The sequence below is a fragment of the Plutella xylostella genome, chromosome 14, assembly GCF_932276165.1.
Source record: "Plutella xylostella chromosome 14, ilPluXylo3.1, whole genome shotgun sequence".
Lineage (NCBI taxonomy): Eukaryota > Metazoa > Arthropoda > Insecta > Lepidoptera > Plutellidae > Plutella > Plutella xylostella.
Window position 1 is genome coordinate 5,770,050 of NC_063994.1, and position 72,089 is coordinate 5,842,138.

The following is a 72,089-nucleotide window of genomic DNA, read 5'->3' on the forward strand; positions in this document are numbered from 1 at the left end:
TTGCAAGTTTATTTCTAAACGTTCTAAAATGTACTCGTCTATCCAGGAAAATCTTTTTTTTTGTTCGGAAGATATTGATGTCGATTCTGAAGGCAGAAATTCTAATTTTAACGCTGTCAAACAAAAAAAAATCCTAGCATAAAACGACATTTACGGAAACAATCATAGAGTCGAATATTAAACAAAGAAATTAAGGTTTTGACAGCACTAAATTTAGAATTTCTGCCTTCAGAATCGACATCATTGTCTATGCAAATCTATCACCACAATGTTCTTATACATATTATTATGTAATAGGTCGGTATGTACTCTACACTACACTACACTTCTTCTTTCGTGTCAGTGAACATGCGAATTTTTAAATTTGTCCAGACCAAAAAGAAGCAACTTTGATAGCATTCTGGTTGGCCTGGAGTAAGTCTTCCCGAGTGCAGGTGGTAGGGCACATGGGACAGGAAATGAAATGCTCCATAGTCAAGGGGGCGGTACCACAGTCGCATAGGTAAAACAATATAAGGCAAACTTTGCAAGTGGGGCTATACCGTTGGTATAGCCCCACTTGCAAAGTTTGCCTTGACAAGTTGACAAGTTTGTCCTTGCAGCAGCCTACCTCTGCTCGCAACCGATTTAGAGTCTTCCAAATGTACCAGGGAAGACTGTTGCCGGGAGCAAGTTTTTTCTCAAGAGGTAGGAAAGGATCCTGGGGCTACTTTTCCTCGCAGCCTTGCGTTTTGTAGGTTTTCATCCGTTAAGGACACCTCACTATTTAGAAACGCTTTGCGGCTCTTAAGGCGGGAAGGTGCGGCAGTATGTGAGTAAAGTGGATGTCTGGAGTCGCATTCTTGTTTGGCTTTCTCAACAGAACATGACACTTTTCGCCGTATGCTAGGGGGTGCTATCCCAGCCAGAGAGTAGACTTTGTAGAGCGGTGTCGGTTTAACGCATCCCGTTACTATACGAACTTTATCGTTCAGCATAATCTACTTCTCTAGCATGCGCGGACCTTGCCCATATCATCATCATCATCATCATCATCAGCCAATAATCATCCACTGCTGGACATAGGCCTCTCCCAAGGAGCGCCACAACACTCGGTCCTCGGCCTTCCTCATTCAACCACTACCGGCTCTACCCGCCTAAGGTCGTCAGTCCAGCGGGCAGGAGGGCGTCCTACGCTGCGTTTGCCTGTTCACCTATAAGGGTTGTATGGTTAATATATAAACTTTATTAAAATAATCCTTAACTAGGGGCCCAACTATATCTAAATATATTTTATCAAAAGCCGATGTTGCCGTAGTTGTAACGACCATTGGCTCTTTAACCGGTATCGAGTGTTTTTGTGTTTGACACTTACTACACTTGGAAACATATTCCTTGACGTCTTGTTCCATTTTTGGCCATGTGTAATACTTCTTTATATTATTAATCATTCTGCGTATACCTGCATGACCTGCTGTAGGTAATATATGAAAATCATTCATTACTACTAATTTATCATCATTTGAATTGATTCTTTGCTTCTCTTTTATTATATAAATTCGCGGTCCGGACCGTTTATATTTATTACTTTTATTACAATCGTTGGCTAGCCATTGTATATATTTATCATTACTATCATTTTTCATTATATAAATTTCTTTTATATTTGTCTTCTCACAGAACTGCTCAAATTCTCTCACGTATACGTCTCGCGTAATACATGATCGGGATTGTGGGCAAGTATAAATCGTAAACCTTTGTCGATCATAAACAAACAATTCATTTCTTTCATTATCTATCATTCTTTCTAACTTTTCCCTTGATGTAAACACTAATTCTACAGAATTTTTCGGCTTACTAACCATTTCGACTGTGTCCGGCTGCGCACACCGTTTACCCTCGGAAATGTTATCATCCGTAATATTCTGTTTAACCTCTTTTTCCTGTTGTTCACTCCTCTGTCGTCTTGTCATAACACTCACAACATGCTCACTCATTCCTTTCAGTTCATCCGATGTTAACAACACTCGTGATAATGCGTCTGCAGCTGCATTATCCTTTCCTTTTACATACTCTATTTCAAAATCGTACTCTTCTAATTTTAACCTGAACTTAGTTAGTCTGCTGCTTGGGTTGTTCATATTGAATAAATATACCAGAGGTCGATGATCTGTAAATATTCTAAACTTTTTCCCTAATAAATAATGCCTGAAGTAATTTACTGACCAAACTATAGCCAAAAGTTCTTTTTCTATGGTCGGGTAATTTAATTCTGCCTTATTGAGTCCACGACTGGCGTAAGCAATTGGTAAATTGTTTTTGTTGCTTAACACCGAGCCTATAGCCCTTCCTGAAGCGTCTGTTTGTAAACGGAATTCGTTTTCTGGTGAGAAATCTGGAAACTGTAAAACTGGGGGTGTTGAAAGTGACTGTCTCAATGTTTCAAATGACTCTTGGCAACTGCTGTCCCAAACAAACGTTGCATATTTTTTACATCATTTATTTAGAGGTATTACAATTTCACTGAAATTTGGAATAAAACGCCGATAATAGTTACTAAAGGCCACAAATCTTTTTACCTCATCTACTGTTTTCGGTACCGGGTAGTCAGTTAGTGCCTGAATTTTACCGGGATCTGGTTTAACTCCGTCTGGCGTAACTACATGACCTAAATAAACGATCTCCTTTTTTAGAAACTCACACTTTTTCGGATTTAACCTCAAGTTTACTTCTCTTAGTCTGTAAAAAACATCTATTAAATTTTTATTATGTGTTGATAAATTTCTCCCAAAAACAATCAAATCATCAAGATATACTAGGCATTTCTCGTAATTTAAACCGGATAAGGCAACTGTCATTACTCGTGAAAAGGCACTGGGGTTTATTTTTAATCCCATTGGCATTCGTTTCATTTGGTATTGTTTATCAAATGTGAATGCAGTGCACTTTCTACTTTCTTCATCTAATTTCACCTGATAATAACCAGAAAATAAATCTAAATGGGTAAAGTAAACAGAGCCTGTTAGGGCGTCGAGAATGTCAAGAATGTTAGGTAAAGGGAAACGGTCATCAACATTTTTTTCATTCAATTTTCGGTAATCTATTACAAGCCTAAATTTTTTTTTCTTCTGAAACTGATTTTTTAGGTACGAGTAAAATAGGGCTGGACCACGGGCTCTTGGTTTCTTCTATGACGTCATCGTCCAACATTTTTCTTAATTGTTTTTTAATTTCACTCGCCTGAAATTTAGGTAGCCGATATTGTTTTGTGTAAACTGGATCCGTGTCTGGTTTTAACTGTATTTTTTGTTCAAAAATGTTGGTGGTTGTTAACTTATCTCCATCTAAATGAAAAATATCCGAAAATTTGGCACATATTTTTTCTATTTCCATCTGTTCTTCCCCATTCAATCCTTTCAAATTTAATTCCTTAAACATTCTCTTTACACGTTCAGCATTATTTACGGGTTTTTCATAGCTTAATAAATCATACTCCGCTAGTGAACCTACTTGTGGTTTGAAAAAACTCAATTTAATTTCGCTGTTCCTTGTATTTAAAATTTTTATAGGTATTTTTCCATCTACCGGACTCACTACTAAACCGGCCATAAAAACACCTTCACTCAGTTGACTTGGATAAACCACACAATCTTCATTCATTGAAGTTGACACGAAATGTATTGACTCTGATCGCGGCGGTACTGTTAAGTAGTTATTTAACCCAATATTACCCATTTGCAACGGTATATAAGTTCGTTCATTATTATTCTTTAGTGAAAATATATTTAACTCATAGTCTAAAATTCCATTGTACTTGCTTATAAAATCAAGTCCTAAAATTCCATCACATTTACAGCACAAGTTCTTAAACACGTGAAACTTGTGTACGAATTCCTTTCCTTCAAAGGCAAGTGTTAGATAAACAAAACCTTCAGAATAAAGTTCACCACACACTCCGTTTATTCTTACCTTTCCATTATGGATTGGAATGTTATGATGTCTCAATTTCTCGTACTTTATGGCGCTAAGCGACGCGCCAGTGTCTATAAGCCAATTATGACTCTGTCGATTGGTGTCTAATATTACATTGTTATAATTATTATATGCACAAATATTAGCATGACCGACGAAAAAACATGCTGTTTTCGCCTGATTGTTCTGGAAAATTTTCTTCTGGCGGCGTAACTGCGTCATCAGCATAATGTACATGATGGTCTCGTCTCAGGTTGCTAGGGAATGACTTACCCCTTGCGCCTCTGCCCTGGTGCCTAGGGAAATATCCCCGGCTTCGGCCCCGATTGGTAGAGTATCCACGCCATTGCTGACTCGGTGGATCCCCGCGATTGCTGTTTCCGCCTCGTCCGTGGGAATACCCTCTCTGCTGTCCGCGCTGAAACTGTAAGCCACGCTGAAAACGTTGGTAATTTGGCCTGTAACCCTGGTCATATCGCATTATCGCGCCGTCTGGTGGTCCCGACGATATCTCCTCGTCTTTGGCGCCACGAATTGCGTCCTTTAATGACGTATAATTTCGTGCTGAAATAATTATGCTTAGGTGACCATTTCGCAATCCGTCTGAGAACCGCTTGATAGCCTGTTTTTCATTAATTGGCTTTAGAATTTCAAACTTAGTTGGGTCTCCTTCGGCTTGCGAAATAGTTAGGTCAACAAAAAGTTTTTCTATTTCTTTTCCATAGTCTTCTATAGTCTTTTGATTTTGTGACGCACGAAGTAACCTCGCCTGAAGAGCGGTGAAAGATTTTTGGACCAATAAATGTTTTTTCATGTCTTCTACTAGATTAGAAACTGATGTATAACTAGATGCTAGCCTAAGTTTTGCGCTTTCTGAAAGACGCGTTTTGAGGACGAAATCAATCAACGTCAGCTTACCATCATTTTGTAATAATGACGCATACATTTCAATAGCCGATATTAACTGCATTACAGATTTTTCACTACTGTCAATGATCGGCAGCAAGGCCACAGCCGTTTTTAAATCAAATTTTTCCATTTCTTGACTTTCTTTCGTACTACTTACTGAACAAAATTCCTGAATTTGTGTATATATTGTATTTATCCTAACACAAATTTCTTTTATCTCTATATTATTTATTATTTATTTATTTATTTATTTATTAAGCTTACATATTAGTTGTAGTTTAACAATGAGTCCCACAAAACTGTTTGTATACAATTTGCCTGTGGGATCGGAGTCTCTTATACTAAACAAAATACTTTTTAATGTTTTAGGTATTGTTATACATAATTGGTAATATCACAACAAATAATAAAATTATAATCTGAGGTGAACTTGTATCAAGGCAAGTTAAGCAAAAAATATTTTTTCAATTTAGTTTTAAATTTAGATAACATAGGCTCTTGTCGTATATCCTGAGGTAAACTATTAAGTAGGTACGGTATTCTTTTTTTTAGAGTTCTATCACCATAATAATTATTAACTTTAGGTACCTCAAATTTACCCTCAGATATAGACCTTGTGCCGTGTTTATGGGTAATGGGATGAAGGTAATTATTACAGGTTTTATAATTGTGAATGGCTAATAGATATTTAAATTTAACAGTGACTGGCAGAATTTTACATATTTTATACAGTTTTTTATAATTATCTCTACATTCTAATTTGGTTTTTGTATTAACTAGTAGCTTTAAAAATCGAGTCTGCAATGTTTCTAGTTTATCTAAGTAGGTTTTAAACGTTAGCCCATAACAATCAAGAGCATAATCTAAGATTGAATCGACTAAAGCAAAGTATAAACATTTTAACGTGCTAATAGGAACTTTATAACTTAAATGATAAAATTTACCTAATAATATCCTTAATTTATCGCTAATATATTCTATATGTTGAGACCATGAGAAATTATTATCAATCTTTACACCAAGGTAGGTTACACAATCTACTCTTTCTATTGGTTTACATTGACAATTAACCAAATTATTGTGGAGGCAGGAATAACTATGTGTTACTAAAGGTGGAGGTGATTCATTCAGATTTAAGTGAGGCGAGTGTAATATTAAAAGTTTAGTTTTGTCAGCGTTCAAGACGATGCCATTATCATGGGACCATCTTACGACAGCATCGATATCGTTTTGGATAGAGTAACAAGTGTCTGTGAGATTAAAGCCAGCACGTAATGTGCACAAGTCATCAGCAAACATATAAGCTGAACTATAATTTAGGGCCCCGCATAAGCTATTGACGTGCATGAGATAGCAGAGTGGGCCGCACCCGGAGCCCTGCGGCACTCCGCTGCGCACGCGCTGCTCGGCGCTCAGCGTGTCGGCCACCTTCACGCGGTACGAGCGCGCCGTCAGGTACTCGCGGAACCACTGGTTCAGGGGGCGCCCCACTCCACACTCCTCCATTGCATTTAATAGAGTGTCGGTATCGAGGGTATCAAAGGCCTTTTTGAAATCATAAAATATTGCAACAATGTGTTTTTTATTTTCTAAGTGCGTGTTTATTTCGTCTGTAAATTTGGATAATAATGTGTTAGTACTCTTACCTTGCTGAAATCCGTGTTGGTTATCAATTATAATACTATTTTTACTAAGAAATGCTGATATTTGTTTGACAATACACTTTTCTATAATTTTATCGATGCTTGAAAGTATTGCTATTGGCCTATAGTTGGAAGTATTTTTACGATCTCCTTTTTTATGGATTGGACGGACAATTGTTTCTTTAAGCTTATTTGGAAATTTATGGCAAGTGACAGATAAGTTAATTAATATCTATATAATAGTTAATTATATAATATCGGAACCTTTTATCTCGCTATTACATATTTGCTCATCTATTAATTCCGAGCACTTGACATATTCAGCATATACTCTAGAAGCTTCATCATATTTATTTTTTAAAGTTTCTGGCGTTCTTCTAGCCTGACTTAATTTTACAAGATTATCTTTTATTAACTTTAACTTACATATAATATTTTTAAGCTTATCTGCCATGGCAAATTACAGTTGACCATTTTTATACCTATACTTTAGTCTACTTTAAAATAACAATAGCTTAGAGTTTAATTATTAATTAAAATCGGTACCTTATAGTCCATGTTTACCACTTAATCTCCATATGGGCATCGGAATGTCGCAGCCGCCCATATACATCAACCGACGGTCGCGTCGTCATGCACTAATTTACGAATTTTACGAATTTACGAATTTTACGCGATCACTTTAACTGGCAATTTTTAATGTATCTGTTCACACTTGCTCCAAACCATCTTCCTTGTGGTCCGGATTGCCACGACGACGGTACACCGAACGCCGCAAATGCCCGCTGTTCAGTTCACGCCGAATCCACTTTGTATGGCAGCTCTTGTATAATTTCGCCATGAAGAGACACCCAGCAAACAGGAACATGATAATCATTGCAGTCAGGATTACATTGGTCGTACTAAGATGGGTTTTAATTTCCTCTAATGAAGAAGCATTCGAACCCGCTGCGTTCTGCGCTATTATTATTTCTTCCTTAGACTGAGGCTTCCCCATGATTTTATTTCTTCTTTATGTCTCGTTCATTGAAAAAAATAATATAGTATTATGCGAACATTACGATCACGATTATTTTCACGGATAGTCCCAAAATATCTAGGTACACGCCACCATTTAATTAATTAATTCTTTCACTTTAATGTTCCGACATTAATTATTATTTAATTATTTTTATCTCCGCACTAAATACAGGACAGGACGCGACGCGAGTCGCGCCGACTGGCAAGGTCGCCATATAAGGGTTGTCGCTACGGGGACATCTGAGTGAAACGCCGGTTGCTTTAAGACTGAGTATATTGGATAATTCAAGAGTATAGACGGATACAAATAAGGGCAGCTCCACAACACACCTGAGAACTCGTCTACCCCAACGGTCATCGGTTCTTCGGCAGATATGACCAGCCCACTGCCCCTTTCAGCTTGCATATTTTGACAGCTATGTCGGTAACCTTAGTCCTCTGACAGATAACCTCATTTCTGATTTGATCCATCAGAGAAACTTCAAGCATAGCTCTCTTTATAGGATGCTGAGTGACTTTAAATCGGTGGACCAGTCCTACCGTCAGTATCCACGTCTCTGCATTATACGTCATTACTGGCAGGACGCACTGGTTGAAGACATTTGTCTTCAGGCTTTGAGGAATGGGAATCTTGCCCATATGGGGCAGGCAAATTCGGCTGAGAATTCGTAGAACTTGTGGAGAGGCGCCCCAGCTGGTAGACGTAAGCCGTCGCAGAAGGTTGTTTCGGGAGCTGACTTTCTTCTTGGTGTTTTGGCAGTGGGTTTTGTACGTGAGGGTCACTCTGAGGTATTTTTGTGACGAGCAGTGCTGGATTTTTTTAAGTATGAAAGCCGGTATTTATTCTTTTCTGAACTGGTGGAATAGTCTATTTTTTCCCGCCTCTGTATTTTTTTAAGAAAAAAAAATTGCCTCCCTCAATCGCTCTGCACAAATTTATTTCTAAACGTTCTAAAATGTACTCGTCTATCCAGAAATTTTTTTTTTTGTTCGGAAGATATCATATCATTATCTATGCAAATCTATGACCACAATGTTCTTATACATTTATGTAGGTCGGTAGGTACTCTACACTGACTACTCTTTTTGTTTTCTTTCATTCCTTGATGGGGCGGAAAACTACAGGAGCCCAGGGCGCGCAATCTTTAAATACGCCCCTGGATACATGGTGGCTGCAGTCTAAAGGGACTAAAGATCACTGCATAGAAGAATTCCACAAGAAAGACTGCAGCTATCTGGGCAACAGAGTATTAACATCCGAGATCGAATTTCTAGAGATCAAGACCGTAGAGGATTGCATCGGCATTAAGGGATCCAGGCAAGAAAAGCGACAGGGACAACCTGGGTGGTACCGAGTCTTAAGATCAGACCCCCCCGTAGTCACACCACATGGTATTCTCCATGTTGTGGCTAAGGAGGACGGTTACTACCAGCTACACGAGATGTACAAATGGTACAGTCTCTACCTGGACGGAAAAACCTATAAAAATGCTGCATTGGAAAACGGTTTAAGGAGATGGATCAATCCACATTGGTTACTCGTTACGAAAGAGAAAAGTCTCAGTACTCTAATAAACTCTCTGGTTAAATGCAATTTGGGATGGAGATACCCATTAAACCTAGAACAACACACTGGAAATGGCCTTTGTAGCACTGTGCTCAATATAAGGGGTGAAAACTTCACGTATTGGCCAGTTGCTGCAACATCGGCTGTTGATTGGAGCGATAGGGTTACCTTATCATGTGGGAAGGACATTTGTGAATGCCCAACAGTCACGTTAGAACATCCAACCACCATGCAACCGGAACATCTGACATCTATCAACAGAGAATTAATATGGTATGAAAAGGTTATTGATTTGCTCATCGATATGGTTTGGAAGGTAGTTGGAGAAACCTTTTACCTGGTCATGGGTCAGAACTGGCAGGGCACTCTCTTGTTGGCTGGAATATGTTACTACATAGCATCTATGGTAACTGGTAGCATGCCTGTGGGGATTGTTCTGACGGCACTGATCGTTTGGAATTTGGTAAAAGGTTAAGAGTGTATACCTGGCCTTTAGGTTATGCACTAAGCAGGGCACTCTAGACCTCGGGCCATTACTGGCCTTAATGGCTCTGAACTAAGCAGGGACCCGTGGTTAAAACTAGTAGGGGTAACAAATCCCGCCAGAACGGCTACAAGGCTAAGCTGGCAACCACAATAGGGAAGGGATGATGACCTTGGTAACCCAGGGCGAAGCCCCCACGGCGGGTGTATTAGGAGCGCAATTACCCAGTGTCATCGCTTAGGCTTGACGCTGAAGGCAATCTGGCGTTAGGATTCAAAGCTTCGAAAGATCGCTATTGGATTATTCTAACCGAAGTCATCGCTTGGGACCTCTGGTCGGCGTGTTTACCAGTAGCTTGCTTTCGCATCGCTAACTGGCACGACCCTCCATGTTACCAGCTTGACAGGATAATCAGACCCTGAAGCTAACTGGGGAAAGGCTTTATGCACTTAGGCGTGGTACTTAACAGCGATATTCTTGGTGGTCTCATCAACCATTATGACTCAAGGTCGCAGGATATACTTGGACAATTAGTCTATGACTCAAGGCCCATTTACCTCCTGAATAGGACGATGTTTAGAGATCTAGCTTGAGATTGTGAACGCGGTCAGGGTTTTGGCACGTACTGCCCAGCATACTGGCATATACATGGTTGAATAATGTAAGAAGTATTTGTAAGACATAATTATCTTTGTTTAGAGTATAGTATAGATGTAAGTACCTACGAAGATTATAAATAAGAACTTGTTTTTTTTACGGGGAAGATGTCATGATCGAATATTGTGTATGTGTGGGTAAGCATAAATAAATCAGTCACTATCCAACCATCGTGTATTATTCACAACATGGTGGCAGCGGTGTTGTTAAATTAATTAATTGCTATAATTCCGGGGCTACGAGTGAATATTTAGTGTAAATAAGTGTTGTTCAGTGCAGTACTCCTATATTATAAACAATATGGAACACGCGCGACCGCCGGCAGGACTTGTTCTAGAAGGCGGGCCGGCGAGCCGCGCGGACGCGTGGCGCAAGTGGCAACAACAGTTTAAGATATTCTTAAAAGCCTCGGGTGTACACAAGGAACCTGCAGATGTCCAGGCGAGCTTGCTTGTCAACTTGATCGGACCCGAAGGTTATGATATCTACTCGACGTTCAAATTTAAAAAGGAAGCTGATCGGGATGACGTCAGCATAATTTACTCCATGTTCGACGAACATTTCAACACTAAACCGAATACAACAATGATAAGGTTTAAGTTCTTTACCAGAAACCAGGAGAAAGGTGAAAGCATTGACGATTACGTAACTGCCCTAAAATTACTAAGTCAACATTGCGAGTTTGAAACTCTTGAGGACGGTTTAGTCAAAGATCGCATTGTATGTGGGGTCCAGGATTATGCTGTGCGCGACCGACTGCTCAGGACAGATGACCTGACGTTAGAAAAAGCCGTCAGAATATGTCAAGCGAGTGAGATGTCATCGGAGGAGAATCAGCAGATTGAAGGTGTGAAGGCAGGTGCTGCAGCAGGAGCCGTGGACGCGATATACGGCGGAGGGTCGAGGTTCGGCGGCGGCGGCGGCGGCGGCGGCGGCGGCGGCGGCTGGGCGCGGCGAGGGCGCGGCGCGGGTGGCCACGGCGGCCAGGGCGCGCCCGCCCGCCCGCGGGACGAGCCTGCCGCGCGGTGCTGTATGGATTGCGGTGCGGATCGTTGTGATAGTGGCTCAAGGTGTCCAGCAAAAAGAGTCAGGTGTTATGTGTGCAATAAGCGAGGTCATTACAAAAAGGTATATGAGTTGTGCGAGGATGACCAAGGTGATGAGAACGGTTTGTTTTATGTATCAACTATAGATGAACAAGTATGTAACGCTAATAGTAGCAATAAATGGTATCAATGTTTAAATTTAGCCTCTAATGGTATGGAAATAAGGTTCAAATTAGATACAGGTTCCGACCTTAATGTTTTATCATTGTTTACATTTGAAAAATTAGGATTTAATTCAGCCGATATAAAACCAAAAGTAATTAAAGCACAGTCGTTTTGTGGGAATTACATACCTATACTTGGAACGTATAAAATATCATGGTTATATAAAAACAAAGTTTTCAATCTTGTGTTTGTTATTTCCTCGCACGAATGTCAAAGTGTTTTAGGTAAGAATGCGTGTGATGAGTTAGGATTGATAAAACGAATCTTATCTATCAATATGGACCAGTATAATGAATTGTTTAGCGGGTTAGGGAAGTTGCCTGGGACTTATAAAATTCAACTAGAAAAGAATGCGAGTCCGACGGTGTGCCCTGTCAGGAAAATACCTATCGGTGTTAGGGACAAGTTATTAGATGCCTTAAATAACATGGTAAAGTTGGGAGTAATTCGGAAGGTGAGTCACCCGACCGCGTGGGTCAACGGCATCGTGCTGGCGCCCAAGAAGAGCGGCGAGCTGCGGGTGTGCCTCGACCCGCGCCCGCTCAACCGCGTCATCCGGCGCGCGCACTACCCGCTGCCCACGCTCACGGACATCGCCACCAAGCTGCAGGGGGCCAGGTACTTCAGTAAGCTAGATGCCCGGTCGGGGTTCTGGATGGTCCAGATAGATGACGAAAGCGCCGACTTGTGTACATTCGGTACTCCTTTCGGTAGGTATCAATTTTTAAGGTTACCGTACGGAATAAATTCAGCTTCAGAAGTATTTCATGCGAAGGTGAGACAACTGTTGGAGGACCTGTAGGCCTAGACAAAAGCCATACGCTCCGGAGCGAATCTATTTCTACAGTCGTTGACGCTTAGGCGTTTACGCTTATAATTTGCTAGCCAAACGCCAATGCGCTTAGCGAACGTTGTTTCTACAGCGTCGTACGATAAAAGTTTAAATTGTCTATGGTTTTCGTCTTTCGAACTGTCAAACAAATTGTCATTAAATGTCATTCTCAGTTTGAGCATTCAAAACTCATCAAAACAAAAACTTTGGCTTTTAACTGAAAGTGATTTAAAATTATCATTGATACGTATCAGTAAGTACTTACCTACTATTTTTTTATAAATAATCGCCGACTTTACATACTAATGTTACTAAGGCAAAATATACGTCAATGTACTAAGGGCAAATGAAGCAGATTTTCGAAGTAAAATTTAATCATACGGCATTGTTTAAGACCATAATAATACTGTCTCAAATTCATACATTTATAAAGAAAATACAGGGGGATAACCATTAGCAATGAGATCATTTCTAATACCCATACATTTGAACATCCATATTTGTGTGTTATGTTTTCATATGTACCTACAAATGCAAATAAATGGTTTTATATCCATATTTTCAGAAATGGAGCCAAGGCAAGGGAGAGCGAGCCAGGAACAACAAATGGCGCTGTTAGAATTTATGGAAAAGTATGTATTACCTTTACAAGGATATAAATTTATACTATTATTGGTTTTTCTTTAAGACTACATACTTTGTATCATTCTTAGATGTAAATTGTAATTTAAATTTGATTGCAAGTGTCACATGGGTGGTGGTTATAACTTTAATTGTTTTTTCTTTGTTTTAGCCATGGTGACTTGGCAAAACCGCAGCCTGGTCCACAAGGGCGGTTGTTGTCAAACCAATTATGGACCGACTTAACGGAACTTCTGAACTCCATGGGTGGGGGGGTACTAAAATCCACCGAAAAATGGAAAAAAGTATGTCTAGATTACTGTCTTAGAATACTGGCTCTATATATTATAATATTAATTCTTATCATCTTACAAGTTATTTATTAAATTACTAATTCTTTTAAGGTATGGGCGGACTGGAAAACTAAAACTAAAAAAAAAGCCATCTTGATTAAGCGGCACACGTCTGGAACGGGGGGAGGCCCAAGTAATGGGCTGACCCTCACAGCGCCGGAAGAAAGGCTGATTGCCATAATGGGAGTTAATGCTGTGGAGGGTCAGCCTAACATCTCAGAGTTGGGATTCAATGTATGTTATTTCTCATACTTAGAATAAATATTTGATTTATATTATTATACATATTACCTACAATATGATAGCACCTAATAACTAAAATTAATTTTTAGAGACGTCCAGTGAATCCAAGTCATGCAAATCTAGTGCATAGAGAAGATGCTTCGTCTATCATCATTCAAGCTGGTAAGCTTTGCCTTATATGTATATTTTAACAATTTTTTGAGTATATTCTATGTATAGGTATATAATTATATCAAGACTAATCTTGTATAATATATATTGATTGATTTACACCTGTACGCGGGAAGAGCTCATGACCGCTACCAGCGGTGCAGTATCAGTGGCCCAGTTCTGGGCATGTATTATTTAGCGACTTTGTTGGTTTGTCGTCGACACGATAAGAAGAAGAAGATTGATTTATTACAGAAGTCAATGACCCACAACAGCCTGAGCTCCCCGAACAGTCTGCTGAGCTCCCCCAACATCCTGCTGAGCTCCCCGAACAGCCTGCTGAGCTCCCCCAACAGCCTGCTGAGCTCCCCCAACAGCCTCGAGAACGCCATGCTGCGCCTCGGCGACAGCGACACAGGGAGCTGGAGTCGCCCCATTCGTCCTCACCCACTACTCCGCAACGAAGAACACGCAGGAGAAGAGAAACGCCGTTTGAAAGGGCGTGTATGGAGTTCACCAAGATAGAACGAAGGCGTCTGCAGATGGAACAAGAAAGGGAGAAAATGCACCACGAAAGGGAAATGCTGCGGCTGCATTTAGAGTCGGAAAGAATTCAAGTGGCAGTAAGAACAAATGAACTTCTAAACAGTTTGCTACAAGTCAATCAAAATATTTTAAACGTTTTAGGCGTATAATATTATGGTGCATTTTCTCCCTTTCTTTCTCCATCTGCAGCTACAGACGCCTTCGTTCTATCTTAGAGAATCTTATATTATAAGTTGGTTGATTATTTGTTAAGATTTTAATTCAAATATACTATAGTAGTTAGAAGCATGTTACTAGTAAGTATGTCTTTTAGAAGTTTTGATAAAACTAAAGACTGATTTTTTTGTTTAATGTTTTGTTTGATTCATTTTATGTTTTAATTAATATGTGTGATAGAAGTTTTAAACGATAAGAATTCCGGCTTTTGGCTATCATTCTTTTTTCGTTTTCGCTAGCTGTCGTAACCAAATGTCAAATCCAAACAAATTTTTTTTAGCGATAGTCGTTAACGTTTGTAGAATGGCTTTTGTCTAGGCCTACTGGAGGGCGTCGACGATATTATAGTCTGGGCTTCGAGCAAGGAGGAACATGACTTGCGACTACATCGTCTACTCGAGCGGGCTCGAGAGGTTGGTATCCGCTTTAACAAGGATAAGTGTGTGTTTTGCGTAGAGAAAGTTACGTATTTAGGCCACACGTTCAGTGCGAAAGGTATGAATATCGACAAAAACAAATTAAAAGCTATGCAGGAAATGCCGACGCCGTCAGACAGAGCAGGCCTTGAACGTTTTATCGGTATGGTCAATTATTTGTCGAAATTTATACCTCGCTATTCTGAGACGGTGGAGCCACTACGAAGTCTATTAAAAAAGAATGTGGCGTGGTGCTGGGACGAGGTGCACTCGGGCGCGGTGGCGGCGCTGAAGGCGGCGCTGTGCGCGGCGCCGGTGCTGGCGCTGTACGACGTGGCGGCGCCCGTGCTGCTGACGGTGGACGCGAGCGCGGGCGCGCTGGGCGCCGCGCTGCTGCAGGCCGACCGGCCCGTCGAGTTCACCTCCACCACGCTCACCGATACCCAACGCAGGTACGCACAAATCGAAAAAGAGTTACTCGCCATTGTGTTTGCTCTGGAGCGTTTCCACCAATATGTCTTTGGGAGGACTGACGTCATCATTGAATCGGATCATAAGCCGCTAGAGGCGCTGTTTCTCAAGTCTCTCGACTCTGTGCCGGCGCGTCTGCAGAGAATGATGCTCCGAATTCAAGGTTATAGCTTCAAGGTCGTATATAAACCCGGAAAGTATATGTATTTAGCAGACGCATTGTCGCGGGCAGCGTTACCGGATGTAATGCTGGATAATAAACTTTCTGATGAGATTGAAGAGCAGTCTTGTTTTTTGCTTGAAAATGTTAGGTTCAGCAAGGAGAGATTACAGGACTTAAGGCAGGCTACACTCGAAGATGACGAATGTAAAATATTAATAAACTATATATTGTCAGGCTGGCCTATTAATAAATGTGATAGTGACGTGAGGGTACGGCAACACTGGGCGCACAGAGAGACACTCGAGTACGTGGAGGGCGTGCTGTTCAAGGACAAGCTGGTGCTGGTGCCGGCGCGGCTGCGCAGCGAGATGCTGGCGCGCGTGCACGAGGGGCACCTGGGCATCGACCGCTGCAAGCGGCGCGCGCGGGACGTCATGTGGTGGCCGGGCATGGCGCGCGACGTGGAGGCGGCCGTGCGCTCGTGCCGCGCCTGCGCCGAGGCGGCGCCGCGCCCGCGCCGGGAGCCGCTGATGCCGCACAGCGTACCCGACCTCCCATGATTCAAACTAGGTTCCGATATTTTTGAGTACGGAAACAATAAATACATCGTAATCATAGGTTATTTTTCTAACTTCATTGAAGTTGCACAATTGAATAATATCGGAACCAGGGCTGTAGTGACGGCGATGAAAGAGCAGTTCGCAAGGTACGGTATACCACATGAGCTCATTACAGATAATGGCCCGGCGTATGCTTCAAAAGAATTTAAGAAATTCGCCACTGAGTGGGGTTTTAAGCACACGACGAGTTCCCCAAATTATGCGCAGTCCAATGGTTTGAGTGAAAGAGCGGTAAGGACTATAAAAGAATTAATAAGTAAAATTTTTATTACCTACATTTATACATTCACTGTATTTTCAGTTGAACTGAATTGTATTTTCATTCATTGTTTAGGTACATATTGTATTTCACTTATTCTTATCTATTTACACTGTACCGTATATACCTACACTTATACCTACATTGTATTACGTATAATATTTACAATATATAAATCTTACACACTAGTTAATATTTATGTAAGTTTAATTTAGTATAGTTGTTATTATTAAATACAATACTATTTACACTAACAATACCTACTAACATTAATACTAAGTTCACATACATCACACACAATCATACAACACCAAACGTATCGTGCCCGACGGATAAATTGTCGTGATACATCGAGAACGCACAAAATATTTTATCCGTAGGTTATTTGTTGGTCAAGTCGAGCGGCCGTCGATACCGGTCCGGAGGCAGGTTCCCTGCCCCGCGCGCCCGCGCAACCTCGCGCGCCCTCCGCGGCCCGTGCGCCGCCAGTCGAAATCTCAACTCCGACGCGAAGCCTGTGCCGCTTTACGCTAGCCCGCTACTGCTTACGTTTACGCGATCTTTCCGCTGTATACCTAGCTTGCTTAATTACTAGCTTACGCTTTATACCTAAGTGCTAAATAGTATAAACTCTGCTGTGTTATTGGTTTGTGCATTCTCCTTCTAAATTACTATAGACTTTGTGTGTGCTTTGCTTGTTCAATATACAAACCTGGACTGAACTGTAAGTGTTTGCATTTAATACCTACTCCTGCTAACACTACGCACTCACCCGCCTATAACAGGTGACCCCGAGGAAAACACACCAAGCACAATGTCCAACGATGACGCAGAATCCGGCGGCGTTCGAGAAGGCGGTTCGAAAAATCCCGTTTCCACTGACGCACGTCACGATATTTTTCGAGTCGGCGTAAAATCGCCACAGTTCTCGCCGGAGAAGCCTGCAATATGGTTTGCGCTTATGGAGGCTCAATTTAACTTGTCGAGGATCACCAGCGATGAGACCAAATTTTACCACATCCTCAGCAACCTTGAACCTCAGTACGCAGATCTCGTGGAGGAGCTCGTCTTAAACCCACCGGCTACTGATAAGTATGAGAAGCTGAAGACTGAGCTCATACGCGTACCTTGTCTCAGTCCAAGGCCAAGAAGCTGCAGAGACTTCTGGATAGAGAGGAGATCGGTGACAGAAAGCCATCTCATTTTCTACGGCACCTTCGCAACTTAGCTGGACCCGGCCTACCCGAAGAGTTCCTGTCTGGCATCTGGACGAGCCGACTACCGAGTAGTAGAATCCAGACCATCCTCGCTTCTCAACCCACCGCTTCGCTCGAGACGCTTGCCGACCTGGCGGACAGGATCCATGAAGTCGTTCCACCGTCACCGCAAGTAGCTTCGACTTCCCACCACACTTCACCTGGCAGCTCCATGGACCAAATGGCTAAGCAAATAGCCGAACTGACGCAGCAAGTAAGAGCACTCAGCATGCAATCGCACAGATCGCGTTCCAGATCAAGGAACAATCATGCACAGACTCGTCATTCTGCTCGGTCAAGGGAGAGGTCACAATCCAGCTACCGGAAGCATCCCCTATGCTGGTACCATGGCAAGTTCGGCAGCAGGGCGAAGACATGCATCCACCCATGCGACTACAAGGCGGAAAACTCCCTGGGCAATCAGTGATGGCGACGAACGATTGTCCCAGCTCCACCGGTCGCCTGTTCGTTACAGATCGCAGATCGAAAGCACAATTTCTTGTGGACACCGGAAGCGACCTATGCGTCTTCCCTCGATCTGCCCTGCGTGAACGGCGTGCGAAGACCAACTACCAGTTGTGCGCAGCCAATGGTACCACCATCGATACCTATGGGTTTGCTCAACTGAACCTGAACCTAGGACTACGTAGAGACTATCCGTGGCGTTTTATAGTGGCTGATGTGACGAAACCTATTATTGGTGTAGACTTTCTCTCATTCTATAATTTAATTGTAGATTGTCGCAATCAGCGCCTTATTGATAATACCACTTCTCTGTCAACTGTTGGTTCTGTAGACTTAACATGTAATAGTATAACTTCAGTTAAGGTCTCGACTGGTGACACGCGTTTCCACAAACTTCTCGCTGAATTCCCGGAGATTACTCGACCATCTGGCACGACACGTACGACTCTACACAACACCGTACACCACATTCGTACTACACCTGGTCCCCCTGTTTCCTCATCCCCTCGTAGGTTAGCTCCAGACAAGCTGAAAATCGCCAAGCAGGAGTTCGAGGAGATGTTGGCCAGCGGTACTGCCCGGCCATCGGAGAGTTCTTGGTCGTCACCTCTACATCTGGCGCCTAAGAAAGACAACGGTTGGAGGCCATGCGGTGATTACCGAGCTCTCAACGCTCGAACTGTACCCGATAAATACCCGGTAAGGCACATACACGATTTTTCCCACAGCATATCTGGTTGTAGAGTCTTCTCTACCATTGATTTGGTCAAGGCCTATAACCAGATCCCTGTCAGCGTGGACGATATTCCGAAGACCGCCATTACCACCCCGTTCGGAATGTTCGAATTTCCTTTTATGACGTTCGGTCTAAGGAATGCCGGCCAAACTTTCCAACGTTTCGTGGATGAGATGACTCGCGGACTCTACTTCTGCTACTGTTATCTCGATGATTTTCTGGTGTTTTCTAGAGACGAGGTAGAGCACGAGAGTCATCTCCGACAACTCTTCACGAGAATGAAGGAATACGGCATCCTTATCAACACGTCTAAATGTGTTTTTGGTAAGTCTGAGGTTACCTTTCTTGGCTACCAAATCTCCACAGCAGGAACAAAGCCGTTGGATTCCAAGGTGGAGGCCATCAAAAACTTCCCCGTGCCCACCACAGTTCGAGAGCTCCGGAGATTCTTGGGCATGATAAATTTTTACCGCAGATTTATGCCCCAAGCTGCTGCAACACAAGCTCCTCTGAATGCCTTGCTCACTGGCTCAGTTAAAGCTTCCCACCCTGTTAACTTGACAGGAGATTCACTGCAAGCATTCGAGGACTGCAAGTCCAACCTCTGCAGTGCGACATTGCTGGCTCACCCAGATTGTCAGGCCAAACTCGCATTGATCACCGATGCATCTGACCTAGCGATGGGTGCTGTTTTACAGCAATTCAAGGACGACACATGGCAGCCGTTAGCTTTCTTCTCACGGAAATTTAGTTCTTCGCAGCAAAAGTACTCACCGTACGATCGTGAGCTTTTAGCTATATACGAAGGCATTAAATACTTCCGTCACATGCTCGAGGCCCGCCATTTCACTGTGTTTACTGACCACAAGCCGATTTGTTACGCATTCCGTGAGAGGAAAACTAACTGCTCGCCTCGTCAGTACAGACACCTAGACTACATCTCGCAATTCACAACGGACATACAGTATATTGCCGGCAAGGACAATATTGTGGCCGACACACTGTCTCGTGTTAGTGAATTGCAGACTACCACCGTCGATGATGAAGCTATTGCACAAGCTCAAGCTTCTGACCAACAGCTAGCTCTCTTCCTGGACGATGCATCATCATCACTTCGTCTACGGAAAATGAACGTACCTGGCAGTCGTTTGGAGTTGTACTGCGATGTCAGTACTCCGACGCCACGACCGTTCATACCCGAGCCTTTGCGTAAGCAAATCTTCGATAGTCTTCATTCTCTTAGCCATCCTGGTGCAAACGCTAGTGCCAAGTTAGTGGCACAACGCTATGTTTGGCCAGGCATGCGCAAAGACTGTCGGAATTGGTCACAAGCTTGTCAATCTTGTCAGCGTGCTAAAGTCAATCGACACGTGTATTCCCCATTAGGTACTTACAACTTACCTCCTGCACGTTTCAAGTTCGTGCATATCGACCTGATTGGACCTTTACCAATGTCAAGTGGTTACCGTTACTGCTTGACAGCTGTTGACCGGTTCACACGTTGGCCAGAGGTCATTCCTATTGAGGATATGACTGCAGAAACGGTGGCCAAGGCTTTATTATCTGGCTGGATAGCGCGATTTGGTTGTCCGACAGATATAGTTACCGACCGCGGCCGGCAATTTGAATCGTCCCTCTTCCACCATTTGTCCATTCTAGCTGGTTTCAAACATCGGAGGACGACTGCCTACCACCCGGCGTGCAACGGTCTAGTGGAAAGATTCCACCGACAACTTAAAGCCGCCATAATGTGTCACAGCAACTCTACCTGGTCCGAATCTCTTCCACTAGTCTTATTAGGTATAAGGAGTGCTTTTAAAGAAGATCTGCAAGCCTCCTCCGCCGAACTTCTTTACGGCGAGCCATTAAGACTACCAGGTCAGTTCTTTGGTCATAGCGTAGACAGCAGTACTGATATGACAGAATTATTAGCCCGCCTACGCTCTTTTGCCGAGAAGCTACAACCTGTACCAACTTCACGTCACGGTCATGGTAAAATTTTTGTATACAAGGATCTCGCCACTTCGACTCATGTTTTCCTGAGAGACGATGCATTGCGACTATTGCGAGGTTCACTGCAACCTGCATACACCGGACCCCATGAAGTTATTGAAAGAGGAGACAAGGTTTATAAATTACTAATCAAGGGCAAACATGTCACAGTATCAGTAGACCGCCTCAAGCCGGCCTTCATACTCACTGACAAAACTAACTTGCCTACTACTATTGACCCACCACCAGAGAAAATAGTAAATCCTGTTCGGACAACTCGCTCTGGTCGTCAAGTCCATTTTCCAGATTTTTATCGTCCGTAGTGACGGCCTCTGGAGGGGAGTGATGTAGGTATCTTCCCGATTTTATTACCTACATTTATACATTCACTGTATTTTCAGTTGAACTGAATTGTATTTTCATTCATTGTTTAGGTACATATTGTATTTCACTTATTCTTATCTATTTACACTGTACCGTATATACCTACACTTATACCTACATTGTATTACGTATAATATTTACAATATATAAATCTTACACACTAGTTAATATTTATGTAAGTTTAATTTAGTATAGTTGTTATTATTAAATACAATACTATTTACACTAACAATACCTACTAACATTAATACTAAGTTCACATACATCACACACAATCATACAACACCAAACGTATCGTGCCCGACGGATAAATTGTCGTGATACATCGAGAACGCACAAAATATTTTATCCGTAGGTTATTTGTTGGTCAAGTCGAGCGGCCGTCGATACCGGTCCGGAGGCAGGTTCCCTGCCCCGCGCGCCCGCGCAACCTCGCGCGCCCTCCGCGGCCCGTGCGCCGCCAGTCGAAATCTCAACTCCGACGCGAAGCCTGTGCCGCTTTACGCTAGCCCGCTACTGCTTACGTTTACGCGATCTTTCCGCTGTATACCTAGCTTGCTTAATTACTAGCTTACGCTTTATACCTAAGTGCTAAACAGTATAAACTCTGCTGTGTTATTGGCTTGTGCATTCTCCTTCTAAATTACTATAGACTTTGTGTGTGCTTTGCTTGTTCAATATACAAACCTGGACTGAACTGTAAGTGTTTGCATTTAATACCTACTCCTGCTAACACTACGCACTCACCCGCCTATAGGTCTTTTGAATCTGAGGGCGACGCCGCGAGACGGCATCGGGTCCCCGGCGCAGCTGCTGATGGGGCGGCGCCTCAACACGCGGCTGCCGGCGAGCGAGGAGCGGCTGCGGCCGGAGCGCGACCCCGCGCGGGACCACGCCGCCGTGCTGCACCGCCGAGAGGCCAGCAAGCGCTGGTACGAAGCGCGCGCGCGCCCGCTGTCCCCGCTGGCGCCGGGGGACCGCGTCGTGGTCCTCGACGACAACAGGAGGCGGTCTATGAGTGTCCAGTCAAAAGCTGATCAACCTCGGTCCTATTTTGTCCTCGACAAATCAGGTAGGAGGTACAGGCGTAATCGACGCCATCTTTTAAAAATCGAGCAACCTTCTGAAACTGCACGTTCTTCCTTTGATTTTCTTTGTGTGTTTCGAGTTGGTTTCGAGTCAACGTACCTAGTTTTTTTTGGAAAATAAGAAGAAAGGAAGTTTAACTTAGAGAAAAACGACTGAGACATGTAAGTATAAATGTATTAACCTATATTTTTTTAAATATAAATGTTACCGGTTGTAGTCAAGAAGGTATTGTAATTTACGATGTATCCAATTTCTGTTTTGAATTGTTTTAGAATCATGAACGAGATGAATACTAGCAGCAGCAGAGTCTCCTACTCGCAGTTGGAGGCTCTGCTTGCTTTTATTGAGGAGCACCGAGAACTGGCTGCCGGCTTCCTAAGATCGACGGAAGCCCGGCACAAAAGCCAAAAACTATCGCAGGAACTCGCTATCACTCTCAACTGCATAGGCGGGGGTTCAATTAAGACCGTGAAAGGGTGGTCTAAAGTATGAAATCAATGTCTATAAAAAAATATTTAGTTTTGCTATCAGTTAACAAGATGTATGCATATTTATTTGATTTGTATATTTTGTAGTACTGGAGCGACTACAAAAATAAATTGAAGGCGCGGGTGAGGTCCCTCAACAAGTCCCACACTGGGACTGGAGGAGGGGAGCACTAGGCCCTCCTCTGTCTGCAGTAGAGGAGCGAGCAGTGGGAATAATGGGTCCCCAATTTGGGAAAAACATTAAAACTGTACAAGTTGACCCGCTGCCCCCTCTCAATTTAAATGAAGGTTGTTTTATGGTAAATATCTATTTGTTTATACTAAGACTTTCTATTTTATTTATTAATTGATTTTAACAGTATATTTTATACACAACACACAATGAAACAGTTAAATAAAGTAAGAATACCAGTATTTTTTAGATAAATATATAATATATTAAATTACATGTGCTTCCCTTTGGAGACGAAAACTGTCATTAGTCTTTGGCTAAACATAGAACTATGTTTTTTTTTAATTCAGATGCCACTGAGAATGAAGAGCATGGTAGCTCTACGCCTGTCCAAAAGATTAAAAAGAAACGGCAGCGTGAGTATTTACTTTACAATATTTATATAAACCACAACACTGGCGAAAAGTGGGAGCAGCAATGCACATCTGCTTACCCCACAAGGGAGTTCATTAGGACAAGGCGTGAGTGTGTGTGTTTTTAAAGGCCAATAAGTCTTTTAATGAAAGAAACAGATGGTCAAGTGATCCGAGTGCTAACTCTTGTGTCAAAGGTTCTGAGTGCTATTAAATATGTATAGTTATTTCCTTTATAATTTCAGGTATTTCAACACCCAGAAGTACTCGACTTGCAGCAGGAGCAACTGCGCTGTAAGAGGGCCACGGCTTCAGCCCTCACAATGATAGCTGAAGCTATGAACCGACAGGCTGCAGTGAATGAGAGGCAATGCAGGCTTCTTGAGGAGGGGCTCCTCATATGGAAAATGTAGGTTATTCCTAAATGTTTGGCTAAATAATAGAATAGAATTTAACTTTATTGTTACCCCAATAATGTGTTAGGAAAACTGGTGTTGAATATTTATGTTACTGTGTAGTTTTGTTAGTGTCTGTAATTTTTTAGAACAATATCATACTGAACTTTTCATTTTGTCTTTTCTAGGCTAATGAAAGGAGTAATGAAGACACTTAAAGTAAAGGTAAGGTATAATATATATGTCGCAGGCATCTGGTTTAATCTCCTGTTTGATTGAACCGCTAGCCCGTTCATTGGATGACGCTATTCAGTTGTATGACTAGGCCGAACGTTGATTGAACAAACGTCACAAAACGTCCAACTAGTTAGCGGACTTAAAATAAGTCAGGTGGTGAATAAAACAAATATGGCGTCTAACAGCGAACAGCTGACACAAAACGGACTTGTATTGTTATTTTTTTCAAATAAATTAGCTTTAAAGTGCGTTATTTATGTTAAAATAGTGTGACAACATGGATTTACCTATTATTACACCGCCGGCGGATAGTTTCAAAGAAAAAAATGTGCTGAAACTGGATAATTATGAACAACAATATCAAGGTACGTTTATTGTTATTGTTTAGTTAATTTGTGAGATGAGAGCTTTGTAACATTTTCTTTTTGTTGACTCTTGTCTGGTCATGTTATCCTAACCAGACATTACAAAGTTGCTATACTATATCCCATTTAACGACTTCGCTGAATAACGTTCAGTCAAGACGTTGGACGTTACAGTCAACCACTTTATTGATGATCCTTTTTTGATTTATAAAAAGAAAGTACGGTGACAAGTAACATGACATTTTGACATATAAAATAACAAACTTTGAGATCAATAATAAAAGCTATTGAAGGAAGATCATTTCTATTTATTGTGAGATATTTGACCAATTCTCTACATTTGTGGTCCTATCGAGTCCGGCATGGATCGACCACTACGCCGTAGTGCTAGATTAAACAAAAATGAAGTAAGTGCTGACCAAGAAAGTAGGCCTGACGACCAACAGCCGAGGGTGCCGTGCTCCAATCGATCATCGAGCGCGCGCTCCAGCGCCGCGACCATGCGCCGGCTGGCGGAGGCTCGGGCGGCTCGAGAGCTTGCCGAGCTGGAGGAGAGACGGCTGTGAATTGAACAACGGCGCCTGGAAGAGCAACGACAGTTGGAGCAACGGCGCCTGGAGGCTGAGCGCGCAAGGATAGAGGCTGGACTAGAGGAGGAAAAGGCCCAAATAGAGGTCGAGGAGGTGGAGAAGGCCTCAAGTCGTGCCTCGCTTTCACGAGTGGAGAAGGCCTCAAGTCGTGCCTCGCTTTCACGAGTGGTACATTGGCTTAATCAAAATCACTCGCCCAAGCCTGAAGCGAATCGAAGTGACAAATTGCTAGGCCGCCTGTCAGCCAGAGACCTGCCTACGTTCTCTGGCGATGCACTCGAATGGCTGCGATTCAAACACGCCTTCGAGTCGACGACTAGAATAGGCCAGTACTCGGAAGACGAAAACGTAGCCCGCCTACAGAGATGCCTGCGTGGAGAGGCGTGGGAGACGGTAGCGGCCCGCATCATCACCGTGTCCTCGGCCCAAGAGATCATGAAGACCCTCGAAATGCGCTTTGGAAGACCAGATCTTATAGTGCAGAAGATTATTGGAGAAATAAAGAAAATACCGAAGCTAAGTGGCTCTAGGACGGAGTTAGTGACACTCGCGACTAAAGTTTCAAATTGTTTAGCTGCAATCACAGCGACCAACTGTTCAGATTATTTATACAGCCCGGATTTGGTAATGGAAATTGTAAATAAATTAACTGAGAACTTAGTTTATAGGTGGATAGATTATAGCGTTACCCAAGATGCCGCCCGCCGTCCGAAATTAGCCGCATTATCCGATTATTTGATGCGTGAGGCCGAACTAGTGTGTAGGGCTGGGGTAATGGAGCCGCAACTAAAGACTAAGACTTTTTCCTCAGGTTTTGGCCGTCATCCTGTGCTCGCGATGGTCGATGATTATTCCGATTCCGGTGCGACCAATGCGAATAATATGGCTTCGATCAATGCAGTTTCCTTTCAGAAGCGCGGTGGGCAGACCGACACAACACGACCATACTGTCCCTTCTGCGAGAAAGATGGTCACGACTTGGACAGCTGTTCTCCATTTAGTGCTAGGTCTGTGGACGAGAGATGGGACTGGATTTGTAATAAGAAGCTGTGTTTCAAATGTTTCAGCCCCAAACATCGACGTGAGCGCTGCAGGTCCAGACGTCAATGTGCCACGTGTAGTCGTGGGCACCACACATTGCTTCATCGCGAAGACTGGCTAAATTGGACCAAAAGTAAGCAGTCTAATGGCGATAATGATAAAACGACTGAGACTACGGCCAACTTATGGACTAAACCCGAACAAGAGGGGCGGAGGTATGTAGGAGTCTTACCTGTCAATGTGGAGGGTCCTGCTGGTAGCGTCCGCACGTGTGTCATGATAGACGGGGGGTCTACCATAAGCTTGATAGACTCCCGCCTAGCTGAAAAAATTGGTGCAGAGGGTCCTCGCGTGAACCTTAATTTGCAGGGCGCTGTCGGCGAAACGAAAAGAGAGAACGATAGCCTTGCAGTTGCCGTGACGTTACACACTTCTACGGGTTCCTTTTATTTGCCGAAAATACGTACTGTAGACTCACTCCGCTTGCCCACACAAAAGGTCGATAGAAAATTAATAGAAAGTTGTCTACATTTACAGGATGTGCCGCTAGAGGAGTATGATGGCTATCCGGAGATTCTAATTGGCCAGGATTATTTACAGCTGATATTGATAAGAGAGAACCGAGAAGGACGAGCGAACGAGCCTGTTGCTTCGCGGACTAACCTAGGCTGGGTACTTCACGGATTCGTATCATCTAGTTGTAAGGTAAACAAAGAATTCACAAACCATCTCCATCACTCTGAAGCTGACGTCGAATTACATGAATTGGTTAAGGATTATTTTCGTGTCGATAGCCTTGGTGTAAAACATGAGGAGAATGATAAGTTTTCACCAGGTGAACAGCGAGCTATGAGTATTCTCGACGCGAAGACCAGGAAGATCAGTGACACATGGGAGACCGGGCTGCTGTGGAGATCGGATGACGTCGCTCTGCCGGAGAATAAAGGGAGCGCAGTGCAGCGACTGAAGGTGATAGAGAGGATGATGGACGTTGACCCCGCTTTCTCGATTGACTATTCGAAGCAGGTCGATAATTTACTGGAAAAACATTATGCAGAAGAAGTCCATGAAACTTTGGCCGGCCCGAGACTTTGGTACTTGCCACATTTCGGAGTACGCAATCCGTCTAAACCGGGAAAGCTTCGCCTAGTGCATGATGCGAGAGCAGAAACAAAAGGCATTTCTCTGAATACGGAGTTGCTAGCAGGCCCTGACCTTCTTAATTCATTAATTGGTGTTTTGTTCCGTTTCCGAGAGAGGGCGGTAGCAGTTACGGGAGATATCAAAGAAATGTTTATGCGTGTCAAAATAAACGAAGAGGATCAGAAATCGCAACTATTTTTGTGGCGTGGGATGAATAGAGATCAACCTCCCCGTACGTACAAAATGACTTCGATGATTTTTGGCGCGAAATCATCCCCGTGTACTGCTACGTACATTATTAGAAAGAATGCTGACCAATATGCTGAATCTCATCCGCGCGCCGTGATGGCTATTAAAAGAAGACACTATGTAGATGACTATTGTGATAGCGTGGACACAGTTGAAGAGATGAAGCAACTAGTAGCCGACGTCACTGCGATTCATATTGCTGGTGGATTCGAGATAAGAGGCTTCGTATCGAATAAACCTGAATGTCTTCCTGAGCCAACAGAGACGCCGTCGGTTAGCTTATTACAAACGGAGAGCTCTCAGCGTACCTTGGGAATGATATGGAAGCCACATAAAGATGCTCTTGGGTTCGACCTGAGTTTCAAGAAGTTGGAAGCAGACATTGTCGACGGATCACAAAAACCCACTAAACGTCAAATGCTTAAAGTCATAATGTCTGTTTTCGTTCCTTTAGGTTTCCTTGGTCCACTGTTAATTCGAGGCAAAATTTTGTTGCAGCAACTTTGGCGAAGCGGCGTGAAATGGGACGAGTTAATAGGTGATACCTTTACACGAACCTGGAGTGAATTCCTGATAGATTTAAAGTCGTGTGAAGAGTTTATGGTACCTCGTTGTTATGGTTTCAGTGCTTTCGATCAGTTTCAACTGCACGTTTTTGTGGATGCCTCAGAACAAGCATTTTCGGCAGTAGCTTACTTGCGTAGACACAACGGTGAGGTAGCCTTTGCAGCTGGAAAATGTAGAGTCGCGCCATTGAAATTGATTACCATACCTCGTCTAGAGCTTCAAGTGGCTCTCATGGGTGCTCGACTAGGCGCCACTGTTCAAAGGGAGCATGACCTGAATATTGTGGATCGTTTTTTTTGGACAGATTCCAGAGTAGTGCGGAGCGTTAAAACATCGCTGAAAACGGTCCTCAACGAACAAGCACCAAAGGAGGAAACGCTGATGACATTGCTGACAGAGGTTGAGCACACGCTGAACTCACGTCCCTTGACGCACGTCTCTGTGTCGGAGAGTGATCCAGAATCTCTTACACCTAATCATTTCCTTATGGGTGGACCATCTAATGTACCCTGGTTGGGTAACTGTGATCAGGTTTCCCGAAAGTGCTGGAGAGACGCGCAACGGTTAGCCGACGCGTTTTGGAAGCGATGGCTGCGTGAGTATTTGCCCACATTGGTTCCTCGACCGTCTCGAGTACAGGATTGTTTGTTAGTCGAGGGGTCTTTGGTTTTGGTAGCGGATCCATCTCTACCTAGGAATGTTTGGCTTAGAGGAGTGGTTGTTAAAGTTTTCCCTGGGCCCGACGGTTTATGTAGAGTAGCGGACATTCGGACGTCGGGCGGCATATTGCGGCGACCACTAACTAAATTAATAATGTTAGGTTAGGTTAGAATGAATTTTATTTTGTATCCTTTTAAATTTATGTATTTTTTTTGGCCGGGAGAATATTGATGATCCTTTTTTGATTTATAAAAAGAAAGTACGGTGACAAGTAACATGACATTTTGACATATAAAATAACAAACTTTGAGATCAATAATAAAAGCTATTGAAGGAAGATCATTTCTATTTATTGTGAGATATTTGACCAATTCTCTACACACTTGACGAGTCGTTCTTTAGTCATTCAACTGAGTAGCGTCATCCAATGAACGGGCTAGCGGTTCAATCAAACAGGAGATTAAACCAGATGCCTGCGACATATACATACATAATTTATATCGGAATAAAAACAAAATATTTTTGTATATGTTTTTACTATAAATTGATCCACAGATTTTAGCGGCGACGCAGTTGCGCGACCAGTGAAGCTCTGGCTTCGCGACCGGCGTGGAGCGCGCGGTCCGCGCGGCGCTGCTGCGGCTGCTGCGCGGGAGGATCCCGACCCTGCGCATGCGCCTGGCCTTCAATGGCCTCACGCCTCTCTTCTTCCTCTTCTTCAGGCGTCAATTCCAACAGAGGAGCACCTGTTTTGCGCGCCACATTGTGTAACACCACACATGCGTTGACTATGCGGGCCGCCTTCTCCGGCTTGTAGTGTAACATTCGAGCTGCAAGCAAGCACCGCCAACGTGCCTTCAATACACCGGTGCATCGCTCAACACAGTAACGTGTCTTGACTAGGGCATGCAATACCGCAATACCGGTATTCGTAATACCGGTATTAGGGACAAAATTCACGCTTTTTTCAATACCGGTATTGAAAGTTAATACCGGTATTGAAGTAATACCGGAATCGGACTTTTTTAGGCTATAATAAAGCGATTAAGATATAGTATTCCTAAGTACTGTGAAAGCGCACTTGTTTCCAACCGTTTGATGCAGTTTTAAGCCGTTTGATATCTACTGTTGACCATGCGTAAACGGACACTGGATGTAAAAATAATATTTTTTTGTAAAATTTAAACTTTAATACTCAATTCTCGTAAAAATCTATTACAAAAAACTGTATTTCATTGCTTTTTCTCGTTTTATTTTGACGTATACGACCTTTAATCACAATATATGCCATTTATTACAAGGAAATCTAATACCGGTATTAATACCGGGATCCCGGTATTGAGTTGCAATACCGGAACTCAATACCGGTATTGAAAATAGTTCCGGTATTGCATGCCCTAGTCTTGACGTGCATGTCGGTGTATATGGCCTTGCGAGTTCCTGGGGCGGCATCCACAATAGGGGTCATCATTATCACCCGCTAAGCATATCCTGAGTCACCTTGAACAAACAATTTAGTTGCATAATTTTTTTGTTTAATTGTAATAAGAATGATTATGTTTGTATTGTGTTATTGTTACCTAAGAGCCACACAGCTTCCCCTTGGTCGTATAGACCCTGCAGGTATTCTTTCAGAGGGTGACCATTCCAAACAGCGGAATCGTGAGTAGCCCCGCCGTCGCTGGCATCGACACTTAAAATAATAATAAGATCTGCGTCACATATCTGTAACAAACCAATATAGTTCCTAAATTGTTATTGTAGAATTGATACTCCTTGTATATAATGTATATGTTTATTTACTCTTCAATCATATTAGTACAGTTTACAGGTATGTACAGTTTCAGTACTTAGGCATACTCTTACATAGGTACGTCGGGAGGTGTTGCCTCCGTGGCGGCTACCGAACGACTGAGAGCCGGTCGCCTCTGCGCTGGCCTTTTATAGGGAAAGGTTGGTTTGCCGCCACGTGCACACTGACCGATAGTTACACTACTTATACATGTTATTTGGTCATGCCAGCTGATACATGACACTATCATATCAGCTGTCATGACACTTTACATACATAGCTTATATATATACTATAGCTTATATACACTACAGTTATGTTTTTATAGACTATATTTAATATAAGTACTTAATTAAAATAAATACCAACTGTGATTACTGATTACCTAAGTTCCTATTTCCATTAATAGTTTAATAATTGTTAACAAAATATTGTATTATATAAGTATTAATAATTATACAAAAGGCTAAAAGCATTTTGTACCAGTCAACCTATAGGAGAGAATATGAGAAAAAATAAGACTTTACTCTTTGATTGCCATTATCTGTAGCTTTATTAAGTGGTAAAGGGACCTAATTACTACCTATATTTTTTAGTATTAGTCATAGAATTTATTAGTTCTATCAATAAATAAAAAATACATGCATTACAATGTGTTTAATTCATTAATTTACAATTTGCACATTGAGGGAATGTGTATGTTTTCGGTTGAAATATTCTTCCTCATTCTGCGCGGGCCTCAGGATGCAGACATGAGTGCCATCTATGCAGCCCACAATCCCGGGGAAATTATGTACCTCAAAGAATCTGTAATAAACAAACCACTTCAGCAACATATCCAGATAAGCCTAAAGCACAAGGGTAGGGACATACCCAGACGGTAAAATTTATTATATGCTTAATGCTTACCTTCGTTTTACAGTGTTCCTAGCTTCTGGTGTTCTAGGAAACACAATATATTTAGCTAATATTTGAGGATGGTTAAGTGCATCTGTCACTTCAGCTATAGCCCTCGACACAGTGGACTGGGACACACCGTGTGTAGCACCTTGCCCGACTCCTCTCTGGTATGACCCAGCAGCAAAAAAACCAAGCGCAATTAAGACCTAAAACATGAACGTTATTAATGCTTATTTACTTCATAACAAAAACATATATCCATCCATTACATAAACATATATACTCATGACTATAATCCCAGAGGGGATAGTCAGACAGTCACCCACTTTTCACTGTACATATTTTGTAACTCTGTAGTGCAATCCACTTAGGTTACACATCTAACAGTCCCTCGAAACTCCCTAAGACATTTTTTTTGTATGGAATTCCGTTAGATGGCGTTACCAACATTAACATAAACCAGGGGTACCATACCAACCTTACATAACAAAATAAATGTCAAATTTTCAATCACAAAACAATATGGCTGTCCGTTTGTTTGTAAACGCAACATATTTTCGTGGTGTTTATGTGTTTTTCTTTTGTAAAATACTCTTTCTCCGTTATTTCCGTCGAGTTGAACATCTGTTCCTCCGGTTTAGCGTCGAGCCTGTAGTTGTAAGTGCTTAAGACAGTGACTTTTTGTGAAAGTGTTTTTGAAGATATTCGTGGTTATCGGATTTTTGTGTTTTCCTTAAAAATGGGACGCCAAAAGAAAAGATGTGCTATTTGTAAGCAGTCCGGATCAAATTTCTTCGCCTCGTTTCCCCTGGATGAAAAACGGTAAGTAATCATAACCGCAGTCAAAGTTTCGATAAGGAGGTGCACCCGCCACTTCCCAAGAAGCACCATAAAATACCTTGGCCTTGGCATTTCATCGAGCCAATACCGGCTACCTGAAGGGCTCGCTACAGCGGTTCAGAAGGTGACCCACGTTACCTTTTTCTAACTAAATTGGTAGACCAGTACTACTTAAATTAAAAATTATTAAAATTAAAAGATATATTGTATACTGTAATTACTAGGATTCATTATTTTAACTGTAAGTATCAGAAACAATTCGGAGAGGAAATTAAGCTCGCATTAACAGTGTACAAAAGTGCGCTTGATATAGCTAACTTGTTTGTATTTATTATTTATATTTTAAATAAGCCTTTTTATAGTTAATTTATTATTAAAAAAATTATATTATAAATTTATAGTTTTTTTTTTTTTTTTTCAGTGAATGAGGCAGCATCGACATCACAACAAGAAGTTGTTGCTAGGCCAGCAGGCTGTTCACATAAAAAAGAAGCTTCTGAAGACATTGCAACTCCCTACCACAAGAAGTCCGGGCTTCCCATAGAAATAAGTCAAAATGGTAAGCTAATTTGGGAAGGGCATTAAGTATATTTTACTTATTTACATATAGAAATATTATTTACAAGCTGTTTCAGAATTTATTATTTAAAAAATATATCATAAACTTATAGTTATTTTATTATTTTTTCAGTGAATGAGGCAGCATCGACATCACAACAAGAAGAAGTTGTTGCTAGGCCAACAGGCTGTTCACATAAAAAAGAAGCTTCTGAAGACATTGCAACTCCCTACCACAAGGAGTCCGGGCTTCCCATAGAAATAAGTCAAAATGGTAAGCTAATTTGGGAAGGGCATTAAGTATATTTTACTTATTTACATATAGAAATATTATTTACAAGCTGTTTCGCTTCGCCTTAAAAAGTGTTCCCGTGGGAATTCCGCGATAAAAAGTAGCCTATGATGTTTTCTCAGGGATCATTATGTATACCAAATTTCATTCGACAGATGTGACCAGCCCACTGCCACTTAAGCTTACTAACTCGGTGAGCTATGTCGGTGACTTTAGTTCTCTGTCGGATTACTTCGTTCCAATAACAAAGTGACATAATTATGTGATCATACTGCATAGTTCTTACTTGGCACAAAAGGTAAACAATATTTGTGTCCAAGATTGTGTGTTAGAAGGACAGATAAAATAAAATAGGTGATTATATAGGTACCTATCTCGTTAGCATTACCACCCAAGTTAAAGTAATAGGTTAAAATGGAAGTATAGCACTTGCTTAATATCCAAACAAAAGAGAAAACATTTTTCTACTCCTAAATATTATCCAATCTCCATGATTTTTTAGAATACTAACAACAGAATGAATTACTAGCTTTTTAGTTTTTTTTCTTTTTTACAGATATAGATATGACTCCACGCAAAAAAAAACTCAAGAAAGAGCTGAAAAAAACAAAATTCAGTTTGTCGTCGTTAAAAAGAAGTGCAAAGCTGATACAAAACTTAGAATCAGGAATTCTAAAAGAAATAGTTTCATCTGCACTAAGAAATCAGAAGAGGAAACCAAAAGGAAGACGCTGGACCACAAAAAATAAAACCACGGCACTGGCCATATTTAAACGGTCTCCTAAAACCTACCGCTACCTGCAACATATCCTACCTTTACCGGGAGTTAAAACATTGCAAAATGTTTTAAAGAAAATTCCATAACAACCAGGACTGAACAGCACAATATTGGAGACTTTAAATTAAAGAAACTGTAGAGCAGGTAGCGGGAACAGGATTTGAAGTTGTGGCTACCATATGTGACCAAGGTCCCACTAATATGGGGGCCCTGAAACTGCTAAAGCAGTTATCCAATGTACCAGACCATGAGGGAAATAATTATTTCATTGTGAACGAAGAGAAAATATATATAATATATGATGTACCTCATTTATTTAAATCAATAAGAAATAATTTTCTTAATAACGGAATTATTAAAATGAATGGCAAAACGGGGAAATGGTGTCACTTATTAGAAGTGGAAGAAAAAAACAAAAACCTGCTTTACTTAAGTAAAATTACCGCCACACACGTACAGCCTTAATACAGAGCCAAAATGAAGGTAAAATACGCAGCTCAAATTCTGAGCAACACCGTGGCGGCGGTACTAAAGTTACTGTCAGAAGCTGACCTAAACCCACAACATAAACATGAATTGATGGAGACTGCCCTGGTAATTCAGGACTTGTATAAGTTGTTCGACTACACAAATGGTCCATCTGGTCCGCAAGATATAAAAAAGGGCATTCGGCAAAATGTTTCTGCGAAAACCGACCATTTAAATGTCTGGGCTGATTTCAGAAAGAAAATGGAAAAGCTAGTCTTTGTGAAATCAAATGGAATGGCTGCAACAAATGTGAGGTGCGTTAAAGGATATTTAATTACCCTGAGTTCCCTCCAAGACTTGTGGAATAAACTTAGTCGCCTGGGATTTAAATATCTCAATTTAAGGCAACTAAATCAAGACGCCTTAGAAAATCTGTTTGGCATCATTCGGCAACACAGCCCGACTAATAAAAACCCAACTTGCGCGTCATTTATCGGTGCCATAAAAACTGCATTGATATCGGGTTTAACTGCACCTCACAATAGGGGCTCTAATTGTGAAGAAGACTGTAAAAAGTTACTGACTAATTTCCACGAATTAGTCTTTGAAAATGAAAGTATGCCAAAAAAAGACGATGATCATGATGATCATAGCGCTAGAGAAGAAAAAGAAATGGAAATTTGTGAAGATTCACAATTATCAGCGCCGGTGTTGAGCCTTCCAGAAGTATTGGATTTTGAAGACATCGAAAAAGATTTGACAGATGTAGATTCACAACCACTAGTTTACCTCAGTGGTTATATTGCATCTATAATTATTAAGCAATATAATTGCTTAAGATGCAAAAATAATTTAACCGCTGAGGAGCCTGAATCATGCCCATTATTTAGGTATATAAAACTTCGGGAATGGTGGAATGCTAAATCATGTTTGACATATCCATCACTAAATCTTTGTCGAACAATTGAAATTGCTATTACCGTTTTCAACACAGAGATTATTGGTTGTCTCCATCAAAAAAATATCTGCCAATTAGCTGTCACATTATTCTTTATAAAATGTGACATCAGTTGGTTTAGTTGTGAAATGCATTCAAAATTAGTATTTGATGTCATGTTTGTGCGGCTTAGTCGGCTTCTTGTAAGAAGACAGTGTCAAAGAGTAAATTTAAGCCTCTCTGAAAAAGAAGAAAATCTGGCGAGTGCTGTAAAAAACGCGCAACAGCGCGGAATTTCTAAGTAAAATACCAAAAAATGTGTAATGTATATTACCTTCTGGGGGGCTTGTCGCTCACGTCCGTAGGTACAAACCCTAGTTACCCTACACGTGTCCCCTGGGTGGTGCTAACGAGTGACAACGCCGAATGTCGGGCGGCGGTAAATCGACCCGACCTCCTCTCCTAGCAGAGGCGGCGATCTCCCGCCGTAAAAAAGGAGAATCACCAACACGCCTGCCAAGCGCGGTGATTATGGCAAACACACCTCCTTATGATGGAACAAACAAAGGCCCGGCCCCCAGTCCCCGGCAGCCCCGCTATCCCGGACTCCGGTAGCGGTCACGGTAACGGCGGGGCAGGGGGTGCGAAGAATCTCCGGCAGAGAGTCGGCTACCAGCCCAACCGACCCTTGCACCTGGCAACATATAACGCACGGACACTGAGGGAAGACGTGAAGATAGAGGAGCTGGAAGAGGAAATCAGCAAGTTAAAATGGGACATTATAGGGTTATCCGAAGTCCGACGAGAGGGAGAGGATACGGAAATTCTCCAGTCCGGAAACTTGCTGTACCACCGGGAGGGCGACCAACTGTCGGGTTTATCGTCAACAAGTCCCTCGTCAACAACATCGTTGAAATCGGAAGTGTGTCGACACGGGTTGCGTACCTCATCCTGAGAATATGTAAACGATACTCAATGAAGGTCATACAGGTTTACGCACCCACATCTAAGCACACCGATGATGAGGTCGAACTTGCGTATGAAGACGTATCGTCTGCCCTGCGTAAGTTCACTACTCATTTCACGGTGGTGATGGGAGACCTTAACGCGAAACTCGGAAAACAAGAAGGCGGCGAGACGAAAGTAGGGTCACATGGATTTGGAGTCAGGATCCATCGTGGGCAAATGCAGGCTGACTTCTTGGAGAAGGAGGGCCTCTATATGATGAACTCCTTCTACAAGAAGAAGCCACAAAGGAAGTGGACGTGGATTAGCCCCGATGGGAAGACTAAAAACGAGATCGACTTCATATTGACGGATAAGAAGCACATATTCAATGATGTCTCAGTGATCAGTAGGGTTAAGACCGGCAGCGATCACCGACTCGTAAGAGGCACTTTGAATATAAACTGCAAAATAGAACGCTCCCGTCTAATGAAGTCCACGCTCCGTCCTACTCCTGCTCAAATCCAGGATCCCGAAAGCTTTCAGTCTGAGCTTTGCGACCGCCTGATATGTTTAGAGAATTGCGTTACAGTTGACGATTTAAATAATAGGTTTGTGGGAACTGTCTGTGGTTGTAAGAAGAAGAAAGATGTAAATGTAATTAATAAAGAATACAGTGATGAGAGCAGAGAGGACTTATGACTTGTAAAGGTATGCCACTCTATTAACAATAAGAATAAAGAGTGGACAGAGGCTCTTGTAACTGAAGGAAAAATAATCACTTAGAGCTCGTTCCCACTTGTCGGGTGTCGGATCCGTATATTAAACGGAAGTTCTAGTGGCAGAGCATTGTATATGACGCTATTCACACTTATCGGAAACCGATTTTGTGTCGGCTCCGACAAGAAATGTCGGGTGTTTTGCCAGCCCTCTACGCCCGGAAAAAAATCGTGTCGGATCTCGCTCGCCTATGATTAAGAACGGCGCTGTTCACATTTGTCTGATGTCGGAGCCGATAACCCTCTCCCCGCTACCCTTCATTCCGTTCGTGCGTACGTCGTACCTGCGATCGCGCACACACACATCGCGGCGCGCAAGCAGAGTTATTGTGTTTTTATTGTACGCACGTTTGGTGATTCGTAGTAATGGAAAGAAATATCAACCCCGAACAATTGATCACACTAGTTCAGGAAAGAGGTGTCCTTTGGGACAAAACTCTAAATGATTATAAAGATAAGCAACTGAAAATAGCTGCTTGGCGGGAAGTTTGCTGCCTACTCATACCTAATTTTGACAATTTGGACGAAAAAGAAAGACAATCATGTGGTAAGTGTTTGAAGTTATTTATTTAATAATATACGTAAAATTCAAAACATAAATATTAACCATGCGCTTCTGGTTGCCAAGGCACCGAGCCTATTGTTGAAACGAAGTAGTTTGCAAATTCAGACCGTATATCATTTGCAATAGGACCACCACGTGGATTACAGTTTTGCAGTTGTACTTGTTCTTGCATCGGATTTTCTGCCGCATAATGAATATCTTCAAAGTTCAGACCGTCCTTTTCTCTTACAAAATTGTGTAATACTGTACACGCTTTTACAATTTCGATAGCCGTGTCTGGGTGGACATCCAGTGGCCGATGAAATATTCTCCATTTATTGGCTAAAATACCGAATGCGCATTCAACTTACCTTCTTGCCCGACTTAAACGATAGTTAATTTTTTTTTTCATGTGGTCTAAATGAGTGCCTCCAAAAGGTCTTAACAAATTTGTTGACAGAGGGAAAGCCTCATCGCCCACGAGAACATAAGGCATATCATTTTGAAGTGTTGCATGTAGAGGCCTTGGTTTTGGTATATTTAAACTACCATCATTCAGTTTCTTCCATATAGTTGAAAAAAAAAAAAAAAAAAAAAAAAGAATTGAAGAATCGCATTCTTTTCCATACGAGCCAACACTCATAAAATAAAACGATATTCTGAATCAACAACGGCTAGTAAAACAAATGAAAAATAATATTTGTAATTAAAATACATCGAGCCAGTATTGTTTGGTTTCACCACTCTTATGTGCTTACCATCAACTGCTCCAAGACAGTGCGGAAAGTTGGCTTTCATATCAAAACTTTTTGCAATTTCCAACCATTTACTCTCATTATCAGGAATTTTCATGAACTCGTCTCTTAATACATCCCACATAGTGTAACTATAGTGCAATTCTTTGAAGGAACAACCCGATGCGCAATATCTGTAAAATAATTAAGTAGGTAAAATAATTAACATTTCTATATGTACCTATTGTAATTGTAGGTAAATTAGTATCTACAAAGTGGTCGAATCTACGAGATGCCTGGATGCGAGCAAATAAAAAAGACGTCAAAAAATCCGGAGCAGGGGCTAAGTTTTCAAAGCCATATATATACAGGGTGTCCCAAAAGTCAACGTCATCCCTTAAAGGGCTGATAGGTCAGCTCATGAGAGGCCAGAATATCACAATATGACCTTAGTAAAAACTCGATAATTTTCGAGATATTGACACTTTTATAAATTTGCTGAAAATCGACACCTTGGATCAGTTTTTTGCGTGCCGCCGGTACAAAAATCCATATTGTTAGAATTTGTTTGGTGTTGCATCACCCTGTATAGCCCTGCTACTGATCGCAATCAAAAAAAATATCGAGTAATGCTGTATGTTTAAAAAAAACACGGTTTTCAAAGTCATAAAAGGTAATCGTATTTTTTTATAAACAACTTTGACTCTACATACTGTAAAAAAAATATACCACGCAAACCTGGCACTTTATTTAAAAAGATTGCTCATTTAATGCAGTTTCCAAAATGGTATGAAACGTTGCTATTGTTTCAATTAACAAAAAAGTTATTGCTATTTTAGTACAAAACGACCTCGATGTAAAATTGTTTGAAGGAAATTTATTTGACTGAATTTATTAAGGGTAAGTCATGTTGGAATGAGTAAAAGTAAAATAGGTGGTGTGGCCAGGAGTGGGAAAAGAGACAACGTTGTCACACTTAATAAAAAAACGCATTTTGAGTATCTTTCTAGAAAAAAGTGGACTATAGCAACTCCACATTCCCCATAAATGTAGCGCATGGTAACGTACATTCCTGAGTAGTGCTAATGTGTGATATTGTACAAGTAAAACGCTTACACATGTACATTGTACACCCACAGTATCCAAAAAAGGGCCAGATCAGTTTGTCATTAACATTACCTCTGTTATTTATTTTAAAGTTATATTAACAAAACCAAACTCTCAAAATTATGATTATGACCATTAATGAGTATTATTTTTTGGTGATTATGTACTTAATATAATAATGTGGTGATATAATTTTGAGAAATAAAAATAAAAGTCAATAAATGTTTGTTTTTTTTAAATAAGGTGTATAAAACGCAAAATATGTTTTATAAGAGTTTGGTAAGTTTTTTCTTAGCTATTTTTGCGTCATCTATGTTGCCACGGCTGACCCCACCACCTATTTTACTTTTACTCATTCCAACATGACTTACCCTTAATAAATTCAGTCAAATAAATTTCCTTCAAACAATTTTACATCGAGGTCGTTTTGTACTAAAATAGCAATAACTTTTTTGTTAATTGAAACAATAGGAACGTTTCATACCTTTTTGGAAACTGCATTAAATGAGCAATCTTTTCAAATAAGGTGCCAGGTTTGCGTGGTATATTTTTTTTACAATATGTAGAGTCAAAGTTGTTTATAAAAAAATACGATTACCTTTTATGACCTTGAAAACCGTGTTTTTTTTAAACATACAGCATTACTCGATATTTTTTTGACTGCGATCAATAGCAGGGCTATACAGGGTGATGCAACACCAAACAAATTCTAAAAATATGGATTTTTGTACCGGCGGCACGCAAAAAACTGATCCAAGGTGTCGATTTTCAGCAAATTTATAAATGTGTCAATATCTCGAAAATTATCGAGTTTTTACTAAGGTCATATTGTGATATTCTGGCCTCTCATGAGCTGACCTATCAGCCCTTTAAGGGATGACGTTGACTTTTGGGACACCCTGTATAAAGAACAGATGAGTTTTCTGCAAAAAGTGGCTGAGCCTAATCAAACTCATGATTCTGTCAAGAAGCGTCCAACAGATACATGTCCCGAGGCATCAGCGGCCAATACAACAGATATAAATTCAGAGCTGCTATTACCAAGCACTTCCAAAAATCCCAAAACCCTCGATGACAAAATGAGCCAGTTTTTAGATAGCAGGCTACAGTCAGACAGAAGTAACGAACATCCAATGCTCAATCAGGCGTGCTGTCACTGATTCAAAATATTAAAAAGCAGCGTGAAAGTCGTTTATACTCATCAAACTATGGTTGGCATTCACAGTCAAGAGATCACGTGCAACAATCTGTATATTCGTCACAAAACCAGAATGTGCACCCACCATTAAACCAGAATAATATCTTCCCTTCAAGTGGATATGGATATTCGACACGCCAACTCGTTGAACCAGCATCACCTACTTTGTCACTACATTCAAGTAATACTCAAGATTCGGACTTAGATTTTAGTAATATTTAACTCCACTAATTTGTTTTCGTAATTAAAAAAAATTAAAGTTATTTCTTTCAATAAATATATGTGAACTAAAAGTGACTGTTTTATTTCTTCCTTTATACAAATTAATATGTATTATATTATATTACCTTAAAAATATCGCCAACCTTTCTTCAGTACAAATGCAGTCTCTAAATCTCGTATTTTGGTCGTTTATGCTCACTGATATTTGAGCCAATAGATGGTTGAATGCAGTTATCGACATTCTAAAATAGTTGAAAAACTTAATTTCGTCACTCCTCAATTCTGTTATTAAATTCTGAAATGTTCCCAAACTAAATCTTTCTCTCAGGATTGGGTGCACCCAATATTTTCTTTCCTTGGCTGTCTTTCTTCGTTTTCTTCTCAAATAATAATTCATCACAACAAGAGCTTCGTCGACGTCCATCGTGCACAATCGCCTCGCGTAGAGTGCTTAAAATTGGCACTAGCTTCGACCGTGGCCAACAACCGATTATTAATCGTGTGTGAACAAAGGCGCCGACATCCGATTAATATACGGATCAGATAGCCGACAGGTGGGAACGAGCTCTTACAAGTGTGACACAGGAGCACAAGTAAATGTGTTATCTTTGTATGATTTAAAGAGAATTGTCAAGCTTTGTGAGTAATTTAGTAATAAGAGAAAAAAATATGGTACATTAAGAATATGCCTAGATCTAAAAGACCTTAATGAAGTGTTATTGCGTGAATATTATTTAATACCAACATTAAAGGAAATAATACCTAATTTATGTAATAAGAATATATTTTCAGTATCTCTCAGAAGGTTTTTATAATATAAAATTAACTAAGGAATCCAGTGATCTCTGTACGTTTAATAGTCCCTTTGGATGTTATAAATTTAACAGGTTACCTTTTGGTCTATCCGTAGCCCCAGAAATATTTCAAAAATACAATGAAAGAGCTTTTGGAGACATTCCAGGTGTAATAATATATTGTGATGATCTGCTTCTCTGTGCTGACAGTGAAGCTGAACATGATGCGATATTAAAACATGTTTTTGAAAGAGCAAAATTATATAATGAAAAGTTTAATAGAAGAAAATTTCAATATAAGCTAACTGAAGTAAAATATTTTGGTCATATGTTTTTTAAAAAAGGCATGAAAATTGATCCTGGAAGAATACAGGCAATTATTTATTTATTTTATTCATTTAATAGTTTACATTATTGTTCTATTAAATAATGTGACTTAAACCTAGTAAAAGTTTATCTGCACATCAGATTACATTGGTGTTACTTATAAATTAGGTCCAAAAACATAGTAGGGTATTATTAGAAAACATTCTTGAGTTGTTAATGTAATGAAATTTTAACATGAACAAACAAATAAAATAATGCTTCACAACAATTTCACCGCTTCTTGTAAAAAACAGGTATTAATTACGGTACACTGGGTGTACAGTCGTTTGCAATAGAAACCAACAATCATGTAAACAAACCAAATTGTCACGATTACTCCGTAATCACATACATTTGACGATCAAATATGAACATAGTCTGATTTCAACGAACGCACCATTGTTTTCACATTATCTTCAACACGATTTAACTTGTATTTATAAGTTAAATTTGTTAAAACATTTGTAGCGTAAAAATTTCGAAGTATTTGACAAGCTGTCATCTTAGTTTTTTACTCATCGAACTCTATAAGTCATTGAAAAGTTAGTGTTGTTCGTTATCTTTTATATTAAGCCCCTGTTCCACAATGTCTGGTTAGTCGCTACCTGTCGGATAAAATACATGCTGTCACTGTCTAAAAAATAATAACAGAAAGTGACAGCATGTATTTTATCCGTCAGGTAGCCACTAACCAGACATTGTGGAACAGACCCTAAATTTAATAAATTATTAAAAAAAAAAAAACACGCACTCACGCCTTGTACTAATGTACTCCCTTGCGGGTTAGGCAGCGGCAGAGGTGCATTGCTGCACCCACTTTTCGCCAGAGTGTATGTTAGTCCCAATGTAATAGGGGGCGAGCCTATTGCCATTTTACGGGCACATCAAAGACCCGAGAACAAATATCTGTGTTTAAACAAATATCTGCCCCAGCCGGGAATCGAACCCGGGACCATCGGCTCAGTAGTCAGGGTCACTAACCACTAGGCCATTCGGCCGTCAAAATTATTTTAATTTAATATTATTTGAATAGGTACAATATTTTTTTTTTCAAGAGCTTAATACAATTAACCAAAAAGGATTGTATCCTAAGCCATAAAAATAATGGTTAGTTTTTAAAAATTGACAATTAAAATTGCCATTCACAGTCATTCACTGTTGTGTGGGTTCGCTGTGCATTAGTGTTTTCTGTTTCCGTTTTCTGTTTCCGATTCTACGTTTTTGCATTCTCATTTTGGACTTTTGTTTTGCTTTACGATTTGGCTGGACATATTTTTCTTGGAACGACGACCTTTGCACGGCATCACGGACTTTGATATAGCATACGATTGGTATTATTTCTCAAGGAGTAATCAGGAGGTAAGAATGATTTAGATCTATTACCTACAACGGAAATCTATTAGACGCACTTTAATATTGTATTGCCCTCGTAACAAATTATTTGAATAGATCACAATTACTGAAATGTATGTGTGTACAATTATATTTGTTTTTAAGATTATACCTAATGAGCGAGCCGCAGCCAGGTGCGTCGGGGACTGCTCCGCCGGCGCCGCCGCCGGTCAAAAAACGAAAATTGGCTGTTAAAAAACAGTTATCGCAAAGGGAGAAAAAATTTTTGGTGAATATTTATAATCACTTGGAGAAAACCTCTCCTACATACCCATCAAAAATGGAATTATATAAAACCACCTCAAAAATAATGGACGTCTCAGAATATATTGTTCGTGACGTAATGAAACATTACACACAAAATCAAGAAGTACCCCAGCCTAAGGTATTTATAATATTAACTTAGCCAGCCTTTTTTTTATCTTTTGAGCTTTACTTTATGTTATGATTTGTGCCATTTAATATTCTCAGTCTGTTTTTTAGGAGAGACCTGCAAATCGAGCCATAATTGATAAGTTAGATGATTTTATCTTATCTGCAATAAGAAGAAAGGTTCATAAATTTTACTATGATGGGGAATTGCCAACCATTGCCAAAATTTTTACAGCAGTCAATGAAGGTGACAGCCTACCAAATTTTACATTCGGTACAATGTATAGAATATTGAAGAAATTAAACTTCACATACTGCAAGCGATCAAGAAAAAGCATTTTGCTAGATAGACCTGACTTACAAATTTGGAGGGTGAATTATTTGTTGAAAATCAATGAATACAGAGAGCAAAATAAAAAGATTTATTATTTGGATGAAACATGGCTTAATGAGGGTGAGAGCTTTTTATTTATTTAAATGCTTAATTTTTTTTTGTGTTCCGCAGGTTGCTTAAAAACATTGGTTTGAGATAATGGTGATAGATAAGATACTTATTCCACACATTATTTTAAATTGTGATAGGTTACAGGTTTGCTTAATTTTAAATATAAACAATGTTTTTATTGACATAATTATGTATTTAAAACATCTTTTTAACTTAGGGCACACCTGCAATTATGTGTGGATGGATAATGACATCAAGAGTAGTAGACAGGCATTCTTGAGAGGCCTTTCAAGTGGCTTAAAAAATCCTCAGAAAGGAAAGAGGCTGATTATATAGGGACACACATATAGGGAATGAAGATGGTTTTTTAGAAGGCGCAGATTGGGTTTTTGAAGCAAAAAAGTCAGATGGCGATTATCACGGGGAAATGGATGCTCATAATTTTGAGAAATGGTAAGGTTTCATTTGTGTATTTTTGTATAAGTATTTATGATAACACTATATAAAATTAATATTATTAAATATAAAATTACATTATGACAGAAAATTATCTTTTTTGTTTCAGGTTTAAGATGGTTTTAGACAAAATTCTGCCGGGATCTGTAATTGTAATGGATAATGCTCCATACCATTCTCGCCAACTCGAACGAGTGCCCAACATGAGCTGGAGGAAGGATGCTATACAAGAATGGTTACGAAGCAAAAATATAGCTTTCGAAACAAGGGAAATAAAAGCACAGTTACTCACAAAATTTGATAAAAAAAAATATGTTTTAAAATACGTTGACGAGCTCGCCGCATCGAAAGGAGTAACTGTGCTTCGCCTTCTTCCCTACCACTGCGAACCTATTATATAGGTGCGCTTTTCTGGACGCTTCCGTGCTTCGGACGGCACGTTAAGCCGTGGGTCCCGGTTGCTGCTTCGGCAGCAGTCGTTAAGCTTAGTCAGAGGCCTTCGGGCGGCTTGAAAAACATCTGACAGTCGGGTTGCCCACTTACCCGACAATTCTCTCAGCACAAGCTTGCTTGTGTTGGGGTCCACCAACCCGCACTTGGCCAGCGTGGTGGACTAGGCCTAAACCCTTCCTTCATTGGAAGGAGACCCGTGCCCCAGCAGTGGGGACGTAATGGGTCGTGATGAGGGTGTTGCAAAAAGAGTATACTACAAAATTCGTGAAAAAAAAAGTTCATTTTCCATAGAAACTTAGTTGATCTATACTATGGAGAATGGTTTTTTTTTCACGAATTTTGAAATTCTGATTTCAGTTTCGGGCTTAGATATAACATGCCTTAAGTGATTTACTGTGATATTTTGATAAGTAAGTGTACCTATATAATATGTATACAATAATTAAAATATAAAATAAGAAATCATTTGCGTTATTTATTTGTTTTGTATTTCTAATTATTATAATTTTTATGAAAATTCTGACTCTGACAGTACTGATTCTAACCATAAATGTGGCGCGGTGTGCCGGGAACCACTGTAAAGCGAGGAGCGAGGTATTGGGAATTCATGTAAAACGCAAAGCGACATTATGGGAAGCGACGTTAAGGGAAAAATTCGCCATTCATAACCCCCAATTCAAATCATTTCCCCATAAAAATGCTAAGTAAGTACAGGTTATGAATGGTTTATAATAAATTGCTTGATTTTAGATGCATCACCCAGAGAGAAGAAATTAATATTGGAATTAAAGAAGGCAAAATGCACTCTGTCCTCATTAAAAAGAATGCAAATATTATTGATAATTTATCATCGACGACACTAAAAGAAATTGTAGTATCAGCTTTACGGAATCAAAAAAAGAAACCGCAGGGGAAAGGGTGGACTGCGAAAAATAAAATAACTGCTTTAGCTATTTTTAAACGGTCCCCAAAGGCGTACAGATATCTGCAGCACATTATACCTTTATGATCAAATGACCAGAGGGAAGTCACCCGGACACGATGGACTCAGCATCGAGCATCTGCAGTACGCAGGTGTTCACCTTCCCAGGGTCTTGTCAATGTTTTACACGTTCTGCATTCGGCATAACTACCTACCAGCCGACCTCATGAAAACGGTGGTGGTACCGCTAATCAAAAATAAAACTGGTGATGCCTCTGACAAGTCTAATTACAGGCCCATCTCGTTAGCAACCGTGTTAGCAAAGGTGCTGGACAGTGTGCTTAACAAATACCTAAATCAACATGTGTCTCTGCATGACGCACAGTTCGGATTTCGACAAGGGTTATCCACTGAATCCGCTGTGTTGTGTCTTAAGCACACTGTTCGGTACTATACTGACAGAAACACACCTATCTTTGCATGCTTTTTGGACTTGTCAAAGGCATTCGATCTGGTGTCTTATAATGTTTTATGGGAGAAAATGCGTACCACCACAACTGTGCCAACTGAAATCAGTAATGTGTTAAAGTACTGGTATGGCAACCAAGACAACTGTGTTCGCTGGGACGGTGAGTACTCTGATGATTATAAATTGAAGTGCGGGGTGAGGCAGGGGGGGTTGACCTCGCCGACACTCTTTAATTTGTATATTAACGGGTTGATAGAGGGGCTCAGCAGTGCAGGAGTTGGCTGTTCCATAGATGGGTGTTTTGTGAACAATATAAATTATGCCGACGACATGGTGCTGCTGTGCCCCTCACTCAATGCGCTAAATTTGTTACTAAAACTTTGTGAAAAGTATGCTGCGATCCATGGTCTCCAGTATAATGTAAAAAAAAGTGAGATTTTGGTTTTCAAATCTGGCGCAAAAACCTACTCAATGCCACCTATAACACTATGCGGAGTCCCGCTCCAAATTGTCACGAAATTTAAATACTTGGGACACTGGATCACGGACAACCTAGCCGATGACGTCGACATGGAAAGGGAGCGCAGAGCACTGTCGGTAAGAAGTAACATGTTGTCTCGCAGGTATGCAAGGTGTTCAAGGGACGTGAAAATCTCGCTCTTCAAGGCATACTGTCAAACACTATACACTTGCAACCTGTGGAGTAACTATACAAAAAAATCGTACAGTGCTCTGCGAGTCCAATACAACAACGCCTTTAGGGGTTTGTTGGGGCTGCCCTGGCGTTGTAGTGCCTCGGGAATGTTCGCTGCGTCGAACACTGACGGCTTTCAGGCCGTGATACGCAAGCGAGTAGCTTCCCTGTGGGGGAGGGTCAAGGGCAGCACCAACACACTCCTGAGGGTGATTGCAGAAAAGGTGGACAGCCCAATGCTAAAACACTGGACGTCCCTGCACGTAACCCCAAATATTAATTAACAATTATATTAATTAATTTTAAATTTTATTGTAATGATTTGACTGACTGTTTGAATATTGAATTTAATTGTATTATATTAATCGGTAATTTACTAACATAGACTAAGGACACATTGTTACTAACACATTTCTTATGGATTTTTTTTATGGATTTAATTATCTGAAATAAATGAATTATTATTATTATTTACCAATTGTAAAAACTCTCCGGAATTTGATAAAAAAGATACCAATGGAACCGGGCATCAACCCTACTGTTATCCAACATTTAAAAATAATTGCCAATTATTTTTTTAATATTTTGACCACAATCTGCGACCAAGGACCCACTAACTTGGGTGCATTGAAATTACTGAAAGAGTGGCACAATGGTGGGGCCAACTACTTTATCATGGACAACAAAAAAAGATTAAGGGTCTGTTTCACAATGTCTGGTTAGTGGCTACCTGACGGATAAAATACATGCTGTCACTCTCTGTTAATATTTTTTAGACAGTGACAGCATGTATTTTATCCGACAGGTAGCGACTAACCAGACATTGTGAAACAGGGGCTTATTCTTTTTGATGTCCCACACTTATTCAAATCCATCCGAAATATTTTTTAAATCAAGGAGAAATCAATATAAACGGACGCTCAGGAAAGTGGAGCCACCTTGTGGAGGTAGAGGAGCAGAACCGCACTTTCCTTTACTTAACGAAAATTACCCCTACCCACGTACTACCGAAGTACCGAGCAAAGATGAAGGCAAAATATGCTGCCCAAGCGTTGAGCCAGACAGTCTCGGTGGTTTTAAAATTACTGTCAAAAACCGAAGCCAATAAACACAGATCTCATGAAATCTTAGAGACTGCCTTGATTGTGGAAGAATTAAACAGATTGTTTGACTACACAAATTCCTTCTATAAAAGACATGAAGAAGGGCATACGAAAGAATGTGTCTGAAAAAACTGAACATCTGAGTGTGGAAAGAGTACAGAAAAAAACTCTCCACTCTTAAATTTGTGGGATACAATGGAGCTGAAGCGAAAAACGTAAGATGCGTGGAGGGTTTTTAGGGTTCCGTAGCCAAAATGGCAAAAACGGAACCCTTATAGTTTCGTCATGTCCGTCTGTCCGTCTGTCACAGCCGATTTACTCGGAAACTATAAGTACTACAGTGATGAAATTTGATGGGAATATGTGTTGTATGAACCGCTACAAAAATATGACACTAAATAGTAAAAAAAAGAATTGGGGGTGGGGCCCCCCATACATGTAACTGAGGGATGAAATTATTTTTTTCGATGTACATACCCGTGTGGGGTATCAATGGAAAGGTCTTTTAAAATGATATAAAGTTTTCTAAAAAACATTTTTCTTAAAGTGAACGGTTTTTGAGATATCAGCTCTCAAAGTCGTAAAAAGTATGTCCCCCCCCCTCTATTTTTATAACTACGGGGTATAAAATTCTAAAAAAAATAGAGGTGATGCATGCTAATTAACTCTTTCAACGATTTTTGGTTTGATCAAAGTATCTCTTATAGTTTTTGAGATCGGTTGATTTAAGCTACGGAACCCTTTGTGCGCGAGCCCGACTCGCACTTTGCCGGTTTTTTTTATATTATAACGCTCAAATTACTCTGCGATATTTGGATGGCTGTGAAACATGCCGGGTTCAAATATTTAAACTTGCGGCAACTCAATCAAGATGCTCTGGAGAACTTGTTTGGGCTCATCCGACAACATAGCCCGACAAATAAGAATCCGACCTGCTCAACATTTATGTCTGCACTAAAAACATGTATAATTTCTGGCATGTCAGCACCCCATAGCAGAAACTCAAACTGCGAAAAAGATGACAAAGGTCTATTGACGAATTTCCATGATGTTTTCATACCACTATGCATTCACTACCATACTTTCATATACTACCTTCTGGCACTATTTACATACCATAAAAATTACATGAACATCATTAAAATTTATTTCAAACCAAATAAGGTATATTGCCGTCCCCGTACATATTCCCATCCTCATCTAAATTCGCATCCCTATCCCCACCTTCATTTGAAGATATAAAGATATATTATCATAGTAGGTACCTACTAATTATTTAATTCTACAAGTATTTTAACAAGTAACGTTGGTTTAGGGTACATTTTTTTTTGGCTTACCAGGGTTACTAAAATGATACTCATAAAATAAAATATTGGTTACACCTATTTAGCGATGATATACTTTATTTGGTTTGAAATAAACTTTAATGGTGTTAATATAGTTTTACATTATGGAGTAAAAAAATTATTTTAGATTTAAGTTTTTTCAATTTTTTTGCCAAAATTGTATGCTTGAAACCGAAAATATTTTTTTTTTACATATTTCAATAACTTTTGTTATTGTTTTGCATAAGTGACACCTTAATTATTTTAGATTTCAGAGAAAGCGGAGAAAACTTAATAGGGGTTTCCATACAAAAGTCAACAGGACTGAAAACAATCACACTTTTTACCTTTAAATTTGGCTAATTTTGTTAGTTTTCCTGTTGAATTTTGTCCGCCTGTGCTAGTTGTTTTGGCCATATCTTGGTGATACCTAAATCGATTTGATATTGAAAAGTCTTATTTGAGAGCTTATAAGTTGACAATGTTTTTATGCTAAAGTGCACAAAAAATTGTCAAATGACAATCTTTTTTAATTTAACTTATTTGTTTTTACGTTTTGTATATTTTTTTAAAATGTTTAACTATTTTGAGGTTTTATGTCTAATTTAAGTCGGATAATGCACATTTGATTATTTTAATTAGTTTATTAAGGTGTTAATTATGCAAAACAACCAAAAAAGTTATTGAAATATGTCAATTTTTCTTTAATTTTCGGTTTTAAGCATACAATTTTGGCAAAAAATAGAAAAAACTTAAATCTTAAATATCTTAGAAATGGTTAAGTTTCGGATAATGCATTATAGGTCCAATCGACTGAAAATTCCTTCCTCTATCACCTCCTGAAAGGATCCGGTCTACTTACCAATAACCCTGTATAATGCTACAAGACGATGGTTACAATGCAAATAATTTGTAATGTTTGATGACAGGAATAAGATTTACTCTAGGGAATGAATGAGTTATCAGAAATAGGTACCGATTTCCTAGTATTATTTATAATGGGTATAAGAACTTTAAATTACGTTTGTTTAAGTTTATCTGATTTGATATTGTTAATATCTGTAAATATGACTATAATGATTAAATAGTCTTAAATAAGTTGACGTTTTATTTGTACATATCCAGATACTTCGCGCCAAACTTCTAGCTCGCTCTTGACTCGAGCATAATATGGGAAAAAACACTAAGTACGGTGGTCTGCGCCTAAAAGTATACAGGCGGAGTTTTTAAAATAGCGATCCCTGATGATGAAGGGACCAGCTACATATGTTATAAATCCGGGGACGTGTTGTGTGTGATGTGTGTAGCAGTGGTGTTTATGTGGATGTGCTTGAGCAGCATGTGAGCTTGAGATCGCTATTTTAAAAACTCCGCCTGTATACTTTTAGGCGCAGGCCACCGTACGTGGACTCGAGTCTATTATTATCTACTATACTTACTATATAGATAGATATTATCTAGCTGGAAGTTACCAAGAAGCAAAGTAAGAATGCCAAAGTTTAATAAAAAAAGACGTTGTAGGTAAACCTCTATTTCGAAGAATTTTATGAAATTTCGATATCGATAAAACTACCCTATCGATGCTTAGGGAACAGCTCTAGTCTATTCTATTCTATTCTATTCTCTGTGGGGGTGTTAGTACCTGCACCTGGCTCTCTCGAGTGGAACCTTTGTGCACATCCCCAAGGTCTAAACTGCCTTCCTAAGCTTGGACCATTTCCCACCACGCTGGTCCACTGCGGGTTGGTGGATTCACATATCTAGATGTGCTAAATCTAGATATGCAGGTTTCCTCACGATGTTTTCCTTCACCGTAAGAGCGATGGTATACATTGTACTTAAGTTAAAAGAACTCATTGGTACATGTCAGCGCCGGGATTTGAACCCGCATCTCTTGCGTGAGAAGCGGACGCTTACCCGACTGAGCTACCACCGCTCCCTCTAGTATGACAGTATGTTTTTTATAATGTTGGTATTCATGATTAAGACTTAGTCTATGGACTTCAGTTCGTTGTCAACTTATGTTGACTTCAGCTCGGAGCCAGCCTCATACAACCCGCGCAAAGTTTCTAGACACCTGGCCCAAAAATCTACCCCACTCCCTCTTCCCCGCGCGATGCCCCGCTCTCGTCCTTTTGTAGCGTTAGCATAAGAATTATATATAGGTTGCAGTCTTTGGTAAAAATTAAAAGGTGGTGATATAACAAGGGCTACCACACTGGGCTAGGCCTGTGACGTGGACAGCCAGGACTTATACAGGGTGTTGCAAAAAGGGTAACTAAGCCGAAACCTACAGAAACTTTGTTAGTCACGTGACTTTTTACCATGGAGAATGTTTTTTTGAAATTCTGATTTCATTTTCGGGCTTAGATATACCATGCTGCACATGTAGGTTTCAGCTTAGTATACCCTTTTTGCAACATCCTGTATAAACAAATATTTATACATTTTATTACAATATAACAAAAGTCAGGTAAGTATGTTTTTCGCATGCGGGTTTTTTGATAGCCAGAATAATTTCAAATATTGGGGCGCTACATGTATGTTTACGTTCTCGCAACAATTTTCTTTATAAAATTAGTACATTAAAACAGCACAGTATGGCGAATTTTGGGCTGTGATTTACTGTTTGCGAAAATTTGAGACATATTTACGTGGCGTGAAGTTTACAATTAGGACAGATCATAAAGCACTCACGTTTATTAAATCTTGGAAATTGTACAATAGCAGAATAATTAGATGGAATTTATATTTAGAGCAGTTTGATTATACAGTAGAACATGTGAAAGGAAGTGAGAATGAGGCTGTTGATATATTCTCCCGGTTTCCACCCGACACAGGATTCCTGCAAGAGGATAAAGTTCTCTGTCCAGAAATAAATTACATGGAGGGAGGGAAAAATAAATTATTATTAGCTAAACTAAATAATATACAACAATTTCAAAGCAGAGATCAAGCTTATAAGCTTATTATGATTAGTCTCAATAACACTAATACGGTTCTGAATGCTACTAAATACAGTAGAGTAAGTCAATATTGTAAAATCCAAGATAACATACTATATTATACGGAAAAGGGAAAAACTCATGATGTCATAGTCCTACCAAAGGAACTCATTGAAGAAGTAGTTAGTCAAGTACACCTTGAAATGGGCCATCAGGGTTTGCAGAAAATCCTCAGGTATGTCAGGGACCGGTTCTATTGGATAGGTATGTCAAGGGATATAAAAAATATTTTAAGAAAATGTCACATTTGCCAAATGTCAAAGAGCAACAATATAAAGTTTGTAGGAGAATGCCAATCCATTATAACAATAGAGGTTGGTGACCTCGTCAAGACTGACTTATGTGGACCGTTACCGAAAGGAAAGTTTGGAGCACAGTATATTTTGGTAGTACAGGATTCTTTCAGTAAATTTGTAAAGCTATTTGATCTTAAGAAAGCTACTGCAAAAGCTGTGTTAAGTAAGTTCAAGAAATTTGTATCAATACTGAAGTCGAAAGCTGTAATGACTGATAACGGGAGCCAATTTATAAGTAATGCTTGGAGAACAGGTGTGAAAGCATTAGGACTTAAAACAATAATACACAACGGTTCGTAATCCTCGACCAAATACCACCGAAACAAGGAGTTAGAAAGGTTATTCGGGACCTATTGCAATAATAACCATAGAGGTTGGGCGTCTATTCTTCCAAGAATTGAAAAATTATATAATAATACTTATCATGAAAGTACGGGATTCACACCCAATGAGGTTGTGTTTGGTAAAAACGAACTTACAATTGATACATGTAACCCAAATATACAAAGAAATTTAAATATAGATGAAATAAGAGAAAAGGTTAGAAATAATTTAAAGGAAGCCAGCCAGAAACGTAACATTCAATTTAATAAATCTCATAAATTGATGGAATTTCAGATAGGGGATTTAGTAAAAATTCGCAAATTAAACAAGTAGGATGCTAATCTGAAAGTGACAAAGAAATTTGAATTATTATATGAAGGGCCATTATGTTGTTGCAGCGGTGCCGTTTCCTAATGTGTACACACTAATGGATCCTATTACAAATTCTCTAAGGGGAAATTTTAATACGATTCACTTATCTAGATATTATAAATGATAGATGTCTAATTATAATTAAAAGTCGATAAAAAAAAAGTTTTTAGAAAGAGTTAAGAAAATTAGTATATTAAAGAAACTATGTTTAAGTTAGTAATGTTATGATTTAGAGACGATTAAGATAAAAGCTTAGAAAAGTTAATAAAATTAGTCTATAAAGGAAAACTATGTTTAAGTAATGTTGTGAAAATAAAAAAATATAAAAAAAATGATGGTGTCGGGAAGAAGGCACAAGTATACGTACGAATTGAACAAGTTGATAGATTGACCTATATAATAATAATTTAAAAAATATATTTAACAGTCTAATATTCTAAGTGATGTGGATTTTGCCATTCTAAACTGACACAATTGGTACATTTACTTGTTGGGGAAAGGTGGTGATCTTCTTATAATAGAAAAAATTGTAACATTTTTAAATAAGATACCTACATAGGGAAGATAGTATACTTAGTATTAATTAGTATAATGTATGATTAAAAAGAGAAAATGATGGTGTAGGGTGAAAGCACAAGTAAATGGACAAATTGAATAAGTCCAAACAATAGTTTAACAAATAAAATTTTTCATAAATTCATCATTAAGACTAACATATTTGTACATATACTTGTTGGGGAAAGGTGGTGGCTTTCTTAAAAAAAAAACACATATTTCAATTCAATACTATATATCAATGATAACAAAATATTATATAAAATATGTTTAGACCTGGTTTCTCATGATTCTGTTAGTTACAGTCTCAATAACGGATTTGCTGACGAAAATTAATATTTCATTGAGTCTGTTGGTGGCATGAGAAGTACCAACTTTACTCTTAAAGTGTGCGGGCAATAGCGAGGCAGGGGTAAGCAACCTTTTGTATAAGTTACATTTACAAAGTGCGAAAGCGGATGGTAGCGTAAATACAAAATTATAGTTATCTTTCTTTGTAAATTAATATTGCTGTCTAAGCCAAATAAAGTTTTTCTTTCTTTCTTTCTTATCACTTATGTGATTTTTTCTAAAGCTTCCGTTGACGTTACGTGAATGATAGGAGATTTTTCATTGCGCCGAACCATTACCGTGCAGTTGCGTACCCAGCAGAATGCATAGTTTTTGTCTTTACAGTTTGCTTTAGCTTGCTGGAGAAGGTACCTATTTTTTGCTGATAGATGGTCGTTCGCGTAAATCCTATTCTCAACCCCCACAAAGCCAATATCAGAACCTTTGATACCCTTCACTTTCCGGATAGCAGCCAGAAAGTCATCTTTCTTATATCTTGCTTGAAACTTCACTATTATTGGTTTCGGGCGCTTATCGTTATCATTTTTAGTTGCAACGCGGGTTATGAAATCTATGTCCGTATCAGCTTTTAGAGGAAAGTGGCAATGGTCTGCCAATCTGGTTATTATGGCAATAAGATTTTCGCCATTCTTCTGAGGCACACCATTGATTTGGATGTTCACTTTCTCACCCACTGCTCATTTCTGCTGTTATCGTCGGTCAGGTCGGCAACAGTCTTCTTTAGGTCATTAACCTCGCAGCGTAGTTGCTCCACCTCCGTGACGCGGTTCTCCACTTCAGAAACCCTATGGGATAACTCTTCAATGCTCTTATTGAGGTTACCGTTAAGGACAGTTATATAATTTCTCATCTGTTTTATATCCGCCTCAATGGAAGTTATAGAATTAAGTTTCTGGAGGATTGTATCCATCTGTTGAGCCATCTGCACCAGAAGATCTTGTTTTGCGGCACCCTGACCTGTCTTTCCGCCAGACTTCGATTCAGACGTAGAAGTCCAAGTTGCATCGAGATCCGCAGATGGTTTCGCCTGTTTGTCCCGGCACGTCGAACAGATCCAAGTCGCTTTCCCTGTACCAAGTCGGTCATATCCTCGCTCACTGATACCAGCGCAGGATAAATGGTATCTCGACTTACAGCTGGAACACTCCGGACCATGGCCGACATTGTCAGCACAGGAAGCACAATTCGCAGGTACACTCGTCTTAGGCATATTCGCGCAGTAGCTTGTAGTCAAAAATGTTGACAACCTCTGACTCAAACAACAAAATATTTCGAAGTATACACGGTGATGCACTGAGAATGCGTGCGAGCGATACGAAGGCACGATCGTGACTTGATATATATGTCGCAGGCATCTGGTTTAATCTCCTGTTTGATTGAACCGCTAGCCCGTTCATTGGATGACGCTATTCAGTTGTATGACTAGGCCGAACGTTGATTGTACAAGCGTCACAAAACGTCCAACTAGTTAGCGGACTTAAAATCAGTCAGGTGGTGAATAAAACAAATATGGCGTCTAACAGCGAACAGCTGACACAAAAAGCACTTGTATTGTTATTTTTTGCAAATAAATTAGCTTTAAAGTGCGTTATTTATGTTAAAATAGTATGACAACATGGATTTACCTATTATTACACCGCCGGCGGATAGTTTCAAAGAAAAAAATGTGCTGAAACTGGAAAATTATGAACAACAATATCAAGGTACGTTTATTGTTATTGTTTAGTTAATTTTTGAGATGAGAGCTTTGTAACATAGTCTTTTTGTTGACTCTTGTCTGGTCATGTTCATCCTAACCAGACATTATAAAGTTGCTACACTATATCCCATTTAACGACTTCGCTGAATAACGTTCAGTCAAGACGTTGGACGTTACAGTCAACCACTTGACGAGTTGTTCTTTAGTCATTCAACTGAGTAGCGTCATCCAATGAACGGGCTAGCGGTTCAATCGAACAGGAGATTAAACCAGATGCCTGCGACATATATATCATTAGCTTCATCTGAATCCCAATCGATAGATCTATGTCTAAAGATTGACTAACGACTAACAAGACCAGTTTGTAGGGAGCCAGTGGGCTAGAGAAGGTAATTGGGTCTGGCGGATAGATCTGGTCGAACTTCATAGAGTGTGCGAGGTGGGGCTCACCTTCCTTTCAAACTACCAAACGTTTTATACATAATTTAATATACATATACATACATACCTTCTTTTCAATCTACAAACACTTTTAATACATAGTGTTACATACATACCTTCTTTTCAATCTACAAACCCTTTTTAATACATAATTTTACAAACACATTCCTATATAACATTTATTTTAATTACAAACCATTTTTAGTACATAATTTTATATTTATTTTAATAAATTTTGTCTATCTAAATCATAGTAATATTAAGAAATAATTATTGGTTGAATTTTGTTCTGTTGTCTTAACAAATAGATAGGCTAGGTATTATGAGCTAGGCTAGGGATTCTCTCAAACTCCTGAAACAACTTGAGTTGCTACGGCAATGTAGAGTCCTAACCGGTAGACTAGACGATCACGTATTGGCCAAACGAATAATTCAAAACACATTTAGCGTTACGTTCACTTCAGTTTAAGGTTTGTAAGGGCGGAAAAATACGTAGCAATTAGTTAGCTTAGGTATTATTAAGTATTTTTAGGCGATTAGCCGTTTTCTTAGGAGGGGGACATTTACAACCTGTTACACTTAAAAAGTCTCGGAAACGAAAGATAAATGAAACTGAATGGAAGTGTAATCAGCGCAGATGTGCAGGAAAAACTATATTTATATTTCCAAAAATAATAAAGAAGTACCAGCCAAAACCATAAAATCTCCATGTTTCCTATCGTACAAAAAAAATGTTCTCTAAAAATATCTTTACAAAAGAGGCAAGCAATTTTAAAAATTTATATAGAGAAGACTTTGACCATTATATGAAAAGGCTTTTTGTTGCTAATAGAGTGCGGAAGGTTGATTTACAAATAGTGGTTGATAATCGGCAGATAATCGTAAAAGATTAAACATAGATACCATATCAGTTCTCATGATGACCAAACAAAGCATCAAAAATTCAATAATATACGATCCGCCGAAATTACTACTTAACAGCAACAACTGGAAATTTAAATAATTACCTATTCCTACTAACAATTATTGTATATTGTGTACGACGGCCGAATGGCGTAGTGGTTAGTGGCCCTGACTGCTATGCCGAAGGTCCCGGGTTCGATTCCCGGCTGGGACAGATATTTGTTTAAAGACAGATATTTGTACTCGGGTCTTGGGTGTTGATATTTATATTCAATATATATCTATCTATGTATTTGTGTAGATATATCAGCTGTCCGATACCCATAACACAGGCTCTGCCTAGCTTGGGGTCGGATGGCCGTGTGTGAGATGTCCCCACATATTATTATTATTATATTGTATTTACTTAATACCTACCTATCGTCCTGAATCTCCTGGTCTAACAAAGGTTGGCCCTAAAAGCCCAGGCCAGCCCAGGCCTATGAAGGCCCAGTTTAAATCCGTGTAATTAGATGCATTGCCGGATTAACTTTTCTATTTAGGGCTTTAAGCAGTGTAGAAGTAGTTTGTCGGTTTGAAATAATTTGTTGAAGTCGGTTAGTAACTATAATGAAAAAAATTCGAGGTACACTTTTGTCAGTTTATTTTCCAGGCCTTCATAATACGCACGTTAGCGCTTGCGCCATCTTCGAACATCTCCTCCAGTCGGAAATATTCGGTAAGGACCACGTACTACCCTAGCGTGCGATCAACACAGGCTTTCAGAAAAAGCCATCGGGTGTTAGCTGGGATATTTTATGGATTTCCACTTCGTAAAACTTCTGACACTCTTGAAGACGGATTACTCTTTTGGAGCTTCGACTGAAGTGTGCTCCTATAAGTCTCAAGAGGTCTTCGATTTTACGCAAGTAATATCCGGTATGTTTTCTTTCAAGTAGCTGAAAAGTGAGTTATGCTACCCAACCATGCTATTGGTCGTCGTGGGTCGCAAATCCGACAACATTTTCTAAAGCCTTTCCTCCTATTCCATAGTATCTCAGTTTCGAAATTAAAGTCTGATGGTTTACACAATCAAACGCCTTCGACAGATCACAGAAGTCTCCAATAGCATCGTGATGGTCTTCCCAGGCGTCAAATATGTGCTTAATTAACGCAGTACCGGCATCGGTTGTTGATTTGCCTTTTGTAAAACCATACTGCTGGCTATGAAACAATCGAGCTTCATTGAAATGCAAAAGCATCTGATTGAGTATGACCCTCTCAAATATTTTACTCAAAACTGGAAGAACCGAGACAGGCCTGAAATTTGCAGGGTCCTCCATATCCCCACTTTTGAACAGAGGTATAATTTTACTCAATTTCATAAGATCTGGGAACACACCTTCAGCGATACATTTATTAAAAATGTTAGCCAAAATTGGGGCGATTTTATTAATAATAGAAAGAACAAATTTAACTGATATTCCCCACAAGTCTTCAGTTTTCTTCATATTTAATGACTTAAATGTTTTTATAATAGTTAATGTATTAATATATCTGAATTTAAATTCCTTATCTGTTGAAGGTGCGTTCTCCTTCGTCAGGGCTTCAGCTAATGTAGCTGAAGAATCTAGGTTGCAAGTAGTCACTAAAGGAACGTTCGTAAAAAAACTCTTCAAAGACTCTCGCCACCTCGTCGTTTGTTGTTATATGACACAACACAACCGCTCTGAATAAACGTAGAAACTGACTGACTGGTGACTGGTGGACTACGCTCGACGCATTTTCCGTTTGATATGAAATGACCCATTTGACCGAATAGACGCGACCGATGTTACGCTCGACGCATCATCCGTCAGATATGAACCGACCCTTAATTTTTTTTGTAACTGAACGGAGTAATTTTTTTTTCTTCTACTCTTGTTCACATTTTACCCAAGTTTTTTAAATAATAACTCTTGTAGCTTTACCCCATTGTAATAAAAACATTTTTCCGTCATGTTCCCCTATTAAATTTTTGTCCCTTCAAAAATCTGAACTGGAATACGAGGTATCCATCAGAGGTACAGTTACAGCGTCCAGTGTTGCGGAATTGCGAGCAAATAGTGGAGCTGGCTATAAACTTTCCCTCTGAGGATATCCTCGAGTCCGGTTTGGATTCTAAAAAAGACTTACAGGGTGTGTTCGAGGTTTTATCTAAGATACAGGCCAATTTTGAGTGTGTTAAACCAGACAAAGCACTTGTGCAGCGGACACGGAACATGTTATTACACCATTTGCATCACCGTTTAAATAGGATGCAAACGGTTGATTTAGATAGGGTCGCTTATGAGGAAACCGTATCCATATACATATAAATCCTATATGGAAAAAATAATTTCATTGGAAAATATGAGTATTGACCCTCTGTCAATACCCACTGCGGAACCTTCTGTTCCCAGTACAAGCGTTCTTTGCGTCTCTTCGGTGACCTGTGAACGAGGTAGTGCAGGTCAATTATGCAAGCTTAAATATAATGACAAAACTTGCGTACGTGCATTCGTTGAACGTGTCGGATTCGTTGAACGGAATTCTTAGGTCACGAAACCTTGCCGACGGTAAATTTCTTGCGTATGCGACGAAATATTGGTCAACTGTCCGAATATAGACGACATTTGCCGTTCCGCTGTGTCGGAAGCTGGAAGACGGCGCACTGGTTTTGGTGTAGAGTTGACCAATATTTTAAGCATAGACAGAAGGAATATCCACCACCACCACCACCAAAAGAAGACAATGACTGCGAACTTTATGGAAAATTACTAGCAAAAAACTGCGTGAACTGTCACCGGATGCGAGGAAACTATTTGTGTATAATATAGACACATTGTTTATAAATAGAATTAAAGAGAGAGGAAATGCAGCGACTGGCTAATAATTAGAGTCTGAAAGAATCAAAGTGCAGGAAAAAACTAACGAACTACTCTTTACATTGCTTCAGGTCAATAGAAATATTTTAGATGTTTTAGGGGTGTAATTTTTATATTTTATTAAATAGTTTATTATTATATCAAAGTTGTTATGTATGAAATATAATTATCTTGATTTAATTTCAGTGACAAACTGACCGCCCTTGGAGAAACACTTCGGGTAGATAATTAAGATTTCATAATGCCTGTGGGTTTGCTATTCATGTCCATTTAAATGGTAGTTCTGAAACAATAACATTGTGATAAGTACATATTATGAATAACATTAACTTAATTGAATTAGTTATAATATATTTTACTATCACAGCGCACTAACTAAAACCAATTATGTAGGTAGGTAGGAACCATGACATACTTTGGGCAGTCAGCGATAGACAATTTATCTGGCTGGCTTATCTTTTCTACACTAGAGCTAAGGAGTACCTACTTAAACACTGAATAATTTGTAAGTTTTGTTCACTCTGTTACATAGTAAGTATATAAATACTAACATTCTGTTTAAGTAACTTAAATAATCCCAACGGGAGTGCGACTGGGACTGGATTCTTTTATACTTCTTGATACAGGTACATAAATAGTCTTTGAGTCATTGTCAAATCCACTATTAACCAAGTTATGGTTGTATATGTTTTTAGGTTATGTCTTGCATCTGAAATCATAAAATGTTTCGTAAATAACTATACCTACACGAATAAGCAGAATATTTAGAAATACGGTTGGACTTTCTCACTTTATTTATTGGATTAATCGTCACGACGACGTGCACCAAATTTTCCTTACAATGAACACAAAATCCAAAAACGAATCCAACATGTAAACATTTCACTATGTTTATAGCTTACCTTTTAGGAAAACTTCTGTAATTATGAGATCTTTGATAATTTAAGATCCTTACTGTTAACAAACATATTATGTAAAACACCATCTAGCGGCAGTCGTCTGAACTCGAATCAAATCAATCAATTCCACTTGCATATATACATAGTTAGCTGTTCCAGATTATTGCACTAGATGGCGTTAGTTATCGACAATTCTGTTTTACCAACACAAAAACGTAAGACATTTGTAATGACAGATTTCCGTCTCTCTCTCTCACCGGACGGCCATTGCATCAACAACGTTCAATAATATAATTAATAATTTCTACCATCAAGCTCTTAATTTATGGGGATCCTACACTTATTCATGGTGACCCCGAAAAATAAATTAAGAAGCAAAGTGAAATTCAGCTAGCCCCCTCGGGAAATAAGAAGATTTCGGACGGGCGGTGATACGGGACCACGCGGCAGCGTCCATTGTGGGCCCCATTCAAGGCCTATCTTCAGAACCATCAGCGTTCACGTGGCGTCATGGCGCAAGCAGACCCCGCAAGGCGACAGCTACAAGCATCCTTAACAAGGCAGCGCGACGTGAACCGAAAAGGAGCTGACCACGCGGCGGCGTGGACCGGAAACCGGAAGAGAGCACCCTACAGAGCCGGGAGCACCCCGCCAGAGACGATTTAAAGCTAAGTATCTACCGATCACTTAAGTTGGCAAAACTTTCTTATCTAAAATCCCCATAAAAATGTCACAACCGACTATATCCACAGACATACCATCCGGACAGACCTTAGAATCTGATAGGCTCAAAGAACTTATCAAAAGGCGTGGCACCATAAGGGGAAAATTAACACTCTATATCAAATTCCTGTCCACTTTAAAAAAAGACCTTACGTCGAGCAAATTATAGATTTAGAACTTCGAACCGGCAGACTGACGAATGAGTTTACTGAATATGATTCAGTGCAGACAAGTATTGAGACTCTCTGCACTAACATGGATAAGCAACAAGCTGTAAGGGAATCCTTTGAAGATAAGTATTATTTTACGCCTGCAGTAGTAGGGTGTTTGATTAAAACTCGAACAGTATAATTGTCGACGTATATTTGGGCATAGTGACCCCTTAGCAAATGCTCGATAAAGAATGATCCCTGAAATGAGCTCCCGACTACTTTTATATCATTACAAAAAAAATGGCGCTTACTTGGCGCGGCGGCGGGGAGCTCTCCCTACCTTACCTCTATAATTTATTAAGTTTGTATAAACTGCTACTAATACATTAACTATTATGAATTTAATTTAATATTAATTATTGATATCAATTACACACCATAGTGACTATGTATTAATTAAGTATTAACTAAAAACAAACATAAATTAAATGATAAAATAAGGAAACAGTGGTAACGGAAGTAACTTTAAGTAAGAAAGATGCAGAGTTGAAATATAATGAATCTACTTGAAAATCATTCACTAAAATACCTAATAAATGCTAACAATAATATATAAGACACTTCGCTTTATATTTAATCACTGCTTAAGTAAATTAGTCTTGTAACTTCTGCTGATGCTCGATCATGTTGCTCATGTCCGGAGGTTGGTGGCGCTAGTGGTTGCGGAAGCCGCTAACACTCGGCCATCCTGCACGGGCCGTGTCCCACGGCCCCCATCCGTTGTAGGCTTGGCTCGCCCAAAGAGTCCAGATTCCTGAAGAAAAAAATGTTCAACACAGTATATTTGCTTTCATAAACATTTAGTCTGAAGGAGATTGATCACACAGGTCACACAGTAAGTGGGAATGTGCTAGATGATGTAATAAAAGACTCACATAGCGGTCGAATCACACAGTAAATTGGATGTAAGTATCTGTTTGATAATGTAATAAGGTTTCATCACACAGCGGTTTAATCACACAGTAAGTAAGTATCTCTGATAAAATATAAAATATCCGTCGAATCACACAGTAAATAAATAAGTAGGTATCTGTTTGATAATATAATATGGACTTGATCACACAGCCATCCAACCACACAGTTCTTTGATAATGTAATTTAAAAGATCTTCATCAAATATATCTGTTTGATAAATGTAATAAGGACTTGATCACACAGCCGTCCAATCATACATTATTGTGTTGTAAAAATAGGTAAGGACCTTAGAACTTTTAGTGTAGCTGTTAAAAGTAGCCAAAAACATATATTGTATATTATCATGATTATTTATTTAATCACTAAGTACAATAATTATGTTTATTCTTTCTATCTCATACACACGCACACACACGGTTACTCATTAATTTTATTTATCTTACATAAAATTAGTATTATACTGGTGTAACTACTGAAACCTACGCAAGATTGTTAGTAGTTGGTATAGGTATATACAATAATATACAAATATCACATCTTAAGTTAATTTACATATCCTAAAATTTTATTGTACCATACAAAAATATATACAACATATTATTCATTGTTACTTATTGATTAAATGGAATGCTAATGCCTGCTAAATACATTACGATTACTTATTCATTGATAAATAGAACACGCATTTGCTACATCCACCAGCTTCTTATGTTTTTAGCTTTCTAATAAATCTATCAGGTCGTCGCGGTCGACCTCTTGATCACTGCCTGAAGATTCTTCTTCAGACATAACAGTTTTGTATGGTCGTAGCACTTCTCCTCGCACTACAGCGCTGAACTTTTTGTAACCTTTCAGACCTTTAATGCTACATATTGTGTATCGATCTAGCGAGTGATCAGCTTTACACACTCTGTATGGACCAGTGTATAGACCATCGAGTTTGCGAGTAATCTTTGCCTTCGCGTCCCTAGCTATTCCACCTTTCCATAAGACAAGCTGCCCTACATTATATTTTTTAACGCGCTTACGTTTACTGTCAAAACGCGATTTCATGACAGTCATATTCCTATCAATCCTTAATTTAGCATTATCTCGTCTAACTTGTAATTGTTGTTGTTGGGTCTCAGAGTTTTGAGGCTCACCAGTTGGAATAGCCGGGAAACGGCTGTTAGAGTGACCAAACATTAGACTGAATGGTGATACTCCCGTTGTTGCATGAACGGTATTGTTTATACCCCAGACAACATCAGGTAATTTATTGTCCCACGTACAGTCAGATTCTGACATTGTATTCAATCCGTTTAAAATGGTCCTATTAACCCGTTCTACTTGTCCGTTCGAACGAGGGCTAGCTATAGCATTCAGCACGTGTTTGAATTGCATTTCCTGGGCAAACTGTTTGAAGTATCGGCTAGTAAAGGCTTTGCCCCTATCCGTTATTACTCTGGAAGCGTTACCGAACTCAGTGAATATCTCTTTAAGAAGTCTTATTGTTTCAATAGAACTGCAATTCTTAGCTACCTTTGCAAATACAAATTTTGTAAAGGAATCTATAACTACTAAAATGTAGGTATTTCCTTTACGCGTCTTGACAAAAGGACCCAAATGGTCCGCATGTAGAGTATGCATAGGCACAGCTGCTTTCTCAATAGGATATAATTCTCCCTCTAGCCTACCATGATTACCTTTTCCGAATGCACACTGTATGCAAGAGTTTAAATATTTACGGATAAATCTGGTCATTTTCGGAAACCAGAACTGAGCCTTAATCGCTTGCTCACACCTATCAAAGCCGGGATGACCTATTTGGTCATGAAGTTTTTGTAAAATACCGTATTTGGCTAACTTTGGGACCACGAACCGTTCGCCCGCCAAAGTCTTTCGATAAAGAACGCCGTCTTTAGCTACATAATTATTTGAAATGTTAGGACTAACGTTTGGCTCTTTTAATTGAGTTAAAATGTGCTGTATATTATCGTCCTGCATTTGTAAAGTTACCAACCAGTCAGAATTATCTATCATTAGTATGTGACTTGACACGGGATTTCTACTAAGAGCATCAACATGCTTCATCCTTTCCCCAGGTCTATACTCTATTTCAAGATCGAAGTCTTGGATTGTTAACCACCATCGAGCTATGCGCGGAATAAGGTCCTTCTTTGTCAACGTCGTACGTAATGCTGCGCAATCTGTTACTACTTTAACCTGTATTCCAGTTATATATATGCGAAATCTTTTCAAGGACTCTACAACCGCAAGTGTCTCTAACTCATAACTGTGATACAAGCTCTCTTCTTTAGTAGTGACTCTACTAAAATAGGCAATAGGTTTTAAACTACCATCCGTCTGATACTGCATGAGTATCCCGCCAAGTCCTAGTTTGCTCGCATCTGTGTGAAGCTCAGTTTTTGCATCCTTGTCATAAATCCCTAAAACAGGTCTTTCCATTAACCGTGTCTTTAAAGTTTGGAAAGCTTGTTCCTGCTCTACACCCCAAGTAAACTCTACATTTTTTCTGGTAAGCTCCGTTAAAGGTCGCGCGATTTGAGCAAATCCCTGAATGAATTTTCTAAAATATGATGTTAGACCTATGAATTGTCTAATTTCATGGACATTGCCAGGTTTTTTATAATTAGCAACACAATTAACTTTTGCTTGACCAGGTTGTATAGTTCCTGCAGTTATTTCATGTCCTAAGTATGTGGCACTATCTTTAAGAAACGAGCATTTTTTTAGATTGAGTTTTAAATTAGCCTCATTTAAAAGCTGTAAAACCTGTTCAAGGAGCTCTAGGCCTGTCTCTACCGAATGGGTTGGAATCATTACGTCATCTAAATATAGAGCTATATCTCTACTAACTCTACCTAGAGTCATCTGGATTAATCTTGAAAATACCGCTGGAGCATTAGCTAAACCGAACGGCATTTTTAAAAATTCGTATTGGCCTGATGGTGTAACAAATGCAGTTTTATTAATTGACTCTACATCGATAGGAACCTGATAATAGCCTTGAGCAAGATCCAGGGTTGTGAAGAAACACTTCCCAGATAAACGTGTCACTTGGTCTTCTATATGAGGCAGGGGATACCGATCCTTAACGGTGCGTGCATTCAATGCTCTATAATCTACGCATAGCCTATAGCCTTCATCTTTTTTCTTTACAAGCACTACAGGACTAGAATATTCTGACATGGATTCCCTAATTATACCTGCTTCTAAAAGGTCTTCCACTTTTTCGTTAACTATTTCACTTTCTTTGTGAGATAATCTATAAGGCTTGCAATATACAGGTTGATTTGTTGTTGTATGGATGTGCATTTTAATTAAATTTGTGCAGCCTAAATCTTTGGTATCCCTCGCAAACGAATGACTATAGTTGTTTAGTAACCGCAATAATTTTTCCTTATCCGAGTCATTAAGTGAACCCATATTTATATCCGATTCAGTTAATATATTATCATTATATACACGTGAATCACTCGTTGAAGTTTCATTAATGGTAAACACTTCCATACCGCATTCACTGGTTTGCTGTGTCATTAGCTCAGCCCTAGCTATTAAATTGTGAGCGGTCCACGTTATATCCTCACTACCTAGATTAATGACCTCTAAGTACGAATTATGGGAATTTATTACCGTCTCCGCAATAAAGTAGCACAAACTACCTAATTCAAAATAGACTGGTTTTGTCAAAAACACGTGTTCCTGTTCATCATTACATTTTAAATAAACTTGTACAAATGTTCTACATTTCTTAGGCAACACAACGTCACTAGTCAAATAAACTGCAAACTTATTTAAACAATCGAATTCACTCAGTTGTATATCTTTTAACGCATTAGTTAAAATGTGAGTAGGTATAAATTTTACCGACGTTGACGTGGTAACCAAACTAACATTGTTCTGGTTTATCATTGTTTGTCCAATTATAAGGTCTATGTTTGGCAATTCACATGAAGTTATTTCCACACAGCCTACTAATTCTATATCATCGATCAATACTGTAACTTTGCCTGTACCAACTGACTGCGTTCGACCTCCCCCAAATCCCTTCATAACAACTACAGATGGCTGTATTTCAAGTTGTAATTTCTCTGCAGCCGGAAGCGAGAGTACATTAAGCTTGCTTCCGGTATCGATGTACGCAGTAAATTGGTACTTATTAATTAATACTTCACGCCTATAAACATCAAGATAAATATCATAAGTTATAGCCAAAATACGACCAACCTTTTGGGTTTGCTGCTGAGATCGCCCTGCCGCAGACCAGCAGGTAGCCGAGGTGTGTCCGGCTCGCTGGCAGGTCTCGCAGTGTTGCAGCGTGCGGCAGTCCCTGGCCTCGTGTCCCGGTCGGCGGCACACGTAGCAAATCTTGGGCTGATGGAGCTGGGTCGAAGCTCCACTGGACGAAGTGCCGGCAGTGCCTCTTCTCCATGTAGATCTTCCGCCCCCAATGTGAACTTCTGACCGAGCTGCTTCCACCCGTTTGAAGTTTTCCAATGAAGAAAGATAGCCGTAGTACAGTTGCTCTGGTGTATCGCAATTGTATGCTTTAGCGTTGGCTCTCAGTTCAGCTGGAAGTCCTCGGATTATACAGGAAATGGCCTCTTCACCGTCGATGTTACATTTTTTCAACAATGAAAGTTTCGTGTGGTAGTATTTTGTCATACCCTCCGTATCTTTTTTTTTCCTTGCCAGCATAACCTCTAGCCTGTCGACAAAGTCCGTAGATCGAGGGAATGCAGTTTTAAGGGTTGTCTTCCACTGATCCCAAGTCAAATTATAATCTTCCAGGTCATCATACCAGTCTCGTGCTGACCCACACAAGCGCAGCTGCATAATGTATTGTCGATCGATGCTTCTCCAGCCATAAATGTCGCCGAGTTGATCAATTTTGTGCAGCCATCCAGATACGTTACTCGTTTCATCAGGACGGAACTTAGGTACAAGTTCTGCATCAGATGGTGATACACGTCGTTTCTTTTTGGGAACATACCCGTCTTCATAAGAAAAAAAATCTTCGTTTTCTTCTTCGTCAGTCGACACTTCTGCACCTCGTTTTCGTTGTCTTCGTCTTCCAAGGCCGTTTATGTACGGGCCCGACATTTTTCCAGTCCACTTGTGGTAGCTTTGCGTAATCCCACTTCTGAGGTTTTACGCCTGCAGTAGTAGGGTGTTTGATTAAAACTCGAACAGTATAATTGTCGACGTATATTTGGGCATAGTGACCCCTTAGCAAATGCTCGATAAAGAATGATCCCTGAAATGAGCTCCCGACTACTTTTATATCATTACAAAAAAAATGGCGCTTACTTGGCGCGGCGGCGGGGAGCTCTCCCTACCTTACCTCTATAATTTATTAAGTTTGTATAAACTGCTACTAATACATTAACTATTATGAATTTAATTTAATATTAATTATTGATATCAATTACACACCATAGTGACTATGTATTAATTAAGTATTAACTAAAAACAAACATAAATTAAATGATAAAATAAGGAAACAGTGGTAACGGAAGTAACTTTAAGTAAGAAAGATGCAGAGTTGAAATATAATGAATCTACTTGAAAATCATTCACTAAAATACCTAATAAATGCTAACAATAATATATAAGACACTTCGCTTTATATTTAATCACTGCTTAAGTAAATTAGTCTTGTAACTTCTGCTGATGCTCGATCATGTTGCTCATGTCCGGAGGTTGGTGGCGCTAGTGGTTGCGGAAGCCGCTAACAATTACCAATCCATAGCTAAAGCAAAATATATCTTACAAAAACTATTAGGGAAAGTCAAGCTGATAGCAGCGAGGCCATTAAATACCCAGACATCTATGCGAATATTTTAAATAGTGTTTCGGCAGACTGTCCCAGGCGTGAGCCCGATGCCTGGCGATTAGTAAGTACCTACCTAATTTATATTGTCAAGTTGTCATTTAAATATGACTAGGCTCATTTAATGTAAAATATCTACGTACCCTTACAAAGTTACAAAACTTGTAAAATTAATTTAGTTTTTTTTCCGTTTTAGTACTACAACGAGTATAAATCAAAGGTTCTACAAAAAATTAAAAAAACAGAAGCAGGAGCTATCAGCAACAGGTAATGATAACTAACTGTTATTGTATTAGTCACAATCTGAACAAATATTCAAATGACTTAAGTTGGGTATTCACTATAGGCAAACTCAGGTCGAGCAGCCTCAACTTTATGCTTCAGTCTGAGGCTGCTCACTCTGAGAGGAAGGCTCGAAGCACATTGTGATCAGCTTGAGGCGAATCTCCTCAGCTTGATCCGCTACGTGGGCAGTTTAACCAACCCTCTCACTTACCACGTCGACTACCTTGAGTGAGTGAGCGTCAGGTTGAGCAAGTGTCTCCTAGCAAGGCCTCTAGTGGATACCCTGTTATAAGCTGTTTTTATGTTTTTATATGTTCCAGGAGGAGGTGAATATAATGTAAAAGATCTGACTCCTCTTCAGGAGGGTCTTTTCGCTATACTGGGGAAAGATGTTGGGGAGCCTTTGCCTGGTGTCCGCCACGATCCCCTAAATGTAAGTATTTAAAAAGAAAGTGCACATTAACATATATTATAGCAAATTTACCCTGCCTAAGTTCTATGCATATTAATTTCTTATTCTTACTTATTTCTTAAATCTATCACTCTCTTGTTTCATGTTAATAGAATCGAAAATGGCCTGAATTGCTTTGAGAAAAGGATGGTACGGCCGTGCCGCTTTTTTGCTGGACTTGGTGGGGGCACTGCCGTGCCCCCAGATTCATCACTTGGGGCTGTGGAAAATGAAGTTTCTATGGAGTATATCGAGGAAGTGTAATAAACCATTTAACATTTCATATACGCATACGTCTAATTATAATGATATGTAGGTACCTAATTATTAGAAATTATTTTAATACTTCCTGTCCTGTCTAATTATAATGATATGCAGGTACCTAATTAGTAGAAATATCAAAATTATTTTAATCTTAGATACCCTGAAGACTCTTTGGCCGGGCCATCATGGGCAGAACCGACGGCGTTACCGCCACATGTCGCCGTCATTGACTCCCAAGAGGTGCTCGCAGAGATGCTCGCTAGTGAGCTCAACAGTGCTGAGCCGCCAGCGCCGCCAACGCCCCAACCTGAACGAGGGACGTCATGGTGTGTTATCTAAACTAATATAAAAAAATCAAGACTTTTTCTTAAAAAATATTTATTACTCACTGTAATCACATAATTATAACATTATATTAAAATGATTATTCTACGATTATTGTTCATTAATACCTGTAACAATAAACAGTGTTATTAATCACAAATCTTTATTCATCAGATCAGGAACAAACACTGTTGGAGCAGGCCCAACAAAGGCACACAGAAATTGACGCCCAGAACGCCAAGGCGACGGTTAAGCTGGCCGAAAGCCATCAACGACGGGCTGAAGCCACCATCAAACTCTCTGAAAGCTACATCAAGATGGCAGAGAGTGAGGAAAAAAATGCAGAGGGCAAAAAAGTTATTGCCCAGGCAATAAATTGACTCTGTTTGGTCGAATATTACGGGGCCAAATTCCTCCAAACGGTTGGTCCAGTCAGCTCTCCAGTAAAGGTATATTTTAGTAACATAAGTACCTACATATTATGTTAGTTCTTAAAACAATTTACTTATCCTGATTAATTTTAAAATTATTATTTCCTTTTTAGACGCTCAAGAGGAAACACAGAACGCCGCCGCCATCGGATACTGATAGCGACTAATAGCTAAGATAGGGGAAGAAAACCAAGTGAAACTTTGGCAGCACAATCGAGTGTGCCTTGCGAGAATGACTGGTGGTGGCGGACCTTAACAACGAGGAGCAATTGTTGCTAGCGTCAATTGTCCCAGCCCTTATATCTGGACATAAGGAATGCAATGAATCAACTGTCCAATTTAAGGACATAGGAAGCCCTAGTGTGCCAGTGCCGCCATTATCGATAGAAAACATGGAAGTTAATGATTTGATTATAATTAAAGCTCGAAAGGAATCGCCCAGTAAAATAAACAATTTCAAAATACCGCAATTAAACCTCAGTGCGAGCGATTACATTGAAATAATTAATTGGAACGAATGATCAGTGGTTTGGCCGTGTGCATTAGATTTTTGGCGCTATTTGGTTTGATTTCGAATAGTATCCTTTTCCCTTTCTCCCATACCTAATCTGCATATTCCCATCCTACTCCCCTGCACGCCCGTTTGCACGAGGCGTCTGTAGCCCGGCTCAACCAATGAGCGCGCTAGATTGGCAACCCCTGCCGCCCGCGCACACCACCGCGACCCCCGGGCGCAAGAGTCCACGTGCGGCCAGTTGCACTTTTGACCTCCCACCCGCCGCGTGTGTCGCGCTACCCCGCTAAAGCCAACAAGGGAGAAGGGACTCAATTTAAACCGCAATTAACCGCCACCGCCCGTCGCCCCGCTTGTACAACTTTAGTGTTCGTGTGCTGAAGAATTGTGATCGTGAACCCCCACTAAAGCCTCTGCAGGAGTTGAGGAACTGAACGCCTACCCACGTGCCTGTAAGTCCCACCCATCCCCTACTTGTAATCTAGCCTCAGGCTCCGGGAATCTTTGCACGCGCCGCCACCTGTCCCCCTTGTAGGCCTTTTTTTTTAAATAATTAGATACAGCCCACTTAATAACTAGCCCTAGATTGATATATTAGACCGCACACCAACCAATCAGTGACTTCACATCATATGTTTCATCACAGGATATCAGACTCAACTTTGCTACATAGGTACATTTTACTTTGACTTTTTATGATTAATTTATATAACAAACTTGAAAAGTAAAGAACACTAACCTAAAACGACATAAACATACATAAATTATTTTAATTTAATTAATTGGTAGACAACGCTTCTAGCCTTTGTTCGCCTATTGTTCTGTACAATTGGTATTTGATGAATAATAAAGATTAATAAATAAATGAATAAATTAAATATTGTC

General features: G+C 39.8%; 4 protein-coding genes, 2 long non-coding RNA genes and 1 pseudogene across 7 annotated transcripts; 5 read left to right on the top strand and 2 right to left on the bottom strand.

Moving 5' to 3' along the window:
- The first annotated feature begins 12,301 nt into the window (after positions 1-12,301).
- Positions 12,302-14,630, top strand: LOC119694461. The gene is made up of 6 exons (XM_048625391.1): positions 12,302-12,587; positions 12,900-12,966; positions 13,128-13,260; positions 13,360-13,542; positions 13,641-13,713; positions 13,957-14,630. The coding sequence occupies exons 1-6, from the start codon at positions 12,398-12,400 to the stop codon at positions 14,394-14,396; spliced, it is 1,086 nt and encodes a 361-aa protein (XP_048481348.1). The 5' UTR covers positions 12,302-12,397; the 3' UTR covers positions 14,397-14,630.
- A 15,510-nt stretch (positions 14,631-30,140) lies between these two features.
- LOC125489529 (putative nuclease HARBI1) lies at positions 30,141-31,776 on the bottom strand. Its single transcript, XM_048625550.1, has 4 exons — positions 31,771-31,776; positions 31,336-31,532; positions 31,101-31,233; positions 30,141-30,359 (listed from the first exon to the last, which is right to left on the bottom strand). The coding sequence occupies exons 1-4, from the start codon at positions 31,774-31,776 to the stop codon at positions 30,189-30,191; spliced, it is 507 nt and encodes a 168-aa protein (XP_048481507.1). The 3' UTR covers positions 30,141-30,188.
- Positions 31,777-33,152: 1,376 nt separating this feature from the next.
- On the top strand, positions 33,153-35,892 carry LOC105387240. Its single transcript, XM_048625489.1, has one exon. It carries the CDS (start codon positions 34,272-34,274, stop codon positions 35,502-35,504), a length of 1,233 nt encoding a protein of 410 aa, XP_048481446.1. The 5' UTR covers positions 33,153-34,271; the 3' UTR covers positions 35,505-35,892.
- Positions 35,893-43,109: 7,217 nt separating this feature from the next.
- On the top strand, positions 43,110-44,424 carry LOC125489412. The gene is made up of 3 exons (XR_007266972.1): positions 43,110-43,665; positions 43,764-44,106; positions 44,315-44,424. It is a non-coding gene; the product is annotated as an uncharacterized LOC125489412 (long non-coding RNA).
- Positions 44,425-44,444: 20 nt separating this feature from the next.
- Positions 44,445-44,796, top strand: LOC119693308. The gene is made up of 2 exons (XR_007266971.1): positions 44,445-44,550; positions 44,663-44,796. It is a non-coding gene; the product is annotated as an uncharacterized LOC119693308 (long non-coding RNA).
- Positions 44,797-45,703: 907 nt separating this feature from the next.
- On the top strand, positions 45,704-49,923 carry LOC125489530 (annotated as a pseudogene).
- Positions 49,924-62,318: 12,395 nt separating this feature from the next.
- Positions 62,319-68,842, bottom strand: LOC119694661. Of its 2 annotated transcripts, none has more exons than XR_007266970.1 (2): positions 63,060-67,292; positions 62,319-62,938 (listed from the first exon to the last, which is right to left on the bottom strand). XR_007266970.1 is itself a non-coding variant. In XM_048625239.1 (2 exons), exons 1-2 carry the CDS (start codon positions 68,203-68,205, stop codon positions 62,816-62,818), a joined length of 999 nt encoding a protein of 332 aa, XP_048481196.1. In that variant the 5' UTR covers positions 68,206-68,842; the 3' UTR covers positions 62,319-62,815. The 2 variants fall into 2 exon arrangements, 1 of the variants encoding a protein (XP_048481196.1); XM_048625239.1 differs by lacking the exon at positions 63,060-67,292 and adding an exon at positions 67,330-68,842.
- Positions 68,843-72,089: the final 3,247 nt, after the last annotated feature.

What these genes read in the sequence shown, in the direction of transcription:
- LOC119694461 (XM_048625391.1), top strand. Translation starts at nt 12,398, where the DNA reads ATGCGCTTAGCGAACGTTGTTTCTACAGCGTCGTACGATAAAAGTTTA. An exon ending in CTGTTAGAATTTATGGAAAA is followed by an intron (nt 12,967 to 13,127) that starts GTATGTATTACC and finishes TCTTTGTTTTAG; the next exon opens with CCATGGTGACTTGGCAAAAC. An exon ending in GTCTATCATCATTCAAGCTG is followed by an intron (nt 13,714 to 13,956) that starts GTAAGCTTTGCC and finishes GATTTATTACAG; the next exon opens with AAGTCAATGACCCACAACAG.
- LOC125489529 (XM_048625550.1), bottom strand. An exon ending in AGGAACACTGTAAAACGAAG is followed by an intron (nt 31,234 to 31,335) that starts GTAAGCATTAAG and finishes TGTTTATTACAG; the next exon opens with ATTCTTTGAGGTACATAATT. An exon ending in ATTCCCTCAATGTGCAAATT is followed by an intron (nt 30,360 to 31,100) that starts GTAAATTAATGA and finishes GGTTTGTTACAG; the next exon opens with ATATGTGACGCAGATCTTAT.
- LOC105387240 (XM_048625489.1), top strand. Translation starts at nt 34,272, where the DNA reads ATGAAGGTAAAATACGCAGCTCAAATTCTGAGCAACACCGTGGCGGCG.
- LOC119694661 (XM_048625239.1), bottom strand. Translation starts at nt 68,205, where the DNA reads ATGTCGGGCCCGTACATAAACGGCCTTGGAAGACGAAGACAACGAAAA. An exon ending in CTCAGCAGCAAACCCAAAAG is followed by an intron (nt 62,939 to 67,329) that starts GTTGGTCGTATT and finishes TTTTTTCTTCAG; the next exon opens with GAATCTGGACTCTTTGGGCG.